Consider the following 71,835-nt stretch of genomic DNA (forward strand, 5'->3'; position numbering starts at 1 on the left):
TGTCAACACTGGTTCTCCACTTGCGAAGTAACTCCCTGCTCTCCATGTGTCAGTATATAATGCCTGCATCTGCAACTTTCACTCTATGCATCCAAAGAAGTGAGGTTTTTACTCACGAAAGCTTATGCCCAAATAAATCTGTTAGTTTTTAAGGTGCCACCAGACTCCTTGTTAACTTAACTCAATCTTCTTTAACTTGCTTTTCGTCTGTCTCTTCCCGGCCTCTCTTCTCATTCCCCCCCCCCCCTAACGGGGGGTGCATAGTAGCGCCTGGTCCCTACGGAGCAACCCACATGCACGCGCAAGTGCTGCGCCCCCCCGTCAGCGCCTTAACAAGAAACGCGCAGGCGCCTCCCAGTCCCTAAGAAGAGCAGAAACCAGCCCCCCCCCCCCCCCCCGCCCGCTGCGCGCACGCCCGAAAGCGCATGCGTAGGGCTGCTCCCCGGAGCATTGGTGCTTTTTCCCTCCCGGACGCCAGGGGGCGCTTGTGGGGCTGGCCGCCTCCGTGAGTGACCCGGAAGTGAGGGAGTCCGCGGCGCGAGGAGACGACGGGGCCGCACGCGCTTTCCATGTGCAGGGAGACGCGGATCAGCAGGCGCCAGAGCGAGCCCCGCCGCGGGGATGAAGTTCGCTTACAGGGTAAGGGGGTGGCGCGCGTGCCACCGGCACAGCCCGAGCCCCGCCCCCCTCCCCCGGGCGTTCTTCTCTGTGCCGCCCACCCGCTGCCTGGGACCCTGGCCCAGAGTCCTCCCCCCTCATCCTGCCCTGAGTCCCTGGGAACCCCCCATGGGTCCCCCGCCCTGCTCCCCCTGCGCATCCCACCCTGTGCCCCCTGCAGAGCCCCAAGGACACCCCCCCCGACACACACACCCTGAGTCCCTGGGATCCCCCCATACACATCCCACCCTGTGCTCCCTGTAGAGCCACAAGACTGCCCCCTCAAACACCCTGAATCCGTGGTATTCCCCTGATGACGTCATTAGGCCTATATATGAACCAGAGTTCTTCCATGTTTAAACTCTGTTCTTCCATGTTTAATTCTAAGCGGCCTCAAGAGCCAAGGACAGGAATTGGAATGTGTAAATAGTCAGTTACCTATTACGACCTTGCTTATAACCAGGTCCTAAGCAATAATGATGAGGTTTGCATGTTTCTAGCTGGAGGAAACATGCAAACATAGTAAACTAGAGTAAATAGGACCCAATGATTGTTTAGAGGAATGTTACTAACAAGCTAGATTTATAGCCCTAGAATGACTTAACGGCTTAAATGTATGAACATGTCTTCGGTAGAGCGGGGAGGGGGAGTGTGGGGGGGGTGATGCGGAGGGAGAGAAGGGGGGGCTTGATTGTAAAGTATAAGAAGAGAGAAGCTGCTTTGTTCTGTGTGCTCGATTTGAGATTTGCCTGTCTCCTTGCACCACTTTGAGATCTCAAATAAACCTTTGATTGTTTCTCCACCCCGGTGTGTTTATTGGCGCGAAGCACGCCGGGCAACGAACCCCTGTTGCTTTGCCTCGGGCACCTCTGTGCCAGCAACACCCCCATGAATTCTCCCTATATTGCCCCCCATACACCACCTACCCTGTGTTCCTTGCAGAGTCCCCCGCGCACACACACACACACACACGACGCCCCTGGAGTCCCCGGGAACAACCCGTCCCTTGTTGCATGGATCTCTCTACACTGTGCCCCCCTCCCCCCATACATTCTGCCTGGACTGCCCCAAAGCTCCCCACACACCCTGCTGTGAGCACTTAATAACTGTTCCTTCTTTACCTCTCTGAACCCCTGCCTGCCCCTCCAGCACATTGAGCTCCCCCTAGGGGATTGTCACCACCCCACCCTGACCCTTCAGCATCCCTTCCCTGGGATGCTCCTTCCTGTTAAGCCCCCAGTAAGAGCACCTCTCCTTTCTCTCCCAAGTTCTCTAACTTGCTGGGCACTGTTTATCGGCGTGGGAACCTACATTTCACCCCAGATGGTAACTGTGTCATCAGCCCCGTCGGGAACAGAGTCACCGTCTTTGACCTGAAAAAGTAAGTGACCTGGGCTTGCACGGTGCCTTTCCTGCTAACTGGTGTGATAGTCCAGTTGGACTATGCATCTTCATTTTAGCTCCTGGCTGGCACTTAACTGGGGCTGGCACTTAACTGGGGCTGGAGATGCTGGATAGTGAAGTGTTTGGATACGACCATAGTGATGGGAATGGGATAAATGGTAGGAAAGCTGTTCTAGTCTAGTGGTCAGGGTAGGATACTGTACTAAGATTTGGGGGACCTAGGTTCAATTCTTGGCTCAACCACTGATCTGCTTCGTTGAGCAAGTCACTAAGTCGGGTAGGCAACCTATGGCAGGTGTATGGTGCAAGCTGATTTTCAGTGGCACTCACACTGCCGGGGTCCTGGCCACAGGTCCGGGGGGCTCTGCATTTTAATTTAATTTTAAATAAAGCTTCTTAAACATTTTAAAAGCCTTATTTACTTTACATACGACAATAGTTTAGTTATATATTATAGACTTATAGAAAGAGACCTTCTAAAAACGTTAAAATGTATGACTGGCACGCAAAACTTTAAATTAGAGTGAATAAATGAAGAGTCAGCACACCACTTCTGAAAGGTTGCCGACCCCTTCACTAAATCAACCTGTGCCTCTGTAAAATAGGAGTTTTCCCTATTTCCTTGTGGTGTTTTAAAATCCATTAAAGACTGGGAGGCACACAGATGAGGGCTATATAAGGAGCTCAATAGATGATAGTATGAGAACTGAATAGAACAGAATTAGTTTCTAGAATCAGTGTGTGGCAAGTTAATCACTGACAAGGAGGCAGAAGATTTTGCTTAGTGTACAGGCACTGCAGGCGTCCAGAATAAAAGTGTGTATAGTACTCTTCTCAAATGAAAAGTATCTAGGTGAGAGAGAGGGGAACAATCTGCCTGATACAGAGGTGTCTGGAATAAAAAATGACTAGCATTCTCAAACACTACCACTCTCTTACAGTAGTTTCAAAAGTAAAAAAAAAAAAAGTGAAGCCTATATAATCGGGTGGCAGGAGATATCAGAGAATGCATATTTCATGTGTAAAGCTCTACACTGATACAAAATTTATATCTGCATCTGATCCACAAACATGATCTGTGGATATAAAGTGGATATCTGCAGATTTGCAGGGCTCTATTGTAAAATTTGGATCCACATCCATCTGCAAACATGGTCCCCGGATGTGGATATTTGCAGGGCTCTATTCATATGCATGGATCAATGAGAAGAGTAGTTGTACAAATGAAAGTATTTTAAAACAATGAGTAAAGAAGATCAATAGTATCAGTATGCATTTGATATGGTATGGTACCCCGTGCAGTTCTGTTGTGTGGTTTTTTGTTTTTTTTACTCTGTGGGAAGTGGGAGTCTTGGTGTCCCTGATCTACTTTTAACCTTCCTATCTTTAAAGGTCTGCATTGTGGCCATCATGCTGCTGGCTACTTGGCAGCATTCCATTCAGCACCACTTCTTATTCATCTACAGGGCAGATTTGTTGAGCAGCATGAAGTAATCTCAGGGTTTATGCACCCTGTTTCCACACCACTCCCAGTCCATGCTGACCCTGCACTAGAAATCAAGCCCTAGTCCTCTGAAAATGAAAAGCATTAGTATATTACAAAGTCATTAGACCACTCTTACACCACTGTGGTTAATGTTGTTTTATTGGTTTTCTTTTCCTCCAGTAATAAGTCAGAAACATTACCATTGGCAACACGGCACAATATCACATGTGTGGGGCTCTCTCCAGATGGAAGTCTTGCCATATTAGTTGATGAAGGTATTGGGGTTTTTTTTGTTCCTAAAGGTGTGTCAGAGAACTACAGTTTGCAGAAGACAATCCATTTTATTAAATATGATAATATTTACCCATAACTAGCCACATTTGACTAAATCTAAATTCTGAAAACATATATTTCTTCCTCAGAATTTTCAAAGTCGTTGTTGAACCAGAATGTGGCTTCTTTAATTTTGTTCAGATTTACTATGTTAATATTTTAAAATGGTGTTACATTGAAAAGCCCCACCCCCGAAAAAGATGTCTGGCTTAAAAAAAAATCTATGTACCTATAGTTTCTTCAGAGTGTCAAACTGTTTCAGTGATCCTTTTCCTTCCTTCCTTCCTTACAGAGGGAGCTGCCTTGCTTGTCAGTTTGATTGGTAAATCTGTGATACATCAGTTCCATTTTCAGAAGCCAGTGCACTGTGTCTGCTTTTCCCCAGATGGCAGGTAAACAGGAACTTAAAAAACAACAACTTTAAAATGTAGGTAATGAATTGATTAAAAACAGACCAGTCAAGGAATACAATTTCTTAATCCATGATGTTGGAAGGGGGGGGGGAGTAATCAATGAATATTTGAACAGGATCAGTTTCTGTAGACTGGAGTGTGGGGGCTGGGGTGGAGGAGGAGCGAGGGAGGGAGGTAGTCAAGCTTCCCACCCTTACCCTTTTCCAGGATATTCATTCCCTGTGGTAGGGGATTATTTTAGAAACTTTACTCTGACTTCATAATGCACTTCCCCATTGGAAGATTCAAGTTCATTGGTGCACAGGTGCCTAAGAGATGCACATGTTGATGCTGCGGAGGTTGAAGTCAAGGTTTTGCATTGTAGGATCTTGAGTGATGTTGGAGGTATATGGGACTTACTCTGCCTCTCTATAAATATGTCCATGAAAGTGGTCAAAAGGTGGGGGTTAAGGTTTGTTGAAAAAGGATATCTTGACTATGGACATTTCCTTGCTTTTAAGAGTTTGTTTTTCTTGAGAAATCTTAATTGATTTTAATGAAAACTTTTCTTTCTGGGAGTAACACACAAACTGTATTTATACATATACACACATTTGCTGGAGTGGAGGGTACTGTATACGCAGGTGATGTATTTTACATGCCAGGACTTTGTTTTTACTCTACCAGCGTAGCAATAGTACATATATATCCTTTCATCACACAAGAAATATCCCTTTCTAATATTATTTTGTTTTGTTGTATTACTCTTGTTTCTGGCACGGAAGGACTGGTTGCTCCTGCAGTTTTGTGTATAATTTTGCTCTCCATTTTCTGTGTGATAGGAAATTTGTGATCACAAAGGACAATGTTGCTCTTATGTACCATGCCCCTGGGAAGAAACGAGAATTTAATGCCTTTGTTCTGGACAAAACTTACTATGGTCCATACGATGAAACAACATGCATTGACTGGACTGATGATTCCAAGTAAGTAGTTACAAAAGTCCATGGGACTTGTGCTCCTTGCTCCCTTGCAAATCCCACTTTATTGCTCTTTATTGCAAGATGCTCTTTCAAATCCCACTTTATTGTTAATTTGGTGTTCATTATTATTATTAAGGATAGTGTATATGTTGGATCCTGAAAATTTGCTCCAATAAAAATTTCATTTGTGTATGTGTGCTGTAGTCCAGTCTCCAAATTCTCAAGTCTTTCATTGGCTTTGAAAGCTCCCTTTGATTTCTCAATTTCTCAGGCCTGGTCTACACTAGGAGTTTATATCGAATTTAGCGCCGTTACATCGAATTAACCCCGCACCCGTCCACACCACGAAGCTATTTAATTCGACATAGAGCTGTCTTAAATTCGACTTCTGTACTCCTCGAAAACGAGAGGAGTAGCGCTAAATTCGAAATGGCAATATCAAATTAGGCTAGGTGTGGATGGAAATCGACGGTAATAGCTCCGGGAGCTATCCCACAGTGCACCACTCTGTTGACGCTCTGGACAGCACTTCGAGCTCGGATGCTCTGACCAGCCACACAGGAAAAGCCCCGGGAAAATTTGAATTCCTTTTCCTGTCTGGGCAGTTTGAATCTCATTTTCTGTTTGGACAGCGTGGAGAGCTCAGCAGCACTGGCAACGATGCAGAGCTCTCCAGCAGAGATGGCCGTGCAATCTAATAGAAAGAGGGCCCCAGCATGGACTGATCGGGAAGTCTTGGATCTCATCGCTGTGTGGGGCGATGAGTCCGTGCTTTCAGAGCTGCGCTCCAAAAGAAGGAATGCAAAGATCTACGAGAAGATCTCTAAAGCCATGGCAGAGAGAGGATACAGCCGGGATGCAACGCAGTGCCGCGTGAAAATCAAGGAGCTGAGACAAGGCTACCAAAAAACCAAAGAGGCAAACCGACGCTCCGGATCCCAGCCCCACACATCACGTTTCTACGAGGCACTGCATTCCATCCTAGGTGCGGCCGCCACCACTACCCCACCAGTGACCGTGGACTCAGAGGATGGGATACTGTCCACGGCCGGTTCCTCGTCGGAAATGTTAGCGGACGGGGAAGATGAGGAAGGAGATGAGGAGGACGAGGCAGTCGACAGCGCTTGCACCACTGATTTCCCCGACAGCCAGGAGCTCTTCATCACCCTTACCGAGATCCCCTACCAACCATCCACAGCCGTTACCCCGGACACCGAATCAGGGGAAGGATCAAGCAGTGAGTGCTTTAAACATCTAAACATGTAATTTTAACATAACTGGTCCACCGTGGTAACACACGTTCCCACGCCATGAGTCCAGTAAGTAGTCTGGGATCATGGCACGGCACAGCATGGCGGCATACGGCCCTGGCCTCTGCATGGTCTCCCGAAGCATTCTTCCCCTCTCGCTCTCCGAGATCCTCATTAGAGTTATATCGCACATGACGCCCTGCTTTAAATTAGGGAGGGGAATGTTAGTATTGGGACTGCTTTACAGCCACGCGGTGGAGGCGGCAGAGGGGCAGCATACAGTGATCTTTCCCGGGGACAGCCGCGAGGTGGTGGGACAGGGGCAGAGCTCATGCTTCCCTGATTGCTGCCAGCAGAGAGTGGCCTTGCATTCAGTGCGAAAGGAGCCCAGTGCTACTATTACATTTTTAAGCTGCCACAAGTCTACGGCTTACCATGTTTTCCTGCAACAAAAGTAGAGGTGTCCTGCCACGCTTCTCTGATCGCAACTGCAAGACCCCAGGCACTGAAGGCGAGGGCCGAAAATTCGACCTTGTCCTGTGTGCGCATGTGAAAGGTCCAGTGCATGGTGTTGTTCACAGAGAAAGACTATGTTCTTTGTTAGCAACTTCATTTATCTGTCTCAGGAATTTACTCCCTTTTTCCCATTCCCACAGACACATCTGCGACTGTCTCCCAACCCAGCCTGGCATCACACTCCCAGAGGCTAGCGCAGATTAGGAGAAGGAAGAGAAAGACGCGTGAAGACATGTTTTATGAACTTATGGAGTGCTCACGAGAGCAGGCAGCCCAGACGACACAGTGGAGGGAGAACTTGTCACAAATGCACAGAGCAGTCATGGAACGGGAGGAGAGGTGGCGCCAGGAGGACCAGCAGGCTACTCGAACCCTGCTTGGACTAATGAGGGAGCAAACGGAGACGCTCCGGCGCCTAGTGGATGTTCTGCAAGACCGGAGGCAGGAGGACAGAGCCCTGCTGCTGTCTATCTCTAACCGCCCTCCCCCGCCACCAAGTCCCACACCCCCCTCACCAAAAGTCCAAAGAAGGAGGGGCGGCAAGGGCCGTTAAAACTTTCAGTCGGCCCCTGCACACTGCTGCAGCAATGGAAGGCTCTCGTTCCAAAGTTTGAAAAGCCCTTTCCTACCCATCTCACAATAGCCCACGTCCAAGTTTCCTCCCCCCCTTTTCATGTGCGGTTCATAATAAAACATCTGTTTCTGTTAAGTACTGTTTCCGAGAGTGTCTTTTAGAGGGGATTCTGTCTGAAGGGGGGGAAGGGGTTTGTTACTTGGACAGGACAGGCACCTGTAGCAGGCTACAGAGGCGGGGGCAGGTCCAGCATCAGGACACATACACAGTACAGTCACCAGTTACCCTGGTCAGTCTGGGAGGCGGTTTTCATGTTCTGGGGTGCGAGGGGGTTGATCTGTGACTTTGTGGCGGGGGAGGGCAGTTACAGATCTTCTGCCGCGGTCCTTATCCTGGATCACAGAGCCACGCAGCAGGGGATCTGTTACCCTCCGCCCCCTGCCAGAAAGTCACTTGGCCGACACATACATGCAGTCCCGCCCAGGACTGCTGGCAGGCTGCGTTGAAACAACCAATCCAGCACTGCGGAGCCTGTCATTCCCGGAGTTTAGAAGCATCATTTGCATCAAAACAATAAACCAGCCCCCCGCCACAGTCTGCGTCCCCGGTTTAAAACATTCCCGCGAAAACAGTAAGAAAGAGAACCTTGTTCAGTAACAAAACGGAACAGATTTTATTTGTTGGGAAGGTGGGGAAGGGGGTATGTAACTTGGAAGGATAGTCAACAGTAACTGGGTAAAGAAACGGGGGCAGGTTCAGTATCTGTGTCCACAAAGTGAACAGTCACTGGAGACCCTGCTCAGTCAGGAACCTGGCTTTCAAAGCCTCCCTGATGCACAGCGCGTCCCGCTGGGATCTTCTAATCGCCCGGCTGTCTGGCTGGACGTAATCAGAAGCCAGGCTATTTGCCTCAAGCTCCCACCCCGCCATAAAGGTCTCCCCCTTGCTCTCACACAAATTGTGGAGCACACAGCAAGCAGCTATCACAATGGGGATATTGGTCTCGCTGAGATCACAGCGAGTGAGTAGGCTTCTCCATCTCCCCTTGAGACGGCCAAAAGCACACTCCACCACCATTCTGCACTTGCTGAGCCGGTAGTTGAATAGTTCTTTCCCTGAGTCCAGTGCGCCAGTGTAGGGCTTCATGAGCCAGGGCATTAGCGGGTATGCAGGGTCCCCGAGGATGACTGTAGGCATCTCCACATCCCCAACAGTTACTTTGTGGTCCGGGAAGTAAAGACCTTCCTGCAGCCGTCTATACAGACCAGAGTTCCTGAACACCCTAGCGTCATGAACCTTGCCAGGCCATCCAACGTAGATATTGGTAAAACGTCCCCGATGGTCCACCAGTGCTTGCAGCACCATGGAAAAGTACCCCTTTCTGTTGATGTACTGGCTGGCCTGTTGGTCCGGTGCCAGGATAGGGATGTGAGTCCCATCTATAGCCCCACCGCAGTTTGGGAATCCCATCTCGGCAAAGCCATCTCTGATGAGCTCCACGTTTCCCAGGGTCACTACCTTAGATAGCAGTAGCTTGACGATTGCCCTGGCTACTTGCATAACAGCAACCCCCACGGTAGACTTGCCCACACCAAAGTGGTTAGCGACGGACCGGTAGCTGTCTGGCGTTGCGAGCTTCCAGAGGGCTATGGCCACTCGCTTCTGGACAGTCAGGGCTGCCCGCATCCGGGTGTCCTTTCGCTTCAGGGCAGGGGACAGCAACTCACACAGTTCGAGGAAAGTCCCCTTCCGCATGCGAAAGTTGCGCAGCCACTGGGATTCATCCCAGACCTGCAGCACTATGTGGTCCCACCATTCTGTGCTTGTTTCACGGGCCCAGAATCGCCGTTCAACAGTATCAACAAGACCCAGTGACAGCGAGATGTCCTGGGCGCTGGGTCTCATGTTCTCAGAGAGGTCGGAGCTAGTGTCCGACTTCATGCCGTCACGGTGGTGCCGTAGCCTCCTCTCATGATTGATCTGCAGCTGCCTCTGGTACAGGTGGAGGAGAAGCTGCGAGGCGTTGAGAACTGCCACAACTGCAGCGATGGTCGCAGCGGGATCCATGCTCGCACTGCTGTGGCGTCCGCGCTGTCAGTAATCAGAAAAGCGCGCGAACTGATTTCCCACCGGCGCTTTCAGGGAGGGAGGGAGGGAGGGCGTGAGTGACGGACGGATGACGACAGGCGCCCAAAAGCACCCTCGACACATTTTTTTACCCAGAAGGCATTTGGGGCTCGACCCAGAATTCCAATGGGCAGCGGGGACTGCGGGAACTGTGGGATAGCTGCCCACAGTGCACCGCTTCCAATGTCGACGCTTGCCCCGTTAGTGTGGACTCACAAAGTCTCACAAAGTCGAATTACTGTCCTTAGTGTGGACACACACGTTCGACTTAGTAATATCGATTCCACATAGTCGAATTAACTAAAATCGAAGTACTCTCGTAGTGTAGACAAGGCCTTAGTCTGTGTTCTTAAATTTATGCACAATTAATGTGTTTTGTTTTTTTAAAGCTGCCTGAGTACGTATCCATAGAATATAGTACATCTTGGGAGCAATAGGGTACAACCATCCCTTAAAATGTGTCTCCATCTCCCCATGGAGGGAATGACTCTTATGGAGTGAGTGTAGTTGACTCTCTCTGCCTATTCAGTCCTTGGCATCCCTGCTAAGACTACCAGTTGTAGTGTGAACATCTGTCCAGTATGAATCACATGTTGAATGTCTGTACCATTCTGTTAAAATGGGGTCCACACAGTGGAAAAGTTTGTGAACCCATGCTCTGATCTGACTTCCCCTTTATTTTCTTTTGTAGGTGTTTTGCAATCGGTAGCAAGGATATGTCAACATGGGTGTTTGGAGCTGAGCGATGGGTTAACCTGATCTATTACTCTCTGGGAGGGCATAAAGATGCAATCGTAGCCTGCTTTTTTGAAGAGAATAGTCTAGATGTATGTAAACAAGTACACTGCTTATTTGAATGTTCATATTAAAATTGGCCCAGCATTTTTCCATCTGTAGATAACCATACCGAATTCCTATTGCACTGGTATTTCAATGAAGTGTTCATAGAAATCACCGATGGAAAATACCTGTTATTTAATGTCCTGTAATTCAAAGACGATTTGCCAAATTGTCTTTAGACTTTTCCGAAACGTTTTTCTCTGTCTTCAGAGTAAATCTTATAATATTCATGATAAATGAATTTTCTAAGACAAATGTATAGGGTCACTAAAATAATTCTTTATAGTGGAAGCTGGTTATAACCTTAATTATCGAGTAAGTATTGCCACTCCCTAATCCAGTTTTTTGGTGGGTTGATATGCTGTTTAATTCAGCAGATTATGGAACCCTAGGGCTGTATGATGTTCATAATAGATGTATGTGTGTTTATACTCCAGCTGTACACAGTTAGCCAGGATGGGGCCCTGTGTGTGTGGCAATGTGATACAGACTTGTGTGGTCTGAAGCCCAGGCCTCCCAAAGACAGAGCAGAAGATAAGAATGAATCAATAGAAGACCTGGGTGAAGAGTTTATTGAAGAGCCCAAGGGCGAGGAGATTCATGGAAAAGCCACTACAAATGAAAAAGAAAGGAGAGATAAAGTGAAATATTCACGTGCTGCAAAGTAGGTGATCTTCCAACGATAACAGGGATATATAGATAGATATAACAGACATAGCTGGGATTCATTGCAATGGGCTCTATTCACTTTACATTAATATACTCTGTCTTACTTGAAGCTAGTGGACATCCCTACCCAGCTTTCAGTCATTAAACGCTATTATAGTTGCCTTCAATAAAACCCATTTCTATCATACCCTGAGCATGTGAATAGTGATTTATGCAATTGGTGAGTAAATAGAAGATTTTCCTTCAAGGATTAAATCAGTGTTCTTGTTTTATGATGACACAAAAGATTACCTTCAAAATTAATAGTTTAAAGTTAAAAATATAGGAAATGTAATGAGGTCCAGTGTACGCCATCTTGCAGTGGCACTGATAGACGTTTTGTTTCTGCTACTGTGGAGCTATATTTCTGTGAGGAAAGATGGGTTGACATCAAAATACTGAATTTTGGCTCAGTGACATTAGTCTCTGTAGAAGATAGGTATCTTTAAGATGACATCAGCAGTTTGGGTTACCTTTCTGAAGGAGTGCCACATTTTCAAATGAGACTTGTGAAACACAATCTGGAGTACATAGTCCTAGAGTATAAAGAAACTTTAAATGGAATATGCAGTTGTTGGATAACATTCAAACATACATTTATTTGACCCTGAGAATGCCATCAAATACAACACCGTAAGAGCTACAGCTACAAAAATATAAACCTCAGTACCAAGAGTACACGGTTTATGATTCCAGTGCTTCAATTACTCATTTAGAATCATCTTAAAGAATACAGGGTTAACCACTTAATTTATAGAAACCACAGATGTTGGCGTTAGGTGACCAAAGGAAAATTCACAGTTTAATTCCTCTTAGGTTAACCTTAAGTGTCTTTCATTATGTATAGTCGTATGCAACTTCTGTTAAATTATGTTAGTATAACAGCTGTAAATTAGTGTCCATGGTAGGAGGAGTGGCTCAACTAGAGGAATAAGGCAAAATGTAAATCATAAGCAGCTTGGAGAACTGCTGTGTTTTAGTTTGTTTTGGTACCACCACCAAAATACTTGCCTTATGTTGAATTGTCATTGCAAAAGTACACCTGTCATTCATCTTCACATTGCTTTTTTGGTGTATTTTCTTTGGCATATAGGTACTTTTTCAACAAAGAAGGAGATTTTAATAACCTGACATCTGCAGCTTATCACAAGAAAACGCACCTTCTGGTCACTGGTTTTGCTTCTGGAATTTTTCATATACATGAGCTTCCAGAGTTCAACCTTATCCATTCCTTAAGGTTAGTTTAATTGTACAAGCCCTAGAGTGGGTCATTGTGTCTAATACTGAAGGATGAATGTCATGGCGTGAAAGTCTTGAACAGTTCGCTGGGTATTGTAATTGGCATTTCAGTCATGAGGTGGAATTCTGAAGCCACACTGATTTGAATAGGAGCATTAATCTCAGACAGATTAACTAAAACCATTTAATTCCACTTCATTGCTTTATTAAAGAGGGGCATGATTTGAACCAGGAACTCCTGAGTTCTAATCCCAGCCTTGCAGACCCTCTTTATGGTTTTGAGCAAGTCACTGAACTGCTGTGTCAATTTCTGTTTGTATAAAATGAGAATACTACTTAATTACTTACCCCACAAGGGTATTAATAAATAGCATTTGTAAAGTGCTTTCAAGACAAAAAAAGATATATGCCAGATGAATATTATTATTATATTTTGATGGTTGCTATGTAGCGTGGTGTGTTAAACTTAAAAAGGGGATGTGTAAAGAATGAATGCACAATTTCCATTTACAACCAAGTAGATCTTTCTAGAATATGGCAAATTTTAATCTTGTCCCGCTAAGTAGCTCCTTGCTCGAGTTCATAGTTGCTTTTTTTTAAAATACAAATTTATACTCTTTACCCTGGACTATATTTTTGTTCCTTCTATCCCGTAAGAAGTCTGAAAAGTATCTGAAGAAATTACAGCTTCCCACAGCTAGCTCAGGGCTATCTATCCTTTGATTAATTGAAGTTTCTTGAATTGAAATGGTGGAAATTTGTAAAACTGATTTGCATTTAAGCACCGTGGCAGTGTTTTTTGTCTGTGGTGAAATATATTTAACACATTTTAAAAACCACATACAAAATTTCTGTACAAATTACTTCAAATCCACAGTCGTTTAAAAAAATAAAATTGGATGGGGTTAGGGAGAGTGTATTGATTCAATTACAGGTCATTTTGTATTAAAATACATTTACACTCCTAGGCTTGAAATAATACTTAACACTTGTACAGCATTTTACATCTTGAGAATGTTGTGCAGACATTAAATGGGAAAGAGTTGACAGATGAGAGTAATGTGCACAAATATTGGGAAGGAAGAAATACTGTATGTTTCTGCTAGCCCAGTCCCTGGATTTGTATTACTGGGACCACGATACCTATGGCTCTCTGATACTACTCAATTACCACAGTGATGGGCATGTATTGGGACATAGTTGGCTGTGTCCTGTATATTGAGTGGGGTCAGAGAACACTTTTAGCTACTGCTTCCTTGACTCTTAGGATCAAATTTGCCACTAGTATAAGCGGACCCAACTCCAGTGACTACAATGGAATTTGTCCTCTTGTGCTAATGGGAACGTTGGCTCTCGTGATCCAAATACGTGATGCATTTTCAGTTTAACATAGAATTAAATATGAAACACTCATTGCACCTTTTGCATTGCTGTGAAAGTGACTCCATATGTTCTTGATCCAAAACCCTGGGCTGGCCTAACTTATGCCAGTGCTGTCTAAGCAGTGTATTTTTGCTGGTTTCCTTTACATTTATTAGAGGATATAATGTGTTAATTATTTCTGATTTCATAGGAATGTGAAAATCAAAGAACTTGTTTGAATAGAGGAAATCAAAACACAGTTTCTCAAATTACATTGTTCCTTTATTCTGTATCCTCAACTTACGTATTTCTTGGCATTTTTCACTTAGTATTTCAGACCAGAGGATTGCCACTATTTCTATCAACTGCACTGGTGACTGGATTGCTTTTGGATGTTCAGGTTTGTAGTTCAAGGGGTGCCTTTCTAAGGCAATACGTTGCAAGTCTGCAGGTGTGAGTTCTTTGTCCTGCCTGACCCCCACATTTTTAAATTTTATTTGTTGTTTTATAGGCCCATGATTTTGTCCTTATAAAATCCCTCTGATGTAGTTGAAATAATATTTCACAGATGAGAAAACTTAAGTACGTAGATTAAGTGGTTTGCCTGAAGTCATGAAGTCTGTGGCAGATCTTGGAATAGAACCTAAATCTCTTGATTCCCAGTCCAGTTCCTGACTGATAAGGCCATCCTCCTTCTAACGGGAGTACACTATGGCACGAGCCTGAATATAGGTTATAGTTTACCTTCATTCTGGGTTACCTTTCTTCCTGTGTGCATCTCGCTTTACTGATATAAATTCTTCCTTCGCTGTAAGTTATGCCTGGATGGATACACCAGCTAACCTCCTCCAACTCTGAGCTGCAAATCTAGTCCATAACCAACTGCCATGCAAGCTGAACCCTTCCCCTCTCTAAACAGATGTATCTCACTTAGAACCCTTCTCGAGCCCATGGGATTGAGTGAAAGCCATTCGATATTCCACGCAGTAACCCCTTGGCCAGACCAATAGGAACATTAGATCGGTTGCTTTTGGTAGACATTAGATCTCCTGTGTTTCATTAATGTTGAGATATAGTTTGGATTCACTTAAAAAGGCAAGATTTAAAAAAATATTTCACATGAAAGACCAATTTCAAGCTTGTGTGTGTTTTATTTTTATTTTATTTTATTCTCTTTCTAGTGGTTTTTTTTAATGGTTTTCCTCCATCTTTTTTTGGCTGCTCATCAGGACACATCTGTCTTCTGCCAATGACAGCAGCAGTAGTATTGGCTTGGCATAGCAATAAGAATGCTAAGTCAAGTAACAACTGCTGATGTTTACAGAAAGTCTGTCGCCTTGACCTTGAAATAATCAGACACCTTGCATTCTATTATGGTGGATGTATACATAACACAGGTTATCTGTATGCACATGATTTTTTTATAAATGGGAAGGATGTTGTATGCAAGTATTGTATGTAGCCTGTATACGTCACTGAATCGGAATTACATATGTATCCTCTCCTCCATTATGTTTACAGGTCTGGGTCAGCTGCTGGTGTGGGAATGGCAAAGTGAGTCTTACGTGCTGAAGCAGCAGGGCCATTTCAACAGTATGGTCTCATTGGCATATTCTCCAGATGGGCAATACTTAGTTACTGGCGGGGATGATGGGAAAGTAAGTCAGTCAGTTATTTAAAACTCTTGGCTTGCAAAAGTGTAGTGAGCGGTACAAATCTGAATACACTATAGAGAGCACTGTTACTGTAACTGACAAATCATTTTTTTCATCATTTTAAAAATCATGTTTTTGGCCACAATGCCTGTAAGTGTGTTTTGGAAGCTAGGAAGCAATTTTCTTTCCCACTGCCTCTACATTCTGGTTTGTTATTGTAGGGATGTTCTTGTGGGCTCTGCTGCTTGTATTACAGTTTCTAGCAGTTAAGAATTTGATTTGGAACAGTTGCAGATACAATGCAGCATAAAGAAAAAGGGTGGCCAAATTGTGGGCTTGACAGTAGTGTCCCTAATACCTATCCACATTAACACGCAAGCATAGATGGTGGATTAATGGTGTACCAGTACAGACGACCCTCAATTATCCAAAATTCTGAAACACCCACCAAGCCATTCTAACAGTCGGGGTTTACCAGTCTCAGAATAAATCCAAAATGAGTTTTATAAAAAGATGTGATTCCTAAACAAAATTTTCTCAAATGTACCATTGCAGATAATTTCTGTTTAAAAAGAAAAATGGAAGTGTCTCTTAGTTGAGACTTGCATTGAAGCTGTAGATTAGAGAGAGAGCTAGGCTTTGGATTTTGAAATGGGCCATTTGTCTTTTCTAATTTATGGTCTGGAGACTTAACAGTTTATATATCTGAAATAGATACATTTTCTCCCACTCTGAAATTTGGAGCTGGGAAAGAAAAATAGCCCCACTGCTGCCAATCAAATTTAGAGCTGACTGGAAATGGGAATTCATGTACTATGGGAAATTACGAAACTTGAAAAATGAGAAAATTAATTCTGAAACATAACGAAAAATCAAATTTCCCACAGATGGGAGTTCTGAAATTTTGTTTAGAAAAAGTCAAAACGACAATTTGATTTGATCTTTTCAAGAAGTTTCTTACACTCCTGCAGCCTGGGCTTACCCTGGAACTGAGGCTCCTAGGCCAGGGAACTCTCACCCTGTTGGAGAACAGGGAAGCCATGGAGCTGTGAACATTTTTCCAACAGAAATTTGAAATTTTCCTGCAAAATTGAAATCTGTGGAAAAATTAGTTTTTGTGTAAAATGAATTCTGTGTCCGAAAATCATTCCAATGGAAAATTCTCAAACAGCTTTAATCAGACTTTCACCTTGCATGTGTTTCACTGAGATTTTACAAATAAAAGGCCTGATCCTGCATTCCTCACTCCCAAACAGAACTCCCACTGGCTGAATTGGGAGTGCTGTCTGAGTGAGTAAGGCATGCAGAATTGTGCTTTCAATTAGAAGAAATAATGAAGCTATGCTGGAGCGTTGGGATGTGAGTTTATGATACAGGAGTTCTTAGAGGGCTTTTTTTACTTCTTTTGCAGGTGAAAGTTTGGAACACCAGTAGCAGCTTCTGCTTTGTCACTTTTACGGAGCATACCAGCAGCATCTCTGCTGTAGCTTTTACCTCCACCGGTTATGTCATTCTGAGTGCTTCCCTGGATGGAACAGTGCGAGCCTTTGATCTTCACAGGTAAATCCTCTTTAAGCCTCAGTGCATCACCCAGTTTTGTCCAAAGGTTATCAGGATCTTGTGTTTTCATTCCTAGTCTCTAAATACAATATACTGCCAACCACAGTCCCCAGCAGTCATAAAACCTTCTCACTCTTCAAATCTTAGTGCTGTTTTATAGGTTTAAAGTGAGTTTATCAGATTTTGGCTAATAAGTGAAAACAGTTATTGTGAAGCAGTAGGGTAGGGAGTCTGAATTGGCTAGCCAGCTTGCCTGGTTGTTGATGGAGAGATGAAATATTGAATTGTTTTAGATCCTCATTCTGCATCTGGAATGTATCATTTCTGGTGGTTTTTTTAAAGCTTGATTCGTCTGTATTTTTTGCATCATCAAGCATCTTTGGATACAAAGAAAACGAGTATTTCCATAGGCTGTGTCAACACTACACAATTATGGGCTGTTGTTCCTTTATCCTTGTGCCTCAAATAGCCTTCTGTGCATAAGAGACTCTGTCTGAGACTGGATCTAGGTGCAGTGATTTGGCCACCACAATTGTTACCTAGAGGCTGACAGTTCAGTAAGAGAAGCCATGATCTCTGGCTTCAAAAGTCAGTTAACTGATAAAGGCATGTGTCTAAAGGAACATCTCCACTAGCTCACTCAGTAAAGGAAACTAATAAAACATATGGGCATAGCTGTTGCCAATCATTCAGCAGAGGGTGTGTATAGGGACACATGCGAGCTACTCCATCATTCACATAATAGACATAAGTATATTTAAAAAAAGAACAAGCATCTTCAAAGATGAACATGAATATTTTTTGGAGATTAAAAAATTGCATCTTCACAAATTGTCCAGCTTCTGCTGGACAGGAGTCCCTGAGTCAGTCTTGAACTCATTCCTATTGAGCAAGTCATACGTAACTCCACTGGCTGAGCAAAAATGTCTTTTTTTTTTTTTTTTTGGATGTCTATTTTAATTTCTGTATGTAGTAGCTTTGCAAAGTGTACTCCAGATTTAAATTCTTACACTTCTTGGTTTAAAATGCTATTTTTAAAAATATATAAAATATTAAAATGTGAAATACTTCAATTTTTGTAACCTATTCTTAATGCTTTTTAATTGTTTAGACATATACAAATATATATTTTTAAAATCATGTTTGCATATTGTTTACAACAGATATCGCAATTTCCGCACCTTCACTTCTCCACGACCAGCCCAGTTCTCTTGCTTAGCAGTGGACTCCAGTGGTGAGATTATTTCAGCTGGTTCCCAGGACTCGTTTGACATATTTGTCTGGTCAATGCAGAGTGGCAGACTGTTAGATGTAAGGAACTGAGATTGTTCTAGAACACTCACTATTAACATAGAAAGCACTGTGGTTATCTTAAGTATCTTTTAGGTTAGTTAACCCTGTCTGAGGGTTGTGTTGTGGAGGAGATGCAGTTATATGTATAAACCCACATTAGCCGCCTTCTCCACCCTCTCTCCCCCCCCCCCCCCCCCCCCCGGGGCAATCTATAATTTGGTATCTCTGGACTATGCTACATTTGTGTCTGTGGGGAACGGGTTAGTTTTCAGCATTCTTGAGTGGCTGACTAAGAGCAACCTAGGAAAGGTCTACTGGACCTTTCTGGCTGCTGAGTGAGCACAGCTAGTGCATAAATGACTTCTTATTGAAGGGAAAGAGGGAAGGTGTATACAGCCAGAAAGAGGGCTGATAGACTGACTACATTAAAGTGTGGTACCTTGCAGAGGGTTAGACTGAACACAACACTAGCAGTTGAGAAACCCTCTCCTCTCCATGCCCACCATCACCTCTTGGGACAAGAACTCAGCCTGTGTTGTCCACTTCATTATGACGTAGAAGTTGTAGGAAGAATCTCAAGACTAGAATACAGCCTGAGGATGTTCTTGCTACAGTGCAGAGCTGGACAATATTCTGCTCATGGCAGGCTGGGAGCAATAGAAGTGAAGAGCTTGTGGTTTTCATGAAAAAGTTTGGGGTTAAATTCCGCACTGTGGCTTAAGAATTCTGGATTTTTCTCAGAGGTTGGTTACTTAAGGAAAGACATGACTCTGAAGGGCCATGTTCACCACCTCCATGGCTTCCACTTGCATACTGGACAAGGGTATGGCCACGCCTTAGACATCCACACTAATGCGAAAGCAAATTAGGTGAAAAAACCCGGTTGACTGACCGCGGAATAGCTTACTGAGCGCAGGGGGTCAGTAAGGATAGCAGATGAATTTTGTTGGGGGAGAAGTGGGTGGAAGTCCTGTACTTTGGAAGTCCTTGCCTCTTTTTCAAACACCTGTTTCTGCAGTTGGGGGTTTAAAAAAAGAAAGTGAAATGAATTTCCTTTCCTAATTGGAATGAATGTAAATGTGAAACCACAGATGTGCTCGGAGAGTATTTTTTTTTTTTTTTATTGCTTACCTTTTAATCAGAATTGCAACAGGGACTTTGATTCGGAAAACAGCAAATTGTGAAATGGTTTCAGCAGTAGGCCAGCCTTAATCTCTGGAGAAATGATCTACTTATCAATTCCTCTGGCTAGTTAGTTATACATTTAAAAAAAAATCCATTATATTCCTGAATTCTAAGTTGATCGTCTTACCAGAGGAAACAAAATAGCGAGTACTACGGAATTCTGTTACCTAGTTTCTATTTCCTGTTCTTTAAGATCCAAAGGAAGTCTTTTCTCATCTCTGTACACAGGAACGTACCTGCATAACATCCCTTGTATTGAAAAAATAATATGCTCCTAAACATATGTAGTAAGGGTGTCCACAGCCTGTGGACATAATCACAGTTTTTGCCACATGATTATATGTTGAACTCAGTTTCATTTAATTATTCCATATTATTTTTTTCTTACTCCATTAGGTCTTATCAGGTCATGAAGGTCCCATCAGTAGTCTGTGTTTTAACCCAATGAAGAGTATCTTAGCTAGTGCCTCTTGGGATAAAACGGTCAGACTCTGGGATATGTTTGATAGCTGGAGAACCAAGGAGACACTAACACTGAACTCAGATGGTAAATTTCATTTCATTCTATCTAACCTGTCACATAGAGGCAGTTATGTATGATCTGTGTTATTCCATCAAAAATATATTGAGAATATCTGTAGTTGGTGAGGTCAATCAGTCAACATTTATTCCTGGGGAAATTCTGTGCCACTGCGCGCATGCAGAATTCATGTCCCGTGCAGATTTCTTTGCTTCCCCGCAGAAAAATGACTTTCTGATGGGGAAGCAAAGGGAAGATGCAAGATCGGTCACGCACCCCTCCCCAGCAGCATGGGTGCGTTGTTTTGGGCGCCTGGAGCAGCCAGCAGAGAGGTAAATCACTGCAGGGAGTGGGGACACCCCAGCGGATGCCAGGTCAGTCTACCCCCCATCCGTCCAATCCCCCTGCATCTGGACACCCCCAGGCCCAGACCCCCCCCCACACTGATCCTCACCCCCCGCACCCAGAGCCCCCTGTTGAGCCCTGGCACCTGGCCCATAGCTCCTACCCTGAGCTGGGCTCAGCTGCTAGTCCTGGCTAGGGTGGGGGAGGTGCACACTTCGCTTGCATGGAGCGGCTGGGTCAGACACCCCGAGAAACCTCCGGCTCTGCACACCCTCCCCCCTGCTTCTTGCCCCCATCGCTCCTCAGCTGTGTGTGGGGGGGTCACTGTATGGGGATCTGCTCCCACGTCCACCCAACCCACGTGCATCAGTACCCCCAGACCCCTCCACCGAGCCTCACCCCTGTATCCAGACCACCCCCAGTCGAGCCCCACCACCCTGCACCCAGACTTCCCCATGCACTTGAACCCCCATCCTTACAAGCCCCAACCAGCTGTACTGAAAGTTCCTTTCCCCTAGCACCCGGACCCCCTGCTGAGCCCCAACCAATTTCGCCTGGACCTCCCTGCCGAGTCCCATTGTCCCTGTACCCAGAACCCCCCAATGAGCCCCTGTGCATCTGGATTCCCTGCACCCAGATTACCCCCCTACACTAAGTCCCTCCACACTTGGATTTTGCTGGGTTGAGCCTGTCTGCCCACACCTGGTGTGCCTGGTGCGGAGTTGCTAGCCCTGGTGAGTTGCTTCACCTGCTACTCCTGAGGGAATTCTGCACCAAAAAATTAAAAATTCTGCTCACAATGTTTTAAAATTTTGCAAATTTTATTTGTCAAATAAATGTGGAGACTCCAGCGTGGCAGTGTGGAGCATAGGCCACTGGCTGCACAAAGGTGGAAGATCACCCTGCAGCCCAACCCCTCCCCCACCGGACATAGATCTCTGGGGCACGCCTGGCCCTTGCGCTCTGTCAGGGTCAGGAGCAGCCTCACCGCTGAGTCCGTGTCCTGGGGAGGGACAGGGGAGAGGCTGCAAGGTGATCTCCCACCTTTGTGCAGCCAGTGGCCTGCGCTCCCCACTGCCACGCTGGAGCCTCCACATTTATTTATTGACAAATAAAAGTTTCAGCATTTTAAAATATTGTGATCAGATTTTTTTTTTTAAATTTGGAGCAGAATTCCCTCAGGAGTAAGCATTTTCTTTGCCAATCTCAGACTGTAGTTTTCATTGCTGCTGTTTCACATTATTTGGAAACAGTCAATAGCTCAAAAAGCCTTTGATGCTAGCTACCTGGGTTTTTAGTCAGCTTAGCATTGTGTTTTGTTATAAAAATGTGAATGTGTACCCTCTTATTCTAAACCTCGCTTAGTAGAGTCCAGAAAAAATGTGTTAAGACTGAAGTACATTTTTATTCATCAACCAAATTCTCTGCAGTTCTTGTTGTTGCTTTCCGCCCTGATGGCAATGAGCTTGCGGTTGCTGCCCTGGATGGACAGATAACTTTCTGGGATCATGAAAATGCAGTGCAGACTGGATCAATTGAAGGAAGACACGACCTTCAGATGGGAAGAAAAGAGTTGGACAAAATAACAGCCAAACAATCTGCTAAGGCAAAGTATGTAAAATATTCCTGTAGCAATGACAAGAAATTGACTGTGCTCAATACTCTTGCTTCTTACCTTTATGTGAGGGTTTCAGAGTTTAGCTGACATCTGAATATCTTGATTCTGAGATTCAGTTTTAATAACTTAAATATCTTCTGACTCAGTGTGCTGTCCATTCATTCTAGACCTTTTTTTCCCCGGTACCTTCATCATAGGTCAGAGTCACTCATACATCAACTCCTGAGCATCTGTTTTTTTCTCCTAAACGTGATTCATTTATATCATATTCAATCTTTCATGTCATGCTGTGCATCATTTAGAAGTGACAGTAAAAGGCATACACAGTTATAGTTTTGTGAGTAGCTGGTATGTAGGTGATTCATTTCAGAAGATGTCATCTGAGATACCCTGCTGGTTTTATTATTCAGGCAGTATACATTTTTTTCAATGCATGAATAACAATCAACTTTAAAAAAAATCTCACAAACAATGAACACGCCTGGTATTTGAATGCCTTTGATAAGAAATCTTTCCTCTCATCCCCTCACCCCAAAAAAATGAGGCAATAACTCTTTGAAAAATATATAACTTTCAGTTGTGAACACCAGTCAGCTGCTGTCTTTGAAATAGAGCTCATCATTTAATAGTAATTTTTTTTCTGGCTCTTCTGAATCATTTTAATTGCAGATAAGACAGGTATGAAGACCCTGGGGAAGAAACGAAATCTTTTGTCGTGGATATTTGTCTCATACATGGCTTACTGCTCACTTATGTTGATGCACATCCATCCCATAAGCCTAATTGCAGGAGTGTATGGTACTGATGGGGTGTTAAGCAGAGGCTGGGTTGTCTTCCCTCTAAGGGAGGTTCAAGCCCAGAGGGATTGCAAAATTGCATGTCTGAGAGGAAAGAAAAGTGTGCTTGATGGAAAAGCCCGGGAGAATTGTTTTGCTGTTGACGTGACATGGCTGTATTACAAGTGGAGTAGTACAAACATTAAATAATCCTCACAACACCCTGTGAGGTAGGGAAGTACACCAACAAATCTGTTGAAATCTGCATTGCGATAATTCACAATAAAGAATTTGAGAAGTATTCAGTCATGGCAAAACAATTCTGTACATTAAACATATTAAATTAATGACTGTGGAAGATTAAACTAGGAAAGGTTTTCTTTTATTCAATAGCAATTTTGGTTCATTGTCTTTCCATTGTATTGATGTTGGATGTTTGCTCAAAGCTCAGAAGTAGGGGTGAAATTATGCATTGTATATTTTTTCAGATCTTTCACTACTCTGTGTTATTCAGCTGATGGCCAATCTATTCTGGCAGGAGGATTATCAAAGTTTGTCTGTATTTATCATGTGAAGGAACAGATTCTTATGAAGAAATTTGAAATCTCATGTAATCTTTCCTTAGATGCAATGGAGGTAAGTGACTATCTCAGTTTGGTTTGTTTGTTTGTTTTTTTTAAGACTGTGTTTGTTTTTGGTATAGTGTCTGATAAATGAGATTTGCTTTAGGAATATTTTATTACTTAAGTGGGAGTTCTTTTTGTTGGTACTGAGTAGGAGACAGTCACAGGTGAAAACACCAAAGGAGAGAATAAAATTGCATAACTACTGGACTACAAGAAACCCAAAAGCAGCCAAAGTGCTTGGTCTTGAAAGTGCAGTTTTCTTGACAATGAATGACAGTAAAGTCAATTTGCAATTACATTGTATTTCAAGAGAGTGAGATTTTAAAATTAATGACCATCTTGTACTGAATAATTTTCTTTCTGAACAACATATTTGTGCCAAAGAATGGATGCAGCATGGAGGGGCCACAAAAGTTAGAATTATAAATGTAATCTGACAGTATTGTCAAATGCAAACGTTTTCAGTTAATTTAAAAGTAACTACAGTATTGCAATATTTTCCATCACTCTTCCTTTCTTGGTAGGAGCTCTTAGATCTCCACTTCTCATTCTCCTTACCTTGAATCGTCATGGCCACTCTCTGAGGAGGGCTGACCTGGGCTTTCTTTGAAACCCATTAATGAACACTCCTAAATCAAGTAGAGGTTGTTGTAAGGTAAACTGAGGGGCATTCCCTCCCTCGCCAATGGTTGAGCATTGACCCCACAGTACTGCAAGCTTCAGTTTCTTCCAGGAGTTGGAGGAGACTCTTGGATGAAAGTACAAAGCAATAACCATTAGGCGACTGGGCTAGCCCATTAAATGTTTGTGAATTACTCAGTTAATCCTGTTCAGAACTCTCTCTATATATATCAGAGGTCCCCAAACTTTTTACATCGCGCTCCCCCTCCTTACCCATGCCCCCTCCCCCCCCCCCGGAGCGGGGCGTAGCCGTGCCCCCTGAATGTTCCTCTGCGCCCTCCCTAGGGGGGAACGCCCCACAGTTTGGGGACCTCTGCTATACATGTATTCTTCAGATACAGGGAAACATGTTATGTTGGAGAGAAGTATTGTAGCAAATGGAATATGAATATTTTTCAGGAGTACTTGGATCGTAGGAAAATGACTGAATTTGGCAGCATGGCGCTGATTGATGATGGGGCTGGGGATGAGGATGGTGTTGCCATTGCTCTTCCAGGTGTAAAGAGAGGTAAGTTCAGTTCTTAATCCCACTGGTAGTAACACTGCTTTTTGCCCTTGGCTCCATGGGATAAAAAAACCTTCAACTCTGGGTCAGTGTGGGATGGACAAGGGTTGATGCTATTAGACATGTCCACCGCCCCGCCAAAATTGTTAAAACTAGTTTGAAAACATTGTGCAGATGTAATAATCGGTGACCTGTTGTTGAATACTTTCTCACAGAGGTAATAGGAAACAGATGCAGTGTGGCTTAGTGAGTAGAGCATAAGGCTGGCACTCAGACTGGAGTTCAGTGCCTGGCTCTGCCAGTGACCTGCATTATGACTTTGGGCAAGTCATTTTCTTCCCTCTGTTTCTCCTCCTACACTTTCTGTCTTGTGACTGGAAGCTCTTCGGGGCAGGGACTGTCTCTCTCTCTCCGTGGAGCGCCTAGTACAACGGGACCCCATTCTCAGTTGAGGCCTCTGGAGGCTATTGTAATACAAGATGACTGATTACATTTGAGTGTGTGATGAACATCGTGTCCAAAGTAGTACATGGCACATTGGTATTGCTCATGTTTGAGATCAGAATAACAGGATGATAAGGAAAATAGCAAAGTAACCTATGAGCCGAAAGGAAATCTGATACCTCAGGATTTTTTTAAGTGATCTGTTAGATATTGGTAAGGTGACAGATACCATCATGCTCGCCATACCACCAGTTCTGAACCTGTCACACAATGGTTCAGCGTTCCTTTGTCAGATGTGTTTCTGCTGATTTGGCAACAGTAACTCCAGGGTGAGGGTTCATATCCACAGTGAATATTTAGTTGGATGTGTTGATGACTTGCTTCTCATTTCTTGTTTCAGGTGACTTGAGTTCTCGGCACTTTAAACCAGAGATAAGAGTGACATGCCTCCGTTTCTCTCCTACTGGTGGGTGTTTAACAGTAAATGTAGTTTATCAGTAATGTTGAGTCTCCTGTGGGGCCCCCCACCCCCTGCAGAAGGACTGAGCAGTGGATGAGAACTGATAGATGTGAGCCTCTAATTTCTGAGTCATTAATTCAAATTCACCCCAGATTTAGGGTGATATAAAGACACTGTCATGCCTCTGGTGGCTCTCCAGAGGCTTATGTGAAATGAGTTGGTGGCCTCAGTCCAGTCACAGAAAACACCTCGCAGAAACCACTGTTGCTGATATTGTCACTTATTGGCCCCCTTATTGGCATTCTCTGCAGAGGGGCTGATTTCTTGTCCGTAGCGGTGATCCCTCCAGAACATGTTACAGTGTTGTGTATTGGGCATATTGTTGCCTGCGTTGTTCCTATGTTCTGGATAACCAGAAGATTTAAGTTCATAGTGCTGTCAAGCTGGCACCTTTCACAGACAGTGTTTGATCAATAAAACCATCTATAGTATTGAGAGACCTCCTCTTCCCAAATCACTTTAAGCAAGCATGGGAAACAGTCTTCATTGTTCATCACCGCTCCCCAGAAAAAAACAAGTGTGTTGTGTTTAAATATCAACTGCCATTTCTCTTTTAGGACGAAGCTGGGCAGCGACCACCACAGAAGGCCTTCTCATCTACTCACTAGACTCCGGACTAATCTTTGATCCATTTGAGTTGGACATTGACATCACACCTAGCAGTGTGCGCAAAGTGCTGAGTCAGAAGGAGTACACCATGGCCATCGTCATGGCCTTCCGACTGAATGAGAAGAAATTAATTCAGGAGGTCATAGAGACTGTACCATGTAATGAAGGTAAGCAGGGCTCCCCTAAAGTTTAATTAAGCTAATTTGAGATCCAGATGTGTAACCCCCTTTGAGCTGAAGTCTGAGGGCAGAGTGTAGCCCTTAAACTTCCTTTTATTACCAAACATTTTATATTACAGCAAGCCTACTGCATGTTTATGGAATGTTGTGTTAATTCAGGACACTAGTCCTTTCTACCTCAGTACTGATATGTCTAAAGAGGAAGGGGGAGAGAGTCTTGCAGCTGAAAGTCAAGAAATCTAATTTCTGTTTCCTCTCTGCCACTCTCCTTTTTGACCTTGCACAAGTCACTTAACCTCCCCTCTGTTCCTCAGGTTTATATCTGTAAAATGGGGATAATGTTCACCTCACAGGGCTCATGTGTGGCTTACTTCCTGAATCACAAAGTACTTTCAGATGTTTGAATAGAAATGGCTATAGATGTCATTGTTCTTATTGTATATAATAAAAAAGGCACAGTTTACTATTATACATTACAGTGCATACATGCTGTTAATTAATCATCACTTATTTGGGGACATAATTTTCCTGAACCAAAGAGCTTAAAATGTAACTTCACAAACATAGGAACAGGAGACTGAACGTGTTCAAATAAAAATGTCATAAAGTAAATAAATCTTATGCGCTGATATTTTTATGTGGCAAGGAAGGAAGAATATAGAGTGCAGAATTCAATGGTCAGAAGATGCAGATTTTTTGCATTGGTGTAGGAGAGTGGATGCTTGGCACACCAGGAAAGTGATACTGTTCCGGGTGTGGGGAGCAGCATAGAAAAAGGCAAGAAGGGGAGGAAGTGACAAGAGTGAGCAGGGTGTGGGGTTGGGATGGGTAGTGATCAGAAATGGAGGCAGGAGGCAAAGCCTGAGGGCTGAGGATGAGGAGTTGGAATTTCAGGCAGAAAGATACGTGGGATAGGAAAGGAATTCAGGGAAGCAAGTAGTAGGGGAGGAATGTGGTGGTGGTAGAAGAGGAAGGCTATTTTAGCTGTTTTATGTTGGATTGAAGGGAGAGTCAGGAAGGCTGGAGAGAATCCAACCTAGGTTGGGGAGAGCTATGCCGTGAACCAGGGTTTTGGCAATAGGGCAGGGGTGGCCAGCCTGAGCCTGAGAAGGAGCCAGAATTTACCAATGTACGTTGCCAAAGAGCCAAAGTAATACGTCAACCCCCATCAGCTGCCGCCTCCCCCCGTTCCCAGCGCCTCCCGCCCACTGGCAGCCCCACCAATCTGCACCTCCCGCTCCCTTCCCGCACCTCCTGACCAGCTGTTTTGTGGCGTGCAGGAGGCTCTGGATGGGGGGAAGGAGCGAGGGAATGGCAGGCTCGGGGAAGGGGTGGAGTGGGGGCAAGGGCTTGTGGCTGAGCCAGGGGTTGAGCAGTGAGCACCCCCCTGCACATTGGAAAGTTGGTGCCTGTAGCTCCAGCCCCGGAGTCGGTGCCTATATAAGGAGCCACATATTAACTTCTGAAGAGCCACATGTGGCTCCAGAACCACAAGTTGGCAACCCCTGCAATAGGGACGGAGAGGAATGGGAGGATTTTAGAATTGTTATACTTAAGCCATGGAACTCATTGCAGTGACGTATCAGAGAGTTCAAGGGCTTGTGGCGATTCAAAAAAGGGATTATCCATTTACAAGGATGATGAGAAAATTCAGAATTACATTAGATTGGACTTTTATTTGGAAAGGTTATAAATAAGGCTACGATTTTGGCATGGGTCTTTTTATTAAAGTCATGGACAGGACGCCGGAAATAAACAATGAATCCCGGAAATGGACACACACTAATCCAGTAACAAAGCCCGAGCCTTGCTGCCCAGGGCTGAAGCCGAAGAACTCTGACATCTCTTAAAATCATGGAAGCCGTGACCTCCATGACAGAAGCATAGCCTTAGTTGTAAATCCTCATGCTTTAGGGCATTGTCATCTCTAACAAACAGGTTAGGAAGAAGCTTCTTTTGTGGGCAGGTTATTCTAATGCCTTCCTCTGAAGCATCCTATACTGGCCAGTGTTGGGAACAGAAACACTGAATGAGATGAAGCACTGGTCTGATCTGCTGTGGCAGTTCCTATAAAGTGAGAAGCAGCAAGATTTTGCCAGAGCCTGGATGTGCAGAGAGAGGGAAAGGGTGGAGTGAAAGATGATGGAGAAAAGGTGAAGGTAGTTGAAGTTTTAATATAAAATAAATGTTATGGCAGACCCTGTTTTAGGGGCAGATAGGAATATCTTGCTTTTAAGTGCTGTGGAGTTTGGAAAATTCAGAGAGGAGTAACTTACTTTCTGAAGGGCTGGCAAGTGATGTTCACAATACTGGCAGGTTACCTCCTGTCAGGTGACGCGGAATAGTAGAACTGGGATAGGCTCTGAAAGGGCATCTCCTCAATTTTCCTTTCCTTTCCTTTCCTCCCACCCCGTTATTCCAGTTGAAAGCTTGATGGGTTGTTGTTGTTTTTTTAAACAGTTGATGTTGTCTGCTCATCGCTCCCAGAGCTGTATGTGGAAAAGGTGCTGGAGTTTCTAGCCTCTGCCTTGGAGACATCTCATCACTTGGAATTCTATCTTACTTGGGCTCAGCGGTTACTGATGCTACACGGACAGAAGTTAAAAACAAGGTGAGTGGACTTGAAAATCAAAACACAGAAAATTGGACATTTTAAGCTAAAGTTTAAAATATTTGTGAGACAATTAAGAGGCTTCCAGCAACTATCTTTCAGATTCTGTATTGAAACATACAACCCAAATACTTGATTATTATGACTTCCCATTGACCCCAGTATAGGTTGAAATGTGAGTATTTGGGAGACATAACATGATTCCTGCAGTAAAGTTGCAGAGGAGGCTCTCCTAGATTGTAGGTAGAACTTTGTTTGAACTTCTAGCTTTAGTTAATAAATGCATAAAGCTATAAAGAGCTGTAAGAAGACTTGTGGGAACACTGTTCTTAAACAATTATTTACATTTGATGAAATTGACATCGAGTTGGGCAGTGCTTCATACCTAAGCATGCTGACTTTGCTTATGTTTTTTGTAGTCTGTCAATTAATCACAGTTAACGCCTGCGATTAACTGAAAACAAAATTAATACATTAATCGCATACCTCTGGGTGGGGAGGGAGGCATTGGGGGCGGGGGAGGCCTGAAGCCCTGAGCCGGGATGGAACTGTGCACCCCGAGAGGCGCTGAAGACTGAAGCCCAGAGCCCCTAGTCCAGTGGTTCTCAAACTTTTGTACTGGTGACCCCTTTCACATAGCAAGCCTCTGAGTGCGACCCCCTCTAATAAATTAAAAATACTTTTAAATATATTTAACACCATTAGAAATGCTGGAGGCAAAGCGGGGTTTGGGGTGAAGGCTGACAGCTCACGATTTCCCCCCCCCTATGTAATAACCTCACAACCCCCTGAGGGGTCCCGACCCCCAGTTTGAGAACCCCTGCCCTAGCCTATATTTGAAAATATAGAAAACCTACAAAAATATTTAAATAAATGGTATTCTATTATTATTTAATTGTGCGATTAAAATTGTGACTAATGGGGTTAAATTTTTTTAATCTCGTGCTTAATAGGGATTAATTTTTTTAATCACTTGACAGCCCTAGTTTTTTGGAAAGCAGTGTAATGATTTCTGTATTCTGCATTCCTGCCTAGTTCCTTTCAGGCAATTAGACAAGATATGAGTGTTACATTCAGCCCAGCTTTCTTTTAGAGTGTTTGGGCAATTGGAATGAGGACACTGGGCAAATTAAAAATCTGACAGCTCTTCTCAACTACTATTTGGGAGTCACCGTAGACCTGAGGAAGAAGCGATTACGTATTCCTTTCCTTGCTGCTGTGGGGTGAAGAATGAGTAGTTATTCACACATCATGCCATCATTTAATGAATCTGAAATGGCAAGGAAGACTGATTCTTTCTTTTGTTTTGTTACAAAGTAGCAGTGGATAGTTTGTGAAGTCCAAATTCCTGCCTTGCTTTTCTGGAATTTATACCTTGAGTCAACTTCATTATCATGATAGCAAAGAGAATCAACTCGGAAAAGTTGCCATTTGACCTCAGAATGGAACGGTTTCTGGGGCTGACTTTTACATTGGTGCTTGGGAGGGAGAAGCATTTGACTAGCTCAGCTGAAGCAACATGAGTGATAAATTGCATACATATGTTGTACTGAGCTAAAATTGTACACAGGTTTATTGGTGGACACAGCACAAAGTTACAAGGTCACTTGCTTTTATTCAGTGATATTTTAGATTTAGAACATAGATATGTAAAAACGAGCTAACAATATAACAGGCTTTTTTTAATTTTGAAGAATAATGTTGAAAAGGGATTCTAGAAATCCAGGTGTAAATACAGGCTACACAGTTAATTGCTTGCTTTCTCCTTTATAGGTCAGGGAAGCTGCTGCCCATGATTCAGTTCCTTCAGAAGAGCATCCAATGTCACTTTGAAGGTGTTTCTAAACTGTACGTATTGCTGTCCTTTAAATCTTTTTCAAACTTAAAACATAGTCTTGTACAAAAGCTTAGGGCTATTGAATGTTGGTAGGGAAAATTTGTGTGATGTACTTAGATGAAGCAGAACCTAACATTTAACGTTTTTTTTCTTCTGGTGACTTGTTTTTACAGCTGTGAGTGGAATCGCTATAATATTAAATATGCTTTGGCCATTTCCCAACAACGGGGCATGAAACGTCCTGCAGAAACATCAGTGAGTGAAGAGGAGTTGGAGGATTCTAACAGCGATTATCTTATGGAAGAGGCAACCACGCATTCATAGGACAACTTATTTTCCCTTAATTTTCCTATTTCTTTTTGTTTTTTGGGGACCTACAGAAGCAATCACTTACGCCAGTGGTATTCAATGAGATTAAGTGGCCCTCATAGTGGCTTATTTTGTATATGTTGTGATATAGGCTTGGAGTAATCTGCAAAGATACAGAAGCTGGTTCGATTTAGGATAGCTAAAGTGTAGTCCATACAGTCCCTAAAACATGGCTTATGTCCTCCCTCTTCCCGTAACTGAGGGAGCGAGGACAAAGCTGATCAGCTAGATTTGTATCTGAACTCAAACAAGAAGATACTTGTGTTCATCTGTCAAAAAAGATAAAAGCGCAAGTAAAATTATTGTTTGGTGCGTTTATTTTTGATAAAATGTATATACATATACAGGCATTTTAGGCATTGCAAGTCACTCTCTGAAGTCTTTTCTGTCACAATATTTCTGTGCCCCTGGATTAAACTCTTTTTTAGTCATTTGTGTGTGTGTGTGTCACTTTTCATTAAATATTTGGAGGGTTGCATATTGACCTCAACTCCATTTCGAAATGTTATCCTAGTTGCATTTAATAAAATAATAATAATTTTATAAATTCTAAAATTATCCAAACTTTAAGCTGAATATTACCCCAAAAAAGGAAAAATATTTGGAATAAATGTCATACCATAGTGTGAACAAATATGTGAGCAAAGATTCTGTGCAGTACAGCATCTGCAAGGAATTTAATTGGTTAATGATCAAGGGTATTGCAGTAAAGATTTATGTCCAGAAATTTCCAGCCTGTTGAATGCAACTTATACCACTATGTAACCAAATCAGACGAACATTAAATATCTGAATGTTTGTTTCTCTTTTCTTTTTTTCGTTTTAACATGACAGGTGTTTTTTTTTTTTTTTTTTTTTTAACAGTACAACCAGGGTTCATTAGGATGTCAGATTCTGCAGGTTTGGGTCTCTCAGTTGCTTTAAATGTGAGTCAACATGAGCACCAGTTAATTACTTTTTTGAGATTCTGGGTATGGAAAAACATGCACGTCTCCTATGCAATATATTAACAGATCTCTATTAGTGAAGAATATCTCACAGATTATAGATGGGGATCAATCACAAGTGATCTTCTATTGAATTCTCTTTTGGTGGCAACACTTGGCAAAAAGGTTACTGAAAACTGTTACAGAGAAAATGTGCATAAAAATGTTTAGATGTAGAAAAAAAATCAGTTTGTATGACTCAACTGTATAAAATAAATATTACTGTATACTCTGGTGATCGAAGTAAATAAATATACCAGTGTAAAACTGTTTTTCCATGCTTATTCTTGCGAATGACTGCTTCCTTCCACTGTTATCCAGGACACAAGTCATTTCTATTCACTTCACTGGCCATGGTGGGTAGTGTTTTTCATTCTTCCTACATGATTGTTTATCATAAAAAAATCTTTTCACAGTTGCTGTTTTTATTGCCCTTTTTTTTTTTTTTTTTTTTTTTTTTTTTTTTTGGAGTCTCCATGTCTTGCCTGTGTTGCAAGATGTCAAAAAAAGATAAAAGGTATTAAGAGTGAAAGAGCTGGGGACACACATCAGTGATGGCACTCTGGATTGTTTCTTCTTTTAAAAAAAACCTTATTTTATCAAGTGCAAACACTGGTTTTACGGGCCTCTCCCCTGGTGTTGAGAACAGGCTGCATAGAAGGGAGAAATCAAATAAACGAGGAAAGAGCAAATGTTAGGAGAGCCAAAAGGATTATAGGTGGATAGGGACTGTTAAAATCATGAAATCTTACATAATTGAGAATAAAGTTATACATCGGGGTGACCAACCTGTGCCTCCGGAGCCACATGCGGCTTTTCAGAAGTTAATATGTGGCTCCTTGTATAGGCACCGACTTCGGGGCTGGAGCTACAGGCGCCGACTTTCCAGTGTGCAGGGGGGTGCTCACTGCTCAACCCCGGCTCTGCCACAGGCCCTGCCCCCATTCCTGCCCCCTCCCCTGAGCTTCTGTGCCCTCGCTCCTTCCCCGCCCCCTCCCCTGAGCCTCCTGCAGGCCACAAAACAGATGATCAGGAGGTGTGGGGAGGGAGAGGGAGGCACTGGTCATCGGGGCTGCTGGTGGGTGGGAGGCACTGGGAGCGGATGGGGGGCTGCTGACGTATTACTGTGGCTCTTTGGCAACGTACATAGGTAAATTCTGGCTCCTTCTCAGGCTCAGGTTGGCCACCCCTGTTTTACATGGTAGCAGTATCAGCATATGGTTACATAGGCTGACATTACCCCATAATTGCTGCCCCATTGCTTACGGTTTCTTGTGTGTGTCTCATCTCTAGATTGTGCGCTCTTCAGGAATTGTCTTACTATGGGTTTGCACAGCACCTACTAGAAATGGATCTTAGCACTGGAAGGCCACCTCGGTTATCTCAATAGTATCTAATAAATGTGTATATAATATTAGCCACATTGTTATTAAGCTAGCCTTGATCTTGCCCCTAAATTTGTGTGCCTGCAGTTCTTGGAAGCTAGTTTTGAAAGTTTGGCCCATAAAGGTAATACAAAGGATTACATCTGCGGAGGGAGAGCTATGCTTTTGTATTACCCATGTCAGAAACATTTACATTTATAAATGCAGTATTTTTGTGCAACTACACAGCGCAGGCAGCACAATGAAATCAGATTTCTCTGTGGAAGTGCCGGGAGTACTTTTATCAGGCGTAAAGCCGGCTCCTGCACCAACCACTCCTGCATAGGGGCTGGTGCAGCCATCCACTCCCTTATTCCTCAATTGAGCTAAGACAGAGCTATCAAAATAAACTTTTGTCCCGCCCAAGTTGTCTAGTAACATTTTGTGAAGTGCTCATATAGCATGGTGATGAGAGTGATACTGAAACCTGAACAGAATGAGTCTGGTAAGCCCCACATTAGGCCTAATATTTCCTCCGGTTTAGCCCAGTTTATGTAATTTTGAATGTGGGCAGTCAACTATAAAGCAGTGGCTCTCAAACTAGGGCCGCCGCTTGTTCAGGGAAAGCCCCTGGCGGGCCAGGCCGGTTTGTTTACCTGCCCCATCCGCAGGTCCGGCCGATCGCGGCTCCTACTGGCCGCGGTTCGCCGCTCCAGGCCAATTGGGGCTGCGGAAAGCAGCACGGGCCGAGGGATGTGCTGGCCGCAACCCGCATTGGCCTGGAGCGGTGAACTGCAGCCAGTGGGAGCTGCGATCGGCCGAACCTGCGGACGTGACAGGTAAACAAACTGGCCCGGCCCGCCAGGGGCTTTCCCTGAACAAGCGGCGGCCCCAGTTTGAGAACCACTGCTATAAAGGATTTAGGGCTTGAACCTGTGAAGACTAGCGTATGTGGCTACCCACTTGGCTACATTTTGCAGGGTCAGACCTTACCTACGCACACTTGCATCAATTTAAAGGTGTATTTTTAACCCAATTTAGTTTGATCCATGCACGTTTCTTTGTAGACGTGCTTATTTAATTTTGAGTGTATATTTTATCTTAATCCTGAAAAAAACAGATTTAAGCTAAACCCATATATGCTTAAACTGAAATAAAATGTTTAAACTAATTTCCGTGTCTAAAATAGCTTTAGTTAAACTGGTGCAAGTTTGTTTTTTCTTCCCACTTTCCTCTTCTGATCTCGTATGTAAAGTGCTTTGAAACTCCTGATGAGAAGTGTTATGGAAAATATAAGTACAGTAGTATTATCTTTAAGCCAGTAGGTTGGACTTCAAGGAGCAGGAATTGAGAAAAAGAGCTGCAGGGGTTTTGGCAGCATCTCTGTGGAGTTTCCTCTCTCTGCATAAGAAACAAAATATCCATGGAATATTTTTAAGGGACTTTCCCCAAAATGTACAGACATTCTCGTGGTTTCAGAGGAGAAAAAAGAATGTTTCATACAAGAGGAGATGCAGTGAAGGAGGTCCTGAGCCTCTGCATGAGGGGCTGAGAGGAGGAGGGTGTTGAACATATTTGGCCCAACATCTCTGGTCTGTGTAATCTTTGCCTTTTGCTGCACATCATTTTGTGCCACATTTACCCTACTCATGAGCTTGTGATACCTGGGTTTATTTTAGCTGTAATAATGAACTAATAATTTTACCAAACCCTGAGTGTTCAAAAATTGTGAGATTTAAAAAAGAATGTATCTTTGGATTTTGATTTGTCTTCTAATCTTTGAACAACGCAGGAACATTCAGCTAACGTTTTCAAGCTTTTCTCTGCAACCAAGAGGGCAAGAAACCTCTGTTTAAAAAAAAAAAAAAAAAAGCTGGGGTTCTGTAAGTACATGATTTCAGGAGCTGGGGCTTCAAGGAAAACAGCAAATATGAAACCTGGCAACACGAACTTGAGCTTAATAGTAAACCCCATGAAACTGTCTTGGTTGTGGGCACTTTTTAAGGAGGGGTGGTTAGCACCAAGTTTCAATGTGAATAATTATTAACATTCACTACATTCATACAGCGCTTTTTGCAAAGGCAGGTCTGGACGGTCAATGATCTTGGGATCTGATCCTGCAAACGCTGGGCATATAGCACTTGCTGCTACCCGGGATGAGCTAGCAGTACTATAGTTGGTAGGAAGGCTACTGGCTGGGCCCTAGCGGAGACACCACGGAGCAGGCAGAGGACGAAGCCCGGCAGCCCCAGGCCGGCCGAGCAGCAGACTCCGCAGCAGCGGGCAGGGACCTCCCGCCTCTAGCCGGCGCTGTGCGGCTGCAAGGCCCGGCCTGCCGCGTCCCGGGGCTCGCTGCTGCACCAGCCAGGCGCCCGCGTCCCTGCGGCGAGTCTAGCCCGCGCCTCCCCGACCCGCTCCCCTGAGCCCGGCCATGCTGGCGGCGCGGCTGCTGCGGGCGGCCCCGAGCGGGCTAGCCTCCCTCCACAGCTCCGCCCGCCGCCTGCGCGGGGCCCGCGTGGCCGTGGTGAGTACAGCCCGGCCCGGGGGGCTCAGGCAGCGCTGGGCCCCGTAGCAGGGCTTAGCGCCAGTTGCAAACAGGCGGCCCTGGGCTCCAGGCGGGGGGCGGGCTGGGAACCGCAGCCCATGCTGGGGGGAGGCGTTTTCCACGTGGGGAGCTCCAGGGAACTGCGCAGAGCCCCCCCCCGGGCGGGTTATAACTCCAAAATGAAACTCTCTCACTGCCTGCTTCTGTACCTGTGTCCTCTGCTTGGCCTGGGCTGTGGCGTGTGCTGAGCGCGGGGTTAGTTGCCTCCTTATCCTTAGATCTTGCTCTGCAGCTGGTGACCCAGCTAGAATCTTTGAGATGAGTGGAGATTATTTGGTTTTTAAGCCAGTGGAAAGGGTAATGCTAGTTGAAGGAGACTGGCCACCCACCAAACACAGTCCTGGAGCTGAAGTGTTCTGTCGCTCCCCTGTTAGGATACCCACTCCAGGTTCTGCTGTATTAACACAGGGCTTAATGCTTAAGAATATAATAACGGCCATACTGGGGCATACCAATGGTCCATTTAGCCCAGCATCCTGTCTTCTGGCCCAGGCCAATGCCAGGTGCTTCAGAGGGAATGAACAGAGCTGGGCAATTTTAAGTGATCCATCCCGTCATAAAGTCCCAGCTTCTGGTAGTTGGAAGTTTAGGGGCCTCAAGAGCATGGGGTTGCATCCTTGACCATCTTGGCTAGTAGCCATTGATGGACCTATCCTCCATGAATACAGTAGATCTAATTCTTTTTTAAATTCAGTTATACTTTTAGCCTTCACAGCATCCTGGGCAATGATTTGCACAGGTTGACTGTTTGTTGTGTTAAAAAGAACTTCCTTGTGTTTGTTTTTAAACTGCTTCCTATTAATTTAATTGGGTCCCTAGTTCTTGTGTTATGTGAAGGAGTAAGTAATACTTTTCTATTCACTTTTTCCACACCATTCATTTTATAGACCTCTACCATATCCCTCATTAGTCATCTCTTTTCTAAGCTGAACAGTTCCACTCTTTTTAATCTCTCCTCATATGGAAGCTGTTGCATACCCCTAGTCATCTTTGTTGCCCTTCTCTGCACCTTTTCCAATTCTAATACATCTTTTTTGAGATTGTGTTACCATAATTGCATGCAGTATTCAGGGTGTGAGCATACCATGGATTTATATAGTGGCTACATGATATTTTCTGTTTTTTTGTCTACACCTTTCCTAGTGATATCTAATATTGTTAGCTTATTTAACTGCCGCTGCACATTGAGTGAAAATTTTCAGAGAACTAGCCATGATGAGTCTAAGATCGCTTTCTTGAGTGGTAACAGCTAATTTAGACCCCATTGTTCTGTATGTATAGTTGTGATTATTTTTCCCAGTATGTGTTACTTAGCACTTTTCGACACTGAATTTCATCTGCTATTTTGTTGCCCGGTCGCCCAGTTTTGTCAGATCCCTTTGTAATCTTTGCAGTCAGCTTTAAACTTGCCCAAGAATCTTGGGCCAAGATAGTTAATTTTGTATCATCTCCACACTGTTCGCTGCCCTTTTCTTAGATCATTTATGAATATATTGAACTGCACTGGTCACAGTACAGATTCTGGGGGTCCCTTCTAGGTCCCTCTCTCCATTGTGAAAACCAACCATTTATTCCTACACTTTGTTTTCTATCTTTTAGCCAGTTACTGCCATGAGAGGGCCTTCCCTCTTATCCCATGACTGCTTAGTTTGCTTAAGAGCCTTTGGTGATGACCTTGTCAAAGGCTTTCTGAAAGTTTACTCCCCATATTGATCGGATCTCCTTTGTCCATATGCTTATTGACACCCTCAAAAAATTCTAATAGATTGGTGATGCATGACTTCTTTTTACAAAAGACACTTCCCCAACATATTGTGTTTATCCATGTGTCTGATAATTCTGTTCTTTATTGTAGTTTCAAGCAATTTGCCTGGTACTGAAGTTAGGTTTATCAGCCTCTAATTGCCAGGATTACCTCTGGAGCCTTTTTTAAAAATGGGCATTACATTAGCTACCCTCCAGTCATCTTGTACAGCTTGAAGCTATAGATTACATACCACAGTTAGTAGTTCTGCCATTTCATATCTGAGTTTCTACAGAACTCTTGGTTGACTACCATCTGGTCCCAGTGACTTATTACTGTTTAATTTATCGGTTTGTTCCAAAATCTCCTGTATTGACTTCTCAGATTTATCACCTGAAAAGAATGGATGGGTGTGGAGAGCTCCCTCACATCTTCTGCAGGGAAGACGGATGCAGAGAATTCATTTAGCTTCTCTGCAAGAGCCTTGTGTTCCTAGAGTGCTCCTTTAGCACCTCGATTGTCCAGTGGCCCCACTGACTTTTGTCAGGCTTCCTGTGTCTGATGTACATAACCATTTTTTGGCTGTTCATTTTTGTGTCTTTAGCTAGTTGTTCTTCAAATTCTTTCCTGGCCTGCCTAATTATACTTTTGCACTTGACTTGACAGTTTAGAGACAAGCGGAAGAGAGTCTCCTGAGAGAGGATGTGTGGGCTATTAAACGGATACCAACAGTTAGTTAATATATATATGTCACTTTACAGTACTCTCTGCCTGAGCTGAAACTTTATTTTATTTAATCTGGTCCATGACATAGTTTGACTTTATGTACACACACTTCAGACCAAGCTGTACATTGCATTCACTCCTGCAGTCTAATTTCATAGGGCCTAAGGAAAGATAAATTAGTGGAGGTGGTAAAGACTCTAATGAAGTGAATAAGGTCAAAAGCTATTTGGTACTTAATCATTGAAAGGAAGCCATGATAAATAAGGTTAAAATTGGAGAACATCTAGGAGCTAGCTACCTAAATATTAACAGGGTTGAAATGATGTCTGTAGCAGAAATAATAATCAGAAAAGCAGAGTACGAAGGAACTGGGAATTAAAATAGGCTGGAATTCAGTCCCAAATGGGAAAATCACCAGTGGTAAGTATTTAAGGTACAGTTGGGAAAGCTATGGGCAAAATGCATTCCAATAATACCTTAAATGCTAAGTGGGCAACCAAAAGCAGTGTGCTGGTGTGGGGAAATACAGAACCGCATAAAAGGGAACCAGAGGGCATTAAAATTACAAAAGAAACTGGGAAAGAGGAAACTTGACAGGTTGTAAAAATAAAATCTAAAGAGGTAAATTGCACAGAGCATCTTAAATAACAAGAAGTTTTAAATAGATATAAAATAGGCATGCAGTGGATAACTGATAATGCACCCACTAAGCTGCTTAAAAACGAGGGGAGAGCTTGGGTGAAGAAAGTAGAGTTGTTAAAGGGACACTGCCAATTGGAAACCTAGTCACTGTTTAAAGCACGAATTTAAAATAGTTTCAGGAAGTACAAATGCCCTTGGAATTTTTTGTGTCTTTACAGTCACAATTTCCCTATTTTTAAAATCTTTCTCTCTCTCTTTTTTGTTGCTGTCTAAAAGAACCACACAAACAGGGACAACTGACTATACGCCCAGTGTGTCAAATGCACAAAGTAAACAAACTGCAGAAATTGGGGAACATTATTTTCTCTAATCTCCTTAAGTTCCACTGTTCTTCAGTAATAGCCAGGATAGATTCAGACATGGGAGGACACACTTAGCTAACAGTTTGGGGTTATTTGAAAGCACTGTTCCCATGGCTAATAAGGGAAATTCAGTTGAGCTATTTAGTGTACTTAGATTTTAAAAAATGACTTAGATATGGATCCTAAGAATAAGAGTAATGTAACAGGTAAAATAGAGTGTCATAAATTCTGACTTTTGAGGTGCGCTTTTTAACTCCCTTCTGTTTGAATGAAAAGTTTATGTATGCATCAAGGTCTGAATATATTTCATTATATGTAAGATCACCCTCTTTACATATCTTAGGAGCATGAAAGCTCATAATATTATTTTTAGCCACTTTTGTGACTGCCATCACATTTTAAAACAATGGGTCAGTTTTTCAAGTCTAAGAAAAATGCAAAATACTTTTTGCTTTTCAAATCAGTAGTAACTACTGAGCCATTTGCCTGAATCGGAACAAGCTACTATAAATAGGACATCCCAGTTCTTGTGTAACCCATCAGTACTGAGGCCACTATCTGTTTTGTTTGATAAGGGTGCAGCTGCAATTGCTTTATCCCCAAATGCTTGTGCAAGACCCCTAAAGACAGTCTGGAAAATACATATTTTGTCTGAAATATTGTGTTGATTTTCTCTTTGCAGGTCTTGTCTGGATGTGGTGTGTATGATGGTACGGAAATCCATGAGGCTTCAGCGTAAGCAGCTTTGCATTATTGCAGAGTCCAGAACTGTATTCTTCACATGATTAGAGCATTTTATTCTATTTAATTAATTTCCAGTTTCCCAGGGTTGTCGGTACTACCCTGGAAGAGCCTGAATGGTGTGTGGTTTTCTCCCAGGGTTGGTTCTTTCCATACCCCATGAAAATCCACCACTTTGTCTCAGCTTTATGGTCCTCCTTAAGTTCTCCTATTGCATGCTTCCGGCTGAGGAGGAGTGGGCAGACTCCATCACCACCACACGCTAAGCCAGAGCGATGAGCTATTGGTAGACAATCCTCTCCCAAGAGCTAGCTGCTGCTCTAGCATTTCCAGCTCAGGAAGCATGACCATAGACTTCACTTGTTTCCTAATCACCTCCCTGGGCCAAGTTCCAGTGCCAGGATTGTTAATGTTCAGATTGAGTTTGACCTATCGCACTGTACACCAGATAATGGGACATTGATCTTAATATCCTTTCGTGAGACTTTTGGACTCTTCTTACAGTTCTGAAGGAAGACTGTAGTGGTTTCTGTAACAGGAGTAAATAACACAGCAATCAAAGGGGTTTAAGTAACATCTGCAGCTCATCTAGTCTTCCATCTCACTTTCCCCCCTTGGCAGACTATAATAAATGCCCTATAGAGTGGTGCTGAAGCTTTTCCTGTCGCACCCCTCCCCTTACCAGTAATGGACTCTGTCTATGCCTCCCCCCCATTATTGCACAGTTGGCTCAGCAGAGGAACACGTGTGCTGAAGGCGGAGCTGGGGGCAGAACTGGGAATGGGGGAGGAGCTGTGGCTAGAGCCGGAGCTGGACTAGATAGTGCTCCCTCCCACTCCCCGTGGGCATTGGCCCAGGTCCTGCTGCATGCATCCCCCTGAATGTTCCTCCACACCCCCTTGGGGGGCGCACCCCATAGTTCGGGGAGCACTATCCTATACATTCTCTAAAAACTGACACTTTGTGGTCATTTTGTATGCCACTTTGTCAGTACTGTTTTCCAAAACACGTAATATATTTCTGGTAGGACACAGAGCCAGATAAAAACCTGCTGTAATGGGTTCCTTAAAGACTCCCTCTCTTCTAAGGCTTTCATCATATTTTTACCTATTTTGTAGCATTTTGGTTCACCTGAGTCGTGGGGGAGCCGAAGTTCAGATGTATGCCCCAGATATTCCTCAGATGCATGTTATTGACCACAGCAAAGGACAACCAGCTGAGGCTGAATCAAGGTAAGAGCTACATTTAATTTGCACAAGATGACTCCAGCTTCTTGAGCTTGTGCCACAGGGATGTGCTGCAGAAGTTATGCCCTATGCTAAATATTTACTAGTAGCAATTTTCCCAAAGTATTTAACTTTATGCCAACTAATATTTTGTATGTGAGAAAAACTTAGATTCTTTGTCTTGTGGCTGCCACCTAAAACCTTATCCCACTCCTTGCTCATGGGTACTGTATATTCCAGTTCTATTTCAGAAGCAGCTGTAGCTGTAGTTATTCAGGGTCATTATTTTTGACTCTTCAAAAATAACACCCTTCTCTTACATAGTTTCACCACACTTGTGCATGCACTGGCTTCATTACTCTTACTGCTTCATTTCTTGTTCTTCAAGAAACGTTTTAGTGGAATCAGCAAGGATTGCTCGTGGTAAAATCACAGACCTGGCTAAACTTAGTACAAAGGACCATGATGCTGTGATATTCCCTGGTGGATTCGGAGCTGCTAAAAACCTGTGAGTGCCAAGCTAAGTAAAGTGATACAGAAATCCTTTATTCATAATTCAGACAGTGGCCTTTTTACAAAATATGTTAGTTTACATAGTATACCCCAGTGGTTCTCAACAAGGGGTATGCGGAGGTTTTCCAGGGGGTACATCAACTAATCTAGAAATTTGCCTAGTTTTACAACAGGCTACGTAAAAAGCACTAGCGAAGTCGGTACAAACTAAAATTTCATACAGACAATGACTTATTTATACTGCTCTATATACTATACACTGAAATGAAAGTACAATATTTATATTCCAATTGATTCATGTTATAATTAGTGCTGTCGATTAATCGCAGATAACTCACGCGATTAACTCAAAATTAATCACAATTAACACAATTAATCACGATTAATCGCAGTTTTAATCACACTGTTAAATAGAATACCAATTGAAATTTATTAAATATTTTGGATGTTTATGTACTGTGACAAAGTTCCTCCTCTACCTTGGTGGCTCCTGCGCTTATTGGCGGATTTGCTCGCTTCACAGATTCACCCTGTGGGTCAGGAAACAGTCCAGAGACCTTCCCCTCTGGTAGAAGCTATAGTCCAGGTCAATTCCTCCTGTGTTTGATCAGGAGTTGGGAGGTCTGGGGGGAACCCGGGCCCGCCCTCTACTCCGGGTTCCAGCCCAGGGCCCTGTGGACTGCAGCTGTTTAGAGTGCCTCCTGGTACAGTTGCACGACACCTACAACTCCCTGGGCTACTTCCCCATGGCCTCCTCCCAACACCTTCTTTGTCCTCACTACTGGCCTTTCCTCCTGATGTCGGATAACGCTTGTACTTCTCAGTCCTCCAGCAGCACGCCTACTCACTCTCAGCTTCTTGCACACCTCTTGCTCCCAGTTCCTCACACACACTTCCTCTCCCCTGGCTCCTCCTGGCTTGACTGGAGTGAGCCCTTTTATAGCATCAGAGGGGCCTTAATTAGAGTCAGGTGCTTAACTGCCTCACCTGACTCTTAGGTTAATTGGAGTCAGGTGGTCTATTAGCCTGGAGCAGCCCCTGCTCTGGTCACTCAGGGAACAGAAAACTACTTATCCAGTGGCCAGTATATATCCCTTCTGCTACTCTGCTGTTCCCAACTGGTCTGGGTCTATCACATATCCCTCCCCCCTGCTCAACACCAAGGGGTTGGGCAGCTTGGGACGCCAGACAGTGTACACGTGATAAGCCATCGGCGTTGCCATGGCAACTCCCTGCTCTGTGCTGTATGCGGAACTGGAAAGGTTGGAGGGATAAGAACCACCTGGTTACCCTTGTGTTCTTTTCCTTGTTCCGTTGCATCCATTGAAGAGGGGCATGGTCGGTCACGAGGACAAATCTGCGCCCCAGCAGGTAGTAACGCAGCATTTCCATGGCCCATTTTACGGCGAGGCATTCTCTCTCTACCACTGCGTATTTTTGTTCCCTCGGAAGGAGTTTCCTGCTGAGGTAGAGAATTGGGTGTTCCTCTTCCCCAGCCATCTGCGACAGGACAGCCCCTAGCCCCACCTCGGATGCATCTGTCTGAAGGATGAATTCCTTGGTGAAATCCGGGGCTATCAATCCGGGGTTACTGCAGAGGGCAGTCCATAGGTCTGCAAATGCCCTCTCTGCTGCGTCGGACCATCTGACTGGATCCGGACCACGTGCCTTCACTAAGTCCGTTAGGGGACTTGCCCTTGTGGCAAAATGGGGAATGAAACGCCGGTAATACCCCACCACCCCTAGGAATGCTCGGACCTGTTTCTTACTACTTGGTCGTGGCCAATTTTGGATGGCCTCTAACTTGTTCATATGAGGTTTCACCAGACCTTTTCCTACCACGTAGCCAAGATATTTGGCCTCTGTGAACCCCACAGCACACTTAACAGGGTTTGCCATAAGGCCAGCTCGCCTGAAGGTATCAAGGACCGCCCCCACCTTCTTCAAGTGGGTTTCCCAGTCTGGGGTATGAATCACCACGTCATCCAAGTAGGCCGCAGCATAGCTGGCATGGGGGCGTAATAACTTGTCCATGAGGCGCTGAAAGGTAGCTGAGGCCCCATGTAGTCCAAAAGGAAGGACCGTATACTGGAAAAGACCCTCTGGTGTAGAGAACGCCGTCTTCTCCTTTGCATCTTCAGCTAGGGGAATCTGCCAGTACCCCTTTGTCAAGTCTAGGGTCGTTAAGTACCGGGCATTCCCCAGACGGTCTACTAATTCGTCTATGCGCGGTATAGGGTAGGCATCAAACTGGGATATCTCATTTAGTCGCCGGAAATCATTGCAGAACCTCGTGGTGCCATCAGGTTTGGGCACCAACACTATTGGGCTGGACCACTGACTGTGAGATTCTTCAATGATTCCCCATCTCCAGCATTTTCCTGACTTCCGCTTTTATTTCCTCCCTTTTGGCTGCTGGCACCCGGTAGGGCCTCATTGTTACTCTGGCCCCAGGGTTCGTGACGATGTGATGATATGTCCCAGTAGTGCGACCCGGCTTTGTTGAGAATACATTTTGATATTGGGCGATCATCTCAGTTGCCTCTTTCTTCTGGGCTGTCGTTAGATCGGGAGACACCCTCACCTGTCCAGGGTTTTTGTTCCCTGGGTGTAGGTCTTCCTGAACCACTGTGCACGCCTCTCGGGTATGCCAGGGTTTCAGAAGGTTAACATGATATATCTGTTCTAGTTTTCGACGTCCCGGTTGTCGCACCTTGTAATTTACTTCCCCTACGGGTTCAACTATTTCGTAGGGCCCTTGCCACTGGGCCAACAGCTTACTTTCGGCCGTGGGTACCAGTACCATTACTCGGTCACTGGGCTGAAACTGACGAACCTTGGCTTGACGATTGTAGTAGGTTTGCTGTGCCTCTTGGGCTTTTTCTAGGTGCTCCTTCACTATGGGAGTGACCCGGGCTATCCGGTCCTTCATCTGTAGCACATGCTCTATTATGTTCTTCCCCTCACTGGGTTCCTCCTCCCAAATTTCCTTGGCTATGTCCAGGATGCCTCGGGGGTTGCGCCCATATAACAGCTCAAAGGGGGAGAATCCAGTTGAGGCCTGAGGTATCTCCCGGATAGCGAACATAAGGTAAGGTAGTAGGGTGTCCCAGTCCTTCCCGTCCCGACTTACCACCTTCCTTATCATAGCCTTGAGGGTTCGGTTAAACCTTTCTACCAACCCGTCAGTCTGTGGATGATAGACTGAAGTTCTCAGGGTATGTATATGGAGCAGCGTACAGAGGTCCTTCATTAGCTTCGACATAAATGGGGTTCCTTGGTCTGTTAATATCTCCTTTGGTAGCCCCACTTGGGCAAAGATCCCCACCAACTCCTTAGCTATCGTTTTAGGGGCCGTGTTTCGCAGGGGGACGGCTTCTGGGTAGCGAGTAGCATAATCTAGAATAATAATTATATATTGGTGGCCCTGGGCTGTCTTCTCCAGGGGTCCCACTAGGTCCATGGCTATTCACTCGAAGGGGACCTCTATGATGGGAAGGGGTACTAAAGGTGCCCTCAAGTGGGGACGGGGACTGTGCAGCTGACACTCCGGACAGGAGGCACAGTACCTCCGCACTTCTTCATGTACTCCGGGCCAGAAGAACAGTCGTAGGACCCTGGCCAGCGTCTTCTCTACTCCCAAATGTCCCCCAAAAAGATGACTATGGGCAAGACTTAATACAGCATTCTGGTGTTTTTGAGGTACTAGGATCTGCTGTACCTTTTGCCCCTGTACTGGTGCAACCCGGTATAAGAGATCCTTCTTCATTATGAAGTAGGGTCCTGGTCCCTGGGTTTTCCCTTCCACGGGGACCCCATCTATTTCAGTCACCTCCTTCCTAATGTTGTCGTACCTTGGGTCTTCTGCCTGGTCCCGTCCAAAATTTCCTCTCCCGGGGCTAATCTGCCCGAGATCTAGGGGGCCAGTCTCTGTTGCCTCTACTGGTTCAGAAGTGTTAGGGTGGGGGTCAGACTCGGATGCTTCTCCCGCCTGGGTGGCCTCCTTTTCAGCTGCTCAGGTCCGCCTACCTACGAGAGCGACCCTCTGGCTTTGGGTCAGTATTTGGGTTCCCAAGGCCTTAGCTGCCCTCCTTTCCCTTTTTGTCTTTCTACCCTGTCTGGGAGTGGAGAACAAATCTGGGGATATTTCAGAGAAGACTGGGGGTTGACAGTCTACTGTGGATGCCTCACTAACTTCAGGGTTTCCCCCTTTCTCCAATCCCCTTACCAGGAATAAGTCTCCAAACTCTGGGAAGTCCCTCCCTATGAGCACCGGGTATGGGTGTTTAGGGACTACACCTGCTGCTACCTCAGTAGTGTTCCCCTGAATCTCGATTTTTACTGGGATGGTAGGGTAATAACCAACTGTCCCATGGACACAGGTTATCCCCGTATGCTTAGCCCACAGCAGCTGACTATGCTTCACGAGCTTCCCCGAGACAAGCGTGATAGCACTCCCCGAATCAACCAGTGCTGTGGTCTCTACCCCATTTAGTTTCACTGGTCTGGTATACATGTGTGGGATTAGTGAGACCCCCACAAGGTGGATTAGGGAGCATGGGTCTGCCCAGTTCCCCAGGTTACACTGCATAGGCTCCTCAGCATTGGGACACTGTGCAGCTATGTGTCCCCACTCCCCACAGGCATAACATCTGTATGGAGCCCTAGGCATTCCCAGGTCTCTTGGTTTGGGCAGTCTAACATCCCGATCCTCTTCTCCCTCAGTGCTCCGACTCTTTGTGGCCTCTAGTGGGCCTTCAGCCTCTCTCTCTCTCTTTCCACCTGGGCCCTCTTGGTGGCCCAGTCACCCGAGCTTTGGGGCTTGGTGCTGCTAATTTAACCCAGGGTGCCTCTTCCTTAACTGGTCGGGTCAGCTCCTTCGCCTCTCTACCAATGCGACGACCTCGTCGTAGGTGCAGGGTTCGTTCTGGCTTACCCAGGCGCGAAGGTCTGGCGGTAGTCCCCTCATGTATTGGTCAATGACCAGAACCTCTAGTATCTCTTCCGGATTCCGGGACTCAGTTCGCAACCACTTTCGTGCGAGATGAATGAGGTCATACAATTGGGACCGCGGGGTTTTGTTTTCCTGGTACCTCCACTCGTGATACCAGTAGGCCCACACTGCAGTTGTTACCCCAGATCTGGCCAGGATCTCTGCTTTCAGCTGGGGGTAGTCTGCTTCAGCCTCTTCAGGCAGATCATAGTAGGCCTTCTGGGCCGCCCCACACAGGAATGGGGCAAGGATGCCAGACCACTGATCTCGAGGCCAGGCCTCCTGTAGGGCTGTCCTCTCAAAGGCCAGAAGGTATGCCTCTACATCATCCTCCCGCGTCATTTTCTGCAGCCAATGGCTGGCCCGTATGAGCCGCATTCCATCATGGCCACGGTTCAGCTCTGTAAGGGTCTTTACCTGGCTTACCAGTTCTCGCAACATAGCTCGGTCTTGAGCAGCCTGGTCCATCAGCAGGCGATTAGTCTCTTGCTGCAGCCGCACTGCCTCCTGTTGGGCGGCTGCCTGGACACGGGTAGCCTCCTGCTGGGCCGCCGTAGCTTGTATCAGTGCCCGCACTACGTCATCCATTGTGGTGAAAAAATAAATAAACCCTCTCCCTTTTTTTTTTTTTTAAATCACCCTCCTTCTTCCGCCACGCTGTGCACCCCAAATCCCACTCCTGACACCAGTTGTGACAAAGTTCCTCCTCTACCTTGGTGGGTCCTGCGCTTATTGGCAGATTTGCTCGCTTCACAGATTCACCCTGTGGGTCAGGAAACAGTCCAGAGACCTTCCCCTCTGGTAGAAGCTATAGTCCAGGTCAATTCCTCCTGTGTTTGATCAGGAGTTGGGAGGTCTGGGGGGAACCCGGGCCCGCCCTCTACTCCGGGTTCCAGCCCAGGGCCCTGTGGACTGCAGCTGTTTAGAGTGCCTCCTGGTACAGTTGCATGACACCTACAACTCCCTGGGCTACTTCCCCATGGCCTCCTCCCAACACCTTCTTTGTCCTCATCACCGGACTTTCCTTCTGATGTCTGATAACGCTTGTACTTCTCAGTCCTTCAGCAGTACGCCTACTCACTCTCAGCTTCTTGCACACCTCTTGCTCCCAGTTCCTCACACACACTTCCTCTCCCCTGGCTCCTCCTGGCTTGACTGGAGTGAGCCCTTTTATAGCATCAGAGGGGCCTTAATTAGAGTCAGGTGCTTAACTGCCTCACCTGACTCTTAGCAGGTTAATTGGAGTCAGGTGGTCTATTAGCCTGGAGCAGCCCCTGCTCTGGTCACTCAGGGAACAGAAAACTACTTATCCAGTGGCCAGTATATCCCCCTTCTGCTACTCTGCTGTTCCCAACTGGTCTGGGTCTATCACAGTACATTTTCATATATATTGTATTCTATGTTGTAAATGAAATCAAAGTGTATATTATTTTTATTACAAATATTTGCACTGTGAAAATGATAAATAATATCTTTCAATTCACCTCGTACAAGTACTGTAGTGCAATCTCTTTGTCGTGAAAGTGCAATTTAGAAATGTCAATTTTCTTTTGTTACATAACTGCACTCAAAAACAAAACAATGTAAAACTTCAGAGCCTACAAGTCCATTCAGTCCTACTTCTTGTTCAGCCAAACACTAAGACAAACAAGTTTGTTTACATTTACAGGAGATAATGCCCTCTTCTTATTTACAGTGTCACCAGAAAGTGAGAACAGGTGTTTACATGGCACTTTTGTAGCTGCCATTGCAAGGTATTTACATGACAGATATGCTAAACATTCGTATGCCCCTTCATGCTTTGGCCACCTTTCCAGAGGACATGCTTCCATGCTGCTGAAGCTCGTTAAAAAAATAATGTGTTAATTAAATTTGTATGTCCCCTGCTCTGTTTTACCCGCGTTCTGCCATATATTTCATGTTATAGCAGTCTCAGATAATGACCCAGCACATGTTGTTCATTTTAAGAACACTTTCAATGCAGATTTTACAAAACGCAAAGAAGGTACCAATGTGAGATTTCTAAAGATAGCTATAGCACTTGACCCAAGGTTTAAGAGTCTGAAGTGCCTTCCAAGATCTGAGAGGGACGAGGTGTGGAGCATGCTTTCAGAAGTCTTAAAAGAGCAACACTCTGATGCGGAAACTACAGAACCCAAACCACCAAAAAAGAAAATCAACCTGCTGCTGGTGCTGTCTGACTCAGATAATGAAAATGAACATGCATCGGTCCGCACTGCTTTGGATTGTTATTGAGCAGAAATCGTGATCAGCATGGACGCATGTCCTCTGGAATGGTGATTGAAGCACGAAGAAACATATGAATCTTTAGCGCATCTGGCACATAAATATCTTGCGATGCCAGCTACAACAGTGCCATTTGAACGCCTGTTCTCATTTTCAGGTGATATTGTAAACAAGAAGCCGGCAACATTATCTTCTGCACATGTAAACAAACTTGTTTGTCTGAACGATTGGCTGAACGAGAAGTAAGACTGAGTGGACTTGCAGGCTCTAAAATTTTACATTTTTATTCTTGAATGCAGTTTTTTTTGTACATAATTCTACATTTGTAAGTTTAACTTTCATGATAAACAGATTGCACTACAGTACTAGTATTAGGTGAATTGAAAAATACTATATTTTGTTTTTACAGTGCAAATATTTGTAATCAAAAATACTAATATAAAGTGAGCACTGTACACTTTGTACTCTGTATTGTAATTGAAATCAATATATTTGAAAATGTAGAAAACATCCAAAAATATTTAAATACATGGTATTCTATTATTGTTTAACAGTGCGATTAATCCCGATTAATTTTTTAATCACTTGACAGCCCTAGTCATAATTATATGGTAAAAAGGAGAAAGTAAGCAATTTGTCAGTAGTAGTGTGCTGCGACATTTTTGTATTTTTATATCTGATTTTGTAAGCAAGTAGTTTTTAAGTTTTCAAGAAACTTGAAGGTACGCAAGACAAATCGGACTCCTGAAAGAGGTACAGTAGTTGGGAAAGGTTGAGAGCCTTTGGAGTTAAGGAAGGCTTCTTTCAAATTGTTTGGGGATTCCCATGGGATAACATTTTCAGTGCTGCACATGGATGGGTGGGTGGGGGTTTCCCTACGAGATTCTTATTATTGTTAGAATGGCATTTTGTAATCTGCAAATTCCACGCTGAAAAATTTCCCACCAAAACTAGGCAGCAGTTCTCGTGCTTACACACCACATTTTTAAAAAACCCTTTCCTTTCTCTGTGGTGGTGATTTTTGGGGCATGATGGAGGGACGTGAAGATTATAAAACTTTTAATTTTAGATCATCTCCAGTATCTTGCTCTTATTTCTTTCTGCCTGAGTCTATATAGAAAGTGTTGGGATAGTATTAAACTAATCACTAAATAATTTCCTTTCAAAAAGTTCATGGATTAGCCTAGTGAAACTCCATGTGTCTTGTGACCAGTTAGTCTTCTTGACCTCTTTGATTCTTTTGAGAAATTTTGAGTGTTTTTTTTTTTTTTTTTTAACCATCTGTCTTGGATGGTTTAGTCGTAACAAATCCTGCATCATGGCAGAGGGTTAGACTAGATGACCCTTGTGGTCCCTTCTAACCCTGTGGTTCTGTGATTCTATGAAATGCCTTCTTCTAGGATGTTCCTTGATGTGTCGTCATAAGAAATTATTTTTTCTGTTCTGGTAATGATCTGAAAATCTGGTAGCATTGCTGTACTGTTTCTGCAAAATGTTAGAAGCCTGATTTGGTAACGCTTAGTACTTAGATTTGTGGTTTATAATTTGTTACTTGACACGGTGAAGAGTTCGTATCCACTTTCCATTTTTGACGTGCATTGAGAGCTGCTCTGAGCGTGCACGTATAAAGTCATAGCATTATATTGAGGTGTTAATGAAAGCGTCTTGTTGTGGCAGTTCCACCTTTGCTGTGGATGGGAAGGATTGCAAAGTGAATGGAGAGGTTGAACGTGTCCTGAAGGAGTTCCACAAAGCTGGGAAACCCATTGGGTATGTACATTCGAGGTGCATTGGGTATGGTATATTTAGAGGAGCAATTAAAAGTACTATTGTGTAGTTGATAATTTATATCAGAGCAGAGATAAAGCAAATTCTAGATAAGTTGGTGGATGTTAGTCTTTGAGCTAGAAAAAATGTATTCAGCCTTGCATTTATTACTGGTTAATTAAAAAAAATAATCTTCTTTCAAGATGGTAGGAAGAAAGAGAAGTCCAGCTAAGAAAATGTTTACCTTGCTTCCCAGGAAAAGCCTGATGATGAAAGCAATTACCTTTTCATGTTTGACATTATGATCTTTAAATACACGTATGCATTTGAATCTTCATAATTATAATTAATCCTTTTAAGTAGTAGTCTCATTGGAGTAACCTTTTCTATTTTTCTTGCAGCCTGTGCTGCATTTCACCAGTGTTGGCTGCAAAAGTACTCTCTGGTGCTGAAGTTACTGTGGGACATGAAGAAGAGGAAGGTGGGAAATGGCCGTATGCCGGAACTGCAGGAGCCATTAAAGCACTGGGAGGAAAACACTGTGTAAAAGAAGTAACTATATCCTTTCCAATTAATAATCAGTGACCACGTGTTGAGGGACACTGCTATTCTTAATGTATAAGTCAGCACAGTTGCAAAAATATACAGAGTCGATGCTTAACTGTTGATAGTCTGGTAGGATTATACGGTAGTATGATACATGTGGATTAGGCAACATTATTCCCATTGATTTATCAAATTAATTGTGTGGCTGAATCCTTACACATGGTGCTCAGTTGTTGCCTGAAAATTCCTTTGGCACAACCAGTACCGCGGTTACGTCAGAAGTGCTATACATAATGGCCTACAAGTACAAACTATCCATGGGAAAGGACCCCATAACTAGTCTGTTTTGTTTGAAATTCATATCTTCCTTTTTCCAAAAGTCTAAAGTAGTGACCAAGACATCTTTATCCTGAAGCATTAACTTCTAAGCAAGGAGTTTCCTATCTTTTCATGTAATCTTTAATGCTCTTTTCCCCATTGATGCAATACTGGTATTTCTGACAAAATAAGTAGAACATCTCCATTCCGAGGCTACAACTATGACCACTTTTACATTACTTGGGGGTTGGGGAAGATATTTTTTGAAGATGTAGGTGGTGGAGTTTCATTCTACAGACAGCATCTGCAAATACTAGGTTGGCTGTGGTTTCCTTAACTCTCTTCCACGAAGCTCATGTAGACGTGAACAACAAGATGGTTACTACCCCAGCATTTATGTGTGAAACGGAATTACATCACATCTTTGATGGTATTGGGGCCATGGTAAAGGGTGTGCTGAAATTAACAGGCAAATGAAGTGGCTATCTGTAATAATAATAGTAAGTTTTAGGAAATTAAGCGTACAATACCAGAAATATCATGCATCAATGGAAACATATTTCTCCTGCTTGCCCCATTAGCACTTTTGTAAACCCAGACATAAAGTTGACAGTCTGATTCCCAGCTCTGTTCAGATATTGCAAAAATGTTTGCTACATAAATGCATTGATTTCCAAGCACATCCTCACTAAAGCGTCTGCTGACTGGCTCTTTGAGTAAAGGTAATGCTTCCTGTAACCTTAACAATTTTTTTGGACTTGGACAATTGGTGAGGGGTGTGTGAGAATGTTCTGAGACCAGCCAGCATACTATTCCAACAACAAAAAACCCCTCCATTCCTTCGAATAATACTAGGGACACACATGAAAACGGAATGACATGAATACTGTGGAATCAGAATATCTGGAGCAGCAGCCTGGTGCAGTGGACTGAGCATAGGGCTGGATTGCTTTGTAGATTTCACAGTTCTGTTTCAGAGGCTGCATAGTGTGGTTGAAATGCACCAGTTAAATTGCTGTTGCAAGGAGTAGATACAGCTGCTGTAGGATTGACTGCCATTCAGAGGTGGGGAGTGAAGTTACTGCTGACTGCTGTTCTTTCTGAGGAAAGCTATGTTAAAATGCATCCCTGGCTAGTCTAGCTGCCTTCCATTGAAACAGCTATTGTATTTAGTTCTCTGGGTGTGTCAGTCTGAACTTTGGCATTGAGAGATTGCTGGGATCTGGGGACAGAGAAATTTAAGAGGACTGAACCATAGGGACACACTTGTGTTTCAAGCAAGGCTGCAATAGTTTGCTGCATATGCAGTCATTTCTTATGTCCCTGAGGTAAAAGTCAGGATCAGCTTTGATGTAGCCAATGGAAACAGTCATTTCTATGCCCCATGGTTAACTCAACATTAATTAAAACATTGTGTTGCATGGCCCTCCTTTCCATATTCTTTTCATGGCTTTTTTTTCTGTTTTAAAAGGTGTGCTTTTTCCAAATATGAATAAATCTGTGTGTCAGCAGCAGGACACACCTTATTGTAAATGCCCTAGCATTTTGAAGAATCTCTCCTAATTTAACTGCACAATAAGCCTTTTATATCTAAAAGAGGGCTTGAAACAAGGAAAAAGTATCAGCGACAGTGCCTTGTACATTTTAAAGATATCTTCCACATGAACGTAGTTATTTGCCTAGCAATGGGCAGCAGGCTGACTCCAGTGCTTATTACCACCTTCCCCTTTCCAGACTAACAGCGCTCCTTCCGTAGAAATACAATCAAATGTAAGAAGAATGAGGTATAAATTAATTAAATGTTGTCCAGTTATTTTCTTTTCCCTTTTCCCTGCATCTCTCTTTTAATCATAGAATATTTGCATTTGAAGGAGCCTTTAGTGATTCATAGAGTCCAACAACCTTCAGCATTTCCATCTCTTTCCTAAATGTTGTCTATTCGCTTATTTTTATTTCTTTTCCTGCCTCATTAACTTTTTTCTTTATAGGCCAGCATAGCATTCTGTTCCTTGTATTCTCTTTCAGCTCCAAGTTGTCTGTCTTTCTCTCTATTCACAGAAAAATAATGTCGACATAACAGAGCTTTGTGCCCCGTGGGCACCAGCTTTTCACATACAAGTACCATGTTCCAAATACATTTGCCCTGTGTTTTTTAATCAACAGGAATTTTAAGACATGTACATGAAGTTGTTTTTCAAGAGTCCCAATTCTTTTGTTCCTATTATGATGATGATCTTAAAAGGTTACAACATGGATTTTGAGGATGTTTTTGCCAGCACATAGTCTGCTAATTTGTTTACTCTGTGATGTAATGATATGAATATACATTGTTCTGCTTATTGGTGCTTGTTGGTGCTTTTATTATCCAGACTTTAGGCCTGCTGTCGCTGTTAAGAAAACTAAACTAGTTTTGATGTGGCTACAGAAATTTTCTGTGTGTGGTGTTAATACTACAGTAAAGCACTGTCCATAAAGTTAACAAAAATGTCATGTATGAGATATGTTCCAGGGAATATATATATCGTAGTGGGTGTTTCAGTTAAAGGTGGTTCTTGTAAATTTTAAACTAATGAGCTTCATTTAGATTCTGATGTGCTCTGATTGTGTGATATCACATTGAGGTATCATAAATACTATCTATGCCCTTGACTGGAAAGCAGTGGGGATTTAAGAAGATGCTTTTTCTTTGTAAAAAAGATGGTTCCGTTTGAAAAATGGTTTAATCAATGCTCATGTGAAAAGAAAAGTACTCTTATGGAAGAGATTTTTTCTCTATTAGAGCATTTTTTTAAAAATACAAAACATTTTTGTCTAGTACATATCCAGCGTGAGCTGAGGTTTTGAAATTGCACCACAAGCATTTGCACTTCACGTTGATCACCTTAATAGTCAAAACTGTGAGCTTCAATAGTATCCTTTCTTGTGGAGATTCTCAGGAAGCTAAAAACAAGAGCTACATACAAATTATATTAAGTTTGTTTGGGTGGAGGTTAGTAAACTTCATGTTGCTCATGATTTGTTACAAGGCTGGGTTTGTGTGTGCAGAAATTGTCAGCTATCAAAGGAGCAAGAATAGAAGTGTAAGACATTGTTTTCATGTAGCTGACTACAAATAAAGGCTGCTTCCATATGTTTCGCTTGTAAATTTATTTATTAATCAACTTATTTTTTCAGATATGGGGTTATCTTAGTGGGGAGAAGGCAGGGTTTGAACTTTATTGAGGGTATGAAATGTTCTAACTATCTTTAAATGTTGAGTCAGTGGGAAAGCTCTAGAAGAAGGGGCTGTATAAAAGGAATTTTTAAGCACCGTTCTTAAATGTGTGCCTGCCTTACATGTGCAGGAATTAAAAAAGAATAGTATATAAACAGCACTGCAAAACATACAGTACTTTGCCTGTCGATGGTAGTGAACTCCTAGGATTAGTGAGAACTCCTACAGTCTGTGATAGCTGTTGTTCTATCTTCTACAGGGCTGTGTGTGTACCTCTTCTATGGCACTACATCTCCCAGGGTCTGGGAGGAGGTTTCTCTTTAGCTTCTCATCTTACCACAATAAGGCTATTGCATGTTAAGATTTTTCATACCTGCAATTCCCAGTGAGTGCAGTTCCATTGGAGGTAGCTGTAGTGCAGATTCAGGAATCTTCCCTTTCTGTTGGAATAAAGTTTCCTTTTCTCTGGGCTAGACAGAGGTGATCTTTTTGAGAAAGGGAGACATTTTGAAGAAATAGCTAGCCCTATATCACTACCAGTCATTGAAGAACTAGGCCACAGATCAAGACAATGCACAGCTCTTCAGTCCTTAATTCACTGAATGTAGCTACCCAAATAAGAGTGACTTCCAGAAATACTTTCTTTCAACTGTGCCCTCTTTGGACATTTGCAATCCTGGCCATGGTGATCTATGGCTTTGTGACCTCCAGGTTGGATTGCTGCAATGCCCTATGCCTGGGAATAAACATACAAGCCCTTAAAACTCCAACTAGCATAGAATGCAACAGTGTACCTAGTAAGCAGCAGCGGTGGAAGAGAACACATCACCCTGGAGTTCTGGTTTCTGTACTGCAGCCCATTTAATAATGGATCAAGGTCACGGTCCTAATTTTCTAAGTTTTCATGAGCTTGGGACTCTTACTTGGGAACCCAGCTGTCAGTCAACAAGACCTTTTAAGACAGCTGTGCCCCTTATGAATAAGGAAGCCACCCGCGAAAAGAGGGAATCATGAGTGCTGGGGACACAGCTTTTTTCAGGACTGGCGCACAGTTGTGGAAGTGCATTCATTGGGGAGATCAGGAGGAACATGAGCTTCACTGCCTTCACAAAGACAAGACTTGTCACTGTGCTTGCCCTCAGCAAGAAATGCATTTTAAAACATCCCTTCAGCACCAAGGAGAGGTAAGGGAGAAAGAACCAAACATGAAAGAATGAATCTTTCATTTACTTGTGAGGCACTCAGATTGCACAGTGATGAGTACAGTACAAAACCCTTTCTGGTTCTTGTTGTGAGGTGAGGTTTTAAACCTGCTGCTATTGCAGGACTTTAATATTACCCAACCTGGCTTTTACCCAAGTGTAAATTTGGAGGGAAAGTCCATGTGTTGTGGGTGGGGGATTAATAGGAAGAAGGAAACACCTCTCTGGCAGGATTGGTTTTTTTCCCTCTCTGCGAAATGGTGGCTGTTTGAAGATGCCTAGAAGCTTCTTATTTCTGTCAGAGGGGGGCACAGTGCAGCTGAGGTGGTCAAAGGTGCATGGTAAGTACAATTGAGCACGTGACTATCATCAGAACTCAGAGGTGTGTTCATATGTTCAGTCTTCCCCCGTCTCCCGTCTCCTCTCCTGGCAGGCACACATTTATACACAAAATAATTTGTCCACAGACAATGTTGTTTTCAGTCTGCAGCCAAAATGTTTTGAGAGCTGATTTATATCACTGAAATGAACAGTTTAGTCCAATGTTAGCATTGCTTCTCCAGCAGCTCACATATCTAAATATGTTTGGTGGATATGGAATATGGTTAACTGATCCTCTTGCCACACACTTCTGTTACACTTTTTGGGAGAGTGGGCTGGGGGAGGATGTGCTACATTATTCACTGTTATGCAGGTACATGCAAGGCCTGGGTTGCAAAGTGTTCCATGTGAACATGTATTATCATGTTCTGTCGTTAAAAAAATCCACTCTGGTCTGAGCTTGTGATACCAATTTCTCTGCAGTTTGAAGCTTTGGCCTTTCTCACGCCCAACAGCTGGAAACTGCTTATTTCGAAGAATGAAATTATGGGTAAGGACGGAGGCTTTGTCTCATTGTTTTTATACTTCATAAAAACTAGCGGGAAAGCAATCTTCAAACATGTTAGCTGCCAGCAGGGGGCACCTTCTGAACAGTCTTACAGGACAGAGGTTTCCTTCAACTGAAAAGCTGCTGTAGTCTAGCTGTTGCTTTCCCTTATAATGCTTTTATTTGTATATTGACATTTGGGGCACTGAAACAATAAGGTAAAATAATAAACATTGCTTTCCACTTAGTTAAAAAAAAAATTTAAGCCCGATTCCTCCTTAAAAAATGCATTTGCAGCCTAGTTGTAGGGCAGTGATACACAGACCCTCAGTGGTTGAGGAGCCAATTAGCAATCCACATTACCCAAAAGAGCCACAGTAGTGTGAATGCATTGTTTCATTTACTATAGTACTATATATTCATATTTAAACAGTATGATGGGAAATATTTAGTTTTTGACTGACCAAGTATTATTATTTTATCAACTACAGTTGGTTAATAACATACTGAAAGCATCCTGATTGGTTAATAACTTAGCTTGGTTAATAATTAAATCACACATTAAGTATCATGTGCTGTAAAGAGCAGCCGGAGACACATTCAAGAGCCACTTGCAGCACTCGAGCCTCTGAGTATCACTGTTGTAGGGTTTTGTTTTTAATGAGGTTGGACAGGGGTCTTTCATTTGATTCCTCGCCTCTCTCCCTTTCCCTCTTCCCGGGCTTGTAGCAACTGAGGAGAAGGTCTTGTCTTTTGTAGGTCAATGTCAATTCTCTGAAGAACTAAGGAAGTTACATTTAGTCCTCTTTTTCTAGAAGGGTGTGGTCTGTTAAAAGAACCTCTGTGAGTGGAGGAGGTGTGAAGTAGGAAGAAATGGAGATAGCCTTAGGACACCCCACAAACAAAAGCAAATGGAATGAGGGTAGATTTAGAGAATATGCTTGCTGCACATTGCTCTGCTTCTTGAATTTGTTTATAAAAATCTTGTTTGTCCATTTTTAGTATTTGTCAACTTGCTTGGTTTGACTGGTGGCTGAAAAAGGGGGAACACTGTCTATGCTCTGGATCTCTGATACTGGTGAAATTCTCACACATTGCTGTATAATGGCATCCCTTTGGTGCTGGTGGCAAGTGTCACTCCTCGCATATCAAGATAAGACTATATGAACTCTCTGAAAGCATGGTAATCAGTTAGTTACAAGAGGGAGGTCTTTAAATTTTAATAATACACAAGCTGAAAAAATGAACAATTTGTTCCAATAAAACTACTGCTCTGTTTACTTGTATCTTACTACAACTAAAATTAATAAGCAGGAAGCATAAAAACTGCACTCCTGCCTCCGTGCAACTACTTATAAGAGAAATTCACAGTGGTTGCCTGGAGATTTACTTAATCTGACAGGTTAATTTATCCGAGCCTGGTCTCCCAGTATCAGATGGGGGTGCGTGCCACTGGTGAACTTCAAGTAAGCAAAATTAAGATACTGAGTTTTTAAATGGATAAATTGTTTCAGTCCATTTTAGAGTTTTAAAAGCTCTCTCTCTCTCTCTCTTTAGTTCTTGTCGAAGGTTTGGAAGGCTTGAGGCACAGAATGGCCTGTTCACTGTCATTACACGTGTTCTGAGAGTACAAGTAGCTCACCATGGGGCCAGATGATGAGGAGGGATGGTGCTCTACTCAGTTTCTACCTATATATATTCCCAAACTTCTCCAACAAAACAGCTGTCTGTTAATGGCATATTAGCATTAGATAAGCAATTTAACAGTGTTGATATTTGGGGGAAAGTTGAATAAAGAAAAGGGTCCATTTAAGCATCCAAAATGCTCTTGCAGTTTATGCCTGCTTTTGCTTGTGAAGCTATTGTGATTGCATGCTAGTTTTCATAGGTAAACAGCTATTTTGGTCTGCTCCTTTGCTTGCCCAAATAACTCATGTATATGTAAAATCACGCTACTTGCACTTGAAAATGTATATTTTTTGCATATATGGACTGCTTTTTTAAAAATTTGGCCTTTTAATTGTTATGGGATTTAAGAATTAACATTCCGTTGCGATGAAGGGAGGCCGCTCACCTCTCAGAGCGATGGCTAGTCTAGCTAACCAAACTTGTGAAGATATTCCTGTGTTAGTTCCATTTTTTTGAAGTTTTTGTTCACAGCCAGAAACTTCAAAAAGCTTCACTTCTGCAGAAGGAGACGGGGGTCAGCAGAGAAGTGTGGGTACGGCATGTGATTGAGTGATGGTTTATTTGTATTCCAGCCTTTCCTACAATGTGCAAGGCTTTGTTTTGAAGAGTTTACAATCTTAGATGTCAAGTAACAAAAGTCTGGAATAGAAGTAGACAATCAAAATACATACACTTATATAATGAATACTTTTTGTTGTTAAATACATATGTCAGCTATAGCTATCTGCTTTTCAACCAGTCGGGTATAAATACGGGCTCAACCCAACCTTAGCAGTGACTCAGAATGCCTGGAGTTTCATCTGCTTTTCCCTACAGCAGGGGTCTGACCTTTCACTCACTGAAGTCAGTGGTCTCATTCCTTTCAGTGGATGCGGGATTGAGCTCCAGGCTTCCTATTTTATTCCATTTCCTTCCCAGCAAATACAACAAGTTGGGTGCCTTACTTATGAAGGAGAGTGGAGTGACTTCAGCTCTAGCAAAAAATACTTGTGTATACACCGCTACCTTGATATAATGCGACCCGCTATAACATGAATTTGGATATAACGCAGTAAAGCAGTGCTCCAGGGGGGCGGGGCTGCGCACTCCGGTGGATCAAAGCAAGTTCGATATAACGCGGTTTCACCTATAACGCGGTAAGATTTTTTGGCTCCCGAGGACAGCGTTATATTGAGGTAGAGTTGTACTTAAAACATCCTGCCGCTTATAAGCCACTTCCCCCTACTTCAGCAATGCTGAAAAGTTACTGTATATCTACACAGCACTGTAAGCCTAGGGTTAGTGGGACTTGAGTCATCTGACCCATATCAGAGAATGCTGGGCTTGAGCATCTACACTCCGTTTTAACCCTAGGTTAAGGATTTTCTGACCTGTGCTCAAACCTAGGCTCTGGTATCCACACTTCAGTGCACAGATCTGAGTCAAAGTAATCAGGGCTGGCTCCAGCTTTTCTGCCACCCCAAGTGGCAAAAAAAAAAAAGACGAGCGGCGGCAGCTAAATCGCGCCACTTCTTTGGCGGGAGTTCGGCGGCAGGTCCTCCCTCTCTTCCTCTTTGGTGGCAGCTCAAAGAGGAAGAGAGGGAATGAGGGACCTGCCGCCGAAGACCCAGACGTGCTGCCCCAATACCAGACGGAGTGCCGCCCTTTTGAATTGGCTGCCCCAAGCACCTGCTTCCTACGCTGGTGCCTGGAGCCGGCCCTGAAAATAATCCTATCCCAGAGTGTCTAGCACCCCTCCCCTCTCTCCCGCCCTATGTTGACACTCTAGCCCGATGAATGTGTTGCACTGTGGAAAACTCTACTGCCCATCCTGTTTCCTACTGTGAGGGTGCTATTGATGGGACTCAGGCGCCCATAAAGAGCACAGGAGTACAGAAACTGCAAAAGTAGCTCCTCTGGTGGCTGTCTCAGTAGAATGACTGCAGTGTGAGGAGGCTTTATACATTGATCTGAGAACGGGGCTCTCCACTTCTAGGCTGAGTCACATGGCAGGGAAATGCCCATGTGCACCGGTTCTGAGGATAATCAGGACATCAGTCCTCAGGGCTGTCAAACTATTGAAATGAAACTTTGCAATTCTTAATTTTTTAAATTGGCATGTTCAGTGAGAGAGTATTTGAATTTTGACATAAAGTGTAGGTTTCAGAAGAAAAACACTCACACACCCCCAGCCTGGCAGCCGAGCAATGACGAGCATCCCCAGGGCTTGCGATGCAGTGTGCTCTAGCATCGGCCCCGAGGATACCTTATCCCTGCTCCTGCTGCACTCTTGGTGGCAGGGATAAGAGATGCCCAGGAGCCTGTGGGGAGGTTTTGAGGCTGGCTCCCACTCACCACCCTCACAGTGCACAGCTCCAAGGAGGGCAGGAGGGGCCTGGGAGCATGGGGCTGCCGGCTCAGCACGGCCAGGGGAGGGATGACCCCCCCCCCAACATCCTGGCAGCTGGGTGCCAACTCCTGCCTCTCAGCTTTGCTCCCGCTCTGGGCAAGCTCTATGCAACATTGAGGAAGAGCTGAAGCCACCGCTGCAGGACTCTGCATGGAGGTTTTGGGGCTGGCTTCCACTCACCCCCCTGACAGTGCACGCTGTCCGGGCAGTGGGAACCACAGAGCGGAGCAGGGACTAAACGGCTGCGCGGCAGGGAGGGGGAGCGGCCAGAGTGTTAGGGGTCATCCCTCCCTGGGCCATGCTGAGCTGGGAGCTCTGCCGCTCGCCCTCCATGCAGGACAGCTGCTTAGTGCCTGCTCCACTCTCTGGCCTTTGCTCCCCAACCCCCCGCCTGCCCTCTCTGGGGCTTTGGGGTGGAGTGTGGGCGGGACCTTCAAGGGAAGAGGCTGAGGGGAGGGGGCCTCAGGGCAGAGCCTTGGTTCAGGCGTCAGGGCCCACAAAAGATTAATCCATCTCTGCGGGTGCTGGGTACCCCGTATTGGGGTGTGTGTGTGCTTGAGCCCCACTGCACTCCCATAGTCAGTGCCTATGTTGCAGGTTCTCTGATAGTGTGCTTGAAGACCACTGTTCAGATGATGATAGGTTAACGCTGATCTGACCTGCTGCCCTTTGCAAAGGGAAGCATGACATCTGTTTGAAATAGACTGCACCACATATTGTTGGCATAGAGATGACTAAGGAAGTTGCCCCAAGAAACTCTGGGATACATCCAGAGGACTTCCAGGACCCAAGTCAAGCTGGGGTCACGTACACACAGGAAAGCAATAGGGCTCGGACCTTAGGTCCCTGCTTAACACGGGCTCAGACCCTCCAGCCCTGCAGACTTCTGGGACCCTAGGTTTGAGCACTGGGTTAACACCATTAGTATGTGGACACAATGGGGGTTAGGCTTGAGCCAGGAGCCAACGCTTACATTGCTGTGTAGACATATCCTGAATGGCACTTTCACACTCTCCCTTCCAACCTGGGTGAGAGATTCCTTAGCCTGTTCACAGCTACACAATAGTGCCGTTGCAATGGCACTGGGCTGCCAAAGAAATACTGTACTTTCTTTATATTATCAGTCGGAAGCTACTTTCAACTTTAACAATGGCAAGACAGCTTCAGTTATATCTGCATTTTGCATTTTAAGGAGTAAGGCAATGCAATCCCGATAGACACAGATGATAGTTTTAGTTCCTTAAACCATGGACATTTTAAACAAAAAATGGAATGCAGAGTGATAAACACAACCTATATAAATTAATGACTCTGCATCACAGGTTGCAGAATCGCTCATACCCTAACCCAAGTAGCACAGCAGTTCTGTACCTTTCAGTTGGCTGCATCTAACTTTCTTTGGGGAAGAGTATAAGACTGAAACTAACAAAGTCTTTGGCTTATTTGTAGTATGCAGCACTCTTCCTCTGGAATTGTTTGCTTTTTTTAACATCCTCTGACAACAACTTCTCCTTTGGCTGATTGAATGGATTTCTTTGTACTGATGATGTAATGGATGCATCAGAGTGAAAAGAGGCACAGCCATAGTTCACAGCCTCCAGTTTCCTGTCACAATGTTTCCACCCTTGATTTTCGCAAAGGCAGCCACCACAACTTCCAGTTTTTCTCTGACGTATAATACGGCTACGCTTTCTCCTTCTTTTACTTCCCCTTTTTGTAAAGCACATGCAATCTTATGTGAAAGATCACATTAAGAACAATTATAATAACATTGTGAACCTCAGTTGGATACTTGGATTCAAAATTGTCATCAAAAAACACACACAAAAATTGTAGGTCTGGAATTGGCAAATGTGGAGGCCTAAAGCTAGGCTCTTGAAGATGGATGAAAAATCAGGCTTATTACCTCTGACTGAAGCCACTTGGACCTGCAGATGGCCAGTGCCTCTGAAAAATAAGGTTGCTTGTTTGAGCACCAAACTATGGTTATAGGTGCTTAATATAAGGTCAGTTTTCAAGTGGTGATGCCTTGCTGTTTGTGGCTTCTGGAATAGTAGTTGTGCAACCCTTACAGATGGGTGTTGTGCTGCAAGAGTCACTTGCCAGGAGAAGTTTGCAGACAAAAGCCCTGATTTCACAGTTACAAGATCCAAACCACCAACACCATCAGGAAGTGACAACAGAGCATAAGAATATCCAGGGTGTTTGCATCCCCAGGACAATTTGTTACACCCTGAGTTTGACCTGAAAGAGGAGAAAACATCTGTAAACAATTAGCAATCACCTACCTACATCACCTTTCCAATGTTGCCCATTACAGGTATTTCCTATCTTTTCCCTTCCGTTTTCTGTATCTCATATTTCTGTATCACCTCAGAAATGAACTGAAGTCAACTACACTTTCCTATTCCGACCCAGCTTCTGGCAGTCTACTAGTTATGGCTTCAGTCATTCTAGACAGAGCAAGTCATTTTTGAAAATGAAGGGTAGCTTCTCCCCTAAAATGTAAACAAATGTTAATAACACCTTTGTTGAACTGTGGCAGTGAATGAACTTCAAATTTCCATTGAGTTGTACAACTATGTTTGATATCAATGTATTATAGGATTTCTTTTTAAATCACTTACACTCTTATCTTCTGCATTTTGAATTATTTGAAACATTTCTTTCAGGTTTCTGAGTTAACCCCAGTAAAGAGATAGTGTAGGGGATTGTAACAGATCTGAAGTATTTCCCTTCACAAGAGACACACTGGACACCAAACAACAAATAATGAGAGACTCTCTACTGCTGTGGTGATGATATTGTTTAGACCCTTGGCAAAACCACATTAACAAAAGAATATACACCAGAGACCTCCTAGGGTCCCAGGCCAGGATCTTCTATTTACACTCCTTAAACTGCAGTAATTATTAAACAGTTCAGCCTATGGAGACATTTCCCCAACCACTATTTGGGCCAGAGTCCTCCTCTGCGAAGACCAGGTTCTATTTTATTGTACTTGGTGTAGGTTCTACTGCCCTGATCACTGTAATAGCTGGGTGCTTTCCAGCAGTGTATTAAGCAACATGACTAACAGCTGTCACCATGTGGTTTGTTCTTTCTCTCATCCTCTCCCCAGAAGGAGAATTGTGTTCTATCAGGTAAACAACTGTTTAACCTCTGGTGGTCCTCAATAAATCCTTGAGGTAGAAGAAGATATAAGGGTTTTCTGTCCCAGGACCAGCTTGAGGTTTACTGCTGTTGGCCCAGAAGAGTTCTCCCTTTGAGCCCCAATATGTTAGTACAACCACCCCCAGAATAAAGAGAGTCTCTGAGGTTTTAAAAAAGAAAAAGTGAAAAAAGTATTTGTTTATATATGAAACAGCAAATAGCTGCTGAAATGGTTTAATAGCTAAACCAAAAGGTAGACATTTAACTGAGCGTGTGCTCGATCTCTCAGCTCTTATCTGAGTGCATTCCAAAAAGAGAACCAATAGAAGATAATGTCCAACAAATTGACTGTTCCTCCCTCTTCCTTGGGTGGTTGCTGGAGATATAACTATTAGAGCCACTGAGGAAATAGTTTCCCCATGAAAATTTTTTACAAAAGCAAATATTTTTCATTTGTCTATTTTTTCTTTGAAATTTCAGGTTTGTTGCAACCAAAAGGTGAGTATTTCATGAAAACCTACACAATTTTTACAAAATTTGAATGTTTTAATCAAAATTTGTTCAGTTGAAAAACCATTTTAATTAAAAAAAGTTGTCAGAAAATTTGAGTAATATATATATTACTCCTTCAAATGTAGGTGACTGAGGGTGAACGCCAACTCTTCCCTCCCTTCTCCTATTTTCTGTAATCTTAGGCATTGACTACTTACTCTATACAGTTTTGTCAGCAAAAAGCAGCTTTTGTTGACAAACCAGTGGAGATGTACCCACTGTATTGCTACTTTTGGTGGCAAAACTCTCCTGTTTTGCCAACAAAATAAAACCACCTAGACGAGAGTCATAGAGCTTTTTGTGGGAAAGTTAGAGTGACAAAGCGTCCATGTAGAACACAGTGTCTACACTGAATGGTGGGATTGAGAAACCTGCATCATGTGATGCTGTACCTGCCCCATGAGGCATTGCAAACCCTTCCCAAAGCACCCTGCGGCCAGTTGAACAGTGGGATAGCTACCCACAGTGCACTGCTCTCTGCGCTGATGCAAGAGCTGCTAGTATGGATGCACTCTGCCAACCCAAGAATCTAGTGTGGACATGCAACAGCGGTTTTAATTAAAGTGGGGCTGTATGTCAGCATAACTTGTGTTGACAAAAGTCTGTAGTGTAGACAAGGCCTTACTGTTGCCATGAAAACTCTGCCCCCCAGTTTTCACAGGGTTGATGCCTGATCATTTGATCATTCCTTTGGAATGTAACTGGCAAGAGAAGTCTTGGCTGCCTTAGGTCTTTTTTGGGGGTGACTTAGTCCATTGTCATAAATGGCCTTAAAGATGAAAACTACTGTTTTGAAACTAATCCAGTGTTTTTTGAAAGGCCTGTGCGTCGGGCTGGAGTTGCTGAGGAGGCAGGCTGCTGCATTTTGCGCCATTTGGAACTTTTAAAAGTAGGTGGGGAAGATTTCCTGTAATTCTAAAGCTCTTTCTTATAACTAATGTACAATGCTGAGAACGTCTACTGCTAAAAAGAAAAAACATCTACTGCAAACTCCACAACTTAAATTCACAAAATATTTTTCTTTCCATGTGGTTGTTTGAGAGAGTTTAGTGCTGCCTCTTTTTCAGACCCTACAGAAAAGTCATGTTGTGGGGGGGTTAATTTGTTCAGGGTTAATTATTCTGGAATCAACCGTGTCTTTGATCTAAAGTATGTAAAATGAGTCATTAAGAATGTTTTACAGCATACACAAAGTGTAAGGGCTTTGATAATGCAAATTAGAGCTCTGGAAAGCTAATTTAGGCAATCATCCGGACTGGAAATAGAGAATTAACCAATGAGGGGCAAATAATCAATCAGATTGGTATGACATTTAGGTAACAGTCACACATCTGAATCCAAATAATTTATTATACTATATTATTTACCCCACAACCTCTCCCTAACTCCAGAGCCTGAGACCCTTCCTTAGCTTTGAGGTTTTAGGAAGTGGTCCTTGGAGAGAGAGACACACACAGGGGTCAAAGGGTTATCCTCTTGTAATAACAATTTCTCTGCATAGCTCACATTCATTGCTCATAATTCACTGAGCCCAGAAGTCTCTACAAGTGACCTCGGTGGGGTTAATTATATGATGTGACTATGTTTAGAATTCAACAGCTGCATTTTACTTGCAGAACTGTACTGGGGCAAGAGCCATTTGAATCTTCTTTGTAAGGGTTTATGCAAATCCATCTACCTTATGTATTTCTAGGTCACCTATTACTGTGTTATCCAAGTGCCTTCTCAGATCTTTTGATCTGACTATTCATCTATACCAAGAGAACTTACAGAAGAAACTCTTGTTAATCCTAAGAGCCTTATGGCTAATGCTACAATTATGTCACGGAATCTGTGACTTCCAGAGACCTCCTTGACATTTTCTGCTTCAGCAATGGGGCTGCAGGGCTGGAGCTGTCAACCAGCAAGGGCCACAGATGGTGGGGTCCCCTGCCGCTCCCAGCCCTGGCGCTCCGAGCTGTGGTGGGGCTCCCTGCAGCTCCCAGCCACCATGGGCATGGGGGACCTTGCAGTTCTCAGCTGCTGCAGGCGGCAGCCCTCTCCCACAGCTCCCAGCTGCTGGCTCTGAGCTCTCAGCCCCACAGATGGTGGGGACCCCCGCAGCTCCCAGCCACTGGGGGGATGGACTCTGGAGCTGCAACAACAGTGGGTGCTGGACCCCCCCACTCCCCATTTTGTAAGTTATTTTTAGTAAAAGTCAGGGACAGGTCACAGGCTTCCATGAATTTTTGTTTATTGCCCATGACCTGTCCCTGATTTTTACTAAAAATAACCGTGACAAAATCTTAGCCTTACTTATGGCTTCCAAGTTGAATGATTTTTTGCAGGGTGCCAATATTGGTAAAACATTAACCACTATTAAGGGCCAGAGACTGCTGGCATTGTAGCTCTTTTTACTGTGAGATAAGAACAAATCTACCACTAAAACAGTCCTATCAAGGATTTAAGTGGGAGTCCTTTCTGACACTGAGGTACACACTCCTTTCTTCTGTAGTTTGCAGGGACAGCAAAAGCCAAAAATCTATAGGACTTTCTTCTATTTTCCAGTGCTATAACGAGTCATACCAATTAGAGAATAAAACAAACTAGCCCTGCTAATGTTCTAGCCTAATTCAAGGCAAGTTCCGGATTGTTCACTTACCAAAAGGGGAAACATTTCTTTCAATTAATGGATTATCTGGAGTTGGAAAAAACAAAAACAAAATACAAAAATTATTCATTTATATTTAAAAAGAAAAAAAAAATGTACTATTGGATAGTTAAAAACCTTGTGCAGACTAAGCAGTCACCATTATTCAGTCATTTGTTATGGTATCACTTATTTTCACGTAGGAGGAAAAAAAGAGACTTTTATTGCATATTCTAGTCTCTGCATCCCATGAGTTACAAGGTAAGTCGGACCTCATTCAGCTCTTTGTACAACAGATTTTCTCTTTGCATCTCAGCACTCAAGGACAAGTCGCAGGTGCAAAGGTAGTTAATTTTGTGTCTTTGCTCTGAAAGGTTATAGAGCCTGCTCCAGAGCCTATTAAAATTACTGAAAGTCTTTCCTTTGACTTCCTTGGGCTTTGGAATGAACTCGTATGGGTTAAGCTATTGATGTATGGGGTAATAGACTGGAGTCTCCCACACCTTCTGTTAGTGTAGGTGTAGGGAAAGGATGCACCCCGCAGAATATGTAAACATAAATGACCAAATGCTTAAAAACTTGTGAGGCACTCGCCCTAAGATATGTTTCATTTAAAGAGGGGAATGTCAGAGGGGTTTGGCTTCTAGGGTCTTGGATCCGCTGCTGATATTCGAGTCTTGAAGCTTCCCAAAGATTCTCAATCCTCCCCTTCGCCCATCTCCTTGTTATACTTAAACGAGGAAGTGGAGTGGTGAAAATCAGTGGAACTTTACCATTTTTTAAATTTATCATGCCTAGTGTCAGCAATGTGAGTCTCCACCAGGTACAATAAGCTCAGTGGAGGATCTCCCACCTGCACTCCCTCCCTTTGAAATCAACTTCTAAAGGTCTTACGTGAGACGTTGAGTTTAACTTTATACGTATCCATAGTTTTGGTCACTTTGTTTCTAGAGATGCAGGTATACACATCTTCATCAGCAGGCTGAACTCCAGAGAGCATTAGAGAAAAGTTACCACGCTCCAGCTGATCCAAAAAGAGCCTGGTTCTGTTGTGGTATCTTCCAGACTGGTATTTGAACAAGTCCTCCCCATAGTAAAACAAATGCACTACCACTGATGTATTTATCTGCCAGTATATAGAATAATTGGAAATGTTCAGCTTTTCAGAAGTCTTAATGGCACAGGGCAAAATAACGGTGTCTCCGCTGACTGCGTGGCACAAGGTTGTGTGGGGAATAGCTGTAAAATAAAAAAATGCTGAGTGTGAAAAGATAAATTGATATTGTCAAGGGATAAATTGTGCTGAGCACCCGCAACGCCCATTGGTCAGCACCTCTCAGAATTTGGCTCTAAATTTGTCAATAACTGTAATGGAGAGACAAATGTACCAACACCTATACCTTACTGATATCTTGAAAACAGCAGCTATTAATAGCCGTGAGCATTGGTGGATCTCCTGTAAAGCTATTAATCTATGACACTTATATGATCCACATTACCAACAGTATCTGAGAGCCTCAATCTTTAATGCATTTATCCTCACAACACCCCTGTGAGTTAGGAAAATGTTATACCCATTTCCTTGATGGAAAGTCAGGCATCGAGAGACTAAGGCCCAGATCCACAAAGACATTTAGGCTCCTAACTTCCATTTAAATCAATGGAAGTTTAGGAGCCTACATACCGTTGTAGATCTGGGTCCAATTCACTTGCTCAAGGTCAGATAGGAAATATGTGGCGGAGCAGTAAGTTGGGCCTAGGTATCCCAAGTCCCAAACTAGTGCCTAAATCATAGCAAAAGTTGATCTCTGGGTATATTTTGTGTTTGTGACTTATATAGAACTTGTCAAAATGTCTCTCAGCATTGTAAACTGGAGTAATTTGTGACTAACTATATTTCCCATATCATTTCCTCTTTGAGCAGAACCTTGCTAACTCTCTAACAACTAGGAGACCCATGCTGTATTAACAAATTTTGTAAATTAGTGAGTAAGCAAACAAACATTTAAAAAATAATCAAAGAACTTGTCCCAAAATGTACTTTATTTATTTTGACAAACTTACTACTAATTTGTTTAACTACTTCATAATATAGTGGAAAACATACTACAATGTAGCTTATAAAAAGTAATGAAGTTTTAGAAATAAGACTTAAACAAATCTCAATGCTTTTAAAGAGAGACTGTCAGTGAATTTAGGCTCAAAATATGAGTTTTATCAACATTTTGGGGAAAAAATCTAGTAGGAGACAGGCAGAGATGTTGTAGTAGGCACCTTGGGAGAAGGTTCCAGAACAGTGAAGCAAATGACTATCCGTTTCTGGTTCAATAGGTTCTGAGATGGTATATGTCTATAACTAACCCTTGGTATTGTTAAACAAATATGCCTGCAGCAACGGACTAAGCAGAAATCCACTCCTCTATTAGAAATAGTGCAATAATGAAGTTCTTCCCTTATCAATCTGGGCACTTATAAAGATTAAGCTGAAAACTGTGATGCTGTGGCTTAATAACCTCATACTTCCCTACAAACACATGTTAATCTTAAATACCAAAGAGGATGTGTGGCAGAGCTGTCCCAGTGGCTCATTCAGAAGGATTGAATGTGTACTTCCCCATTTTAAAAAGAAAGGTAAGCCAAAGATTTCATTAACCAGGGAAGTGTCTTAAAGGTTGACAAGTTTGACAACACATTCTTCCATTGAACTCGTACCCATTTGGATGGCAGGAATCATATTTTCTTCTTGCTACATGGAGAGTCATATATGTAAATTCCACTAAATATAATGAGAATAGTGCTTTTTGCAATGGAGCCAAAGATTTAGCCATACGCTGTAGTCTTATCCTGCTCTTCTGTTACAGTGCCTTTGAAAATAATGGAGCAAACTTCTAGAAGGCCTGACCCCAAGTGGGCAAAGATTTGGGACTCAAGGTCTTTAACAGAAAACTCCCAGGACTCATTATTTTACCTTGATCATAATATATAGTTTTCCTAGGGTAACCTCTTTGGTGTCATACCCCTTGCATGTGTAATGCCGGCTTTCTAAACAGCTTAATACCAAGCACTCCTCAGCAACCCAACCCAACCCTACACTAACATGGCAGGGCATGTGCAATGAAGGAGAACAATTTCAATAAGCAAACAGGTGTAGACTGAGTGATTATAAAGAGTGAGAAAACATGATTTTTAATATTATGAAATGTACATTAGGAGTCTCCATCTATAGGTTATTAGATTGTTACACTAATCTGCAGTTTGATGAACACATGCAAGCCTCTTCACTGACTAGTGGATGCATACTGTAGTATACTTACCACCAGGGAAAAAGCACAGCAGTGAGTAGGAGAGTATCCAGAGGACATATTCCCTAGATAGTAAGAAAAACAGAGAAAAGTAGAATTCTGATATGGGAATAATCTTGGCTCTGATACTCCAGGATTGTTGCTTAGTTAGCATAGCAAACATTACATTTTTGTTATGTCCCATAAATCATCCCTGGCCATAATGTTTTTATCCAGATTCAAATTGATACCCAGGTTAGACTCTCAGTTGGAATCATCTTTTAGTGATGGGTGTCAGCCGTGACTTTTGGCTTCAGATCTGAACTTCCCCACAGTTTGAGGTGATTCTGGATCTGGTGTTCCTATTCAGGCCCTTCTGGGGTATGTTCATCGAAGGAAGTTAGCCATTGTGTACATAGACATAGTCTGGTCTTGACATTACTCTCTGCTCCTGTAGCACCACCCGATGAGCTGCACTGCAGTCAAGTTTACCTGTTCATTTTTGCAGTGTCCCAGTCACTGTGAATCCTTTCACTCCATTAATGCCACCATGCACTCCATTAGCTGGGGTGGTTTTCCCTGTACAGAGAACAAAGACACAGAGGGAATGGGGAATGATTTCTGTTGTCCAGGGGAATTTATCCAAAGGAGGATGAAGGGAATAAGTTTTCTATTCCATCCACTCACTATTGCTGTGGTTCAATCTATTCTATCTGTTCATTAGTTCACAATATTAAACATATGTAAAATGAAGGATTTCATTTTCAGCAGGGTGTGGGGTGGATGAAATTCCACAACTCCCTTCAGGACCAGCCTTGGATCTAGGGTTGCCAACTTTCTAATTGCACAAAACCGAACACCCTTGCCCCGCTCC

General features: G+C 43.5%; 2 protein-coding genes across 2 annotated transcripts; both read left to right on the forward strand.

Annotated features, from left to right (window-relative positions):
• Positions 1-528: 528 nt before the first annotated feature.
• PWP2 (PWP2 small subunit processome component) lies at positions 529-32,427 on the forward strand. Its single transcript, XM_065409730.1, has 21 exons — positions 529-639; positions 1,926-2,038; positions 3,728-3,822; positions 4,173-4,272; positions 5,115-5,258; positions 10,414-10,549; positions 11,000-11,226; positions 12,364-12,507; positions 14,201-14,271; positions 15,393-15,529; positions 16,938-17,086; positions 18,250-18,397; positions 19,961-20,111; positions 21,860-22,040; positions 23,312-23,459; positions 24,530-24,638; positions 25,480-25,545; positions 26,157-26,375; positions 28,848-28,998; positions 30,772-30,846; positions 31,009-32,427. The coding sequence occupies exons 1-21, from the start codon at positions 622-624 to the stop codon at positions 31,157-31,159; spliced, it is 2,733 nt and encodes a 910-aa protein (XP_065265802.1). The 5' UTR covers positions 529-621; the 3' UTR covers positions 31,160-32,427.
• A 7,893-nt stretch (positions 32,428-40,320) lies between these two features.
• Positions 40,321-55,109, forward strand: GATD3 (glutamine amidotransferase class 1 domain containing 3). The gene is made up of 6 exons (XM_065402653.1): positions 40,321-40,368; positions 41,493-41,606; positions 41,989-42,108; positions 51,031-51,123; positions 51,522-51,678; positions 52,333-55,109. The coding sequence occupies exons 2-6, from the start codon at positions 41,533-41,535 to the stop codon at positions 52,459-52,461; spliced, it is 573 nt and encodes a 190-aa protein (XP_065258725.1). The 5' UTR covers positions 40,321-40,368; positions 41,493-41,532; the 3' UTR covers positions 52,462-55,109.
• Positions 55,110-71,835: the final 16,726 nt, after the last annotated feature.

This window comes from Emys orbicularis, chromosome 1, assembly GCF_028017835.1.
Source record: "Emys orbicularis isolate rEmyOrb1 chromosome 1, rEmyOrb1.hap1, whole genome shotgun sequence".
Lineage (NCBI taxonomy): Eukaryota > Metazoa > Chordata > Testudines > Emydidae > Emys > Emys orbicularis.

Excerpts from the sequence above, each read along its gene's own strand:
- PWP2 (XM_065409730.1), top strand. Across the intron at positions 2,039-3,727 it reads ACCGTCTTTGACCTGAAAAA|TAATAAGTCAGAAACATTAC; the intron begins GTAAGTGACCTG and ends CTTTTCCTCCAG. Across the intron at positions 10,550-10,999 it reads TTGAAGAGAATAGTCTAGAT|CTGTACACAGTTAGCCAGGA; the intron begins GTATGTAAACAA and ends TTTATACTCCAG.
- GATD3 (XM_065402653.1), top strand. The coding sequence starts at position 41,533 with ATGTATGCCCCAGATATTCCTCAGATGCATGTTATTGACCACAGCAAA. Across the intron at positions 42,109-51,030 it reads TTCGGAGCTGCTAAAAACCT|TTCCACCTTTGCTGTGGATG; the intron begins GTGAGTGCCAAG and ends TTGTTGTGGCAG. Across the intron at positions 51,679-52,332 it reads ACTGTGTAAAAGAAGTAACT|GAAGCTCATGTAGACGTGAA; the intron begins ATATCCTTTCCA and ends ACTCTCTTCCAC.